This window comes from Canis lupus, chromosome 6 (genome assembly GCF_048164855.1).
Source record: "Canis lupus baileyi chromosome 6, mCanLup2.hap1, whole genome shotgun sequence".
NCBI classification, from domain to species: domain Eukaryota; kingdom Metazoa; phylum Chordata; class Mammalia; order Carnivora; family Canidae; genus Canis; species Canis lupus.
The window spans coordinates 77,079,499-77,132,055 of record NC_132843.1 but is presented as its reverse complement, the minus strand read 5'-3'; the positions used below and the strand labels follow the sequence as shown (position 1 = coordinate 77,132,055).

The 52,557-nt window shown below is 36.6% G+C and overlaps 1 protein-coding gene across 1 annotated transcript; it reads left to right on the top strand.

Annotated features, from left to right (window-relative positions):
- Positions 1 to 29,202: 29,202 nt before the first annotated feature.
- Positions 29,203 to 49,289, top strand: ATP6V1G3 (ATPase H+ transporting V1 subunit G3). The gene is made up of 3 exons (XM_072828501.1): positions 29,203 to 29,413; positions 42,369 to 42,469; positions 49,076 to 49,289. Exons 1-3 carry the CDS (start codon positions 29,332 to 29,334, stop codon positions 49,247 to 49,249), a joined length of 357 nt encoding a protein of 118 aa, XP_072684602.1. The 5' UTR covers positions 29,203 to 29,331; the 3' UTR covers positions 49,250 to 49,289.
- Positions 49,290 to 52,557: the final 3,268 nt, after the last annotated feature.

Below are 52,557 nucleotides of genomic sequence, written 5' to 3'. Positions count from 1 at the left end.
CAAGACAATAACAGTAGAGCATTAAACCAAGCATGGAGACTTTCTAAGTGTTGGGCCTTGTGCACACAAGGGTTCATAGGACCACGATCTGCCCCTGCCCGTATCTCCAGCCTGGCATTCTTCAGAATTCCAGAATATGCTACATTTACACAATTGAGCCTCCAGTCATGTTTCTTTTGACTTGCGGATTTCAAGGATGTTTTCCCACAGTGTATGGCTTTGCTGTGCCAATAACTAAGGAACTTTTTCCTGGGGGTCATAACTCTTTACCATGCCTCCACAGACCATTTTCGTGAGTTTCCCAATCTGTCACAGAGAACAAATAGCTGTACTTCAATGGCGACTTTAAGTTAAAGGGGCTTTTTAATTTTTTCTTTCCTCAACTCACATCCACAATATGGCAGAATGACGGTGTGCATTCTCCATGACTGACTGAGAATGCCTTTTGAAGAAGAGTTTCTCTCTGTGAATCAAGGTGACAAGTGCATTTAGGGAGCTGCACTGCAAAGGAATGTAAGCTCAAAGGCCTGGACAGCTGACTATGTTCCAGGGCAGCTTTCCTTTGGGGGCTTACAGATGTCTTAAAAGGCTAAATCCACTAGAAAGCATGGAGAATATTCTATGGCCAGTGGAGAAAACTTCCTTTGACCAGAAGTCCAGGCATACATGCTTTCTGTCCGACTTAGCCACCATGGTTTTCTACCCTTAATCAACTCACTTGACGTTGCTTAGTACACCCTCCTTGTTGGTGACACACTAGGTGTGGATCTTCAAGACCTAAAAGTCACTTTTTGTGTTATCTTTGCTCTTATTCCACAAAGTTTCTGAGGACCTATCATGTCAGGATATCAGATAACTAATATTCATAACTAAGAACAAGAAAAAAGATGTCATCTTACCTGATTTTGATGTTTATGTACACACACACTCCATTTACAATCAATTACTCCATTTACTAAGAAATATTTCTTTCCATTTGGAGAAGGGAAAGCTGGCTACCCATATGCTAGAATCCTACAGAGTGGTCACCTATGTAGGGTTGTCAGATAAAATATAGAACGCTACATATTTGCAAATATGTGTGGGACATAGTTATACTTCAAAATGTGTGGTTTGTTTAAAATTCCAATTTAATTGGATACTCTGGTTTTTTATTTGTAAATCTGGCAACTCTTCACCTAAACTAAGTAGGAAATTAAACTATATGACTTCTAAAGTCCTTCCTAGCCCTGAGATACTTAATCTAGAAATGATTTTACCATTCGCAGTAAACCAAACTAAGACCAAAGAGTAGAGGGAAGATAGTGATTCAATGGAAAAAGAATCTGTTAATCAAGTAGAACTGTAACCCCAATGTAATCCACTTAACCCTAACCTACCCTAATGGTCTATAAAGTGGGATGTGCCCCCCACAGGAGACATTCAAGGCAGTCCACTTAAGTGAAGGAGAAAAAAATGAGAACATTCGATTTCTAAATGAGAAAGAAGTTAACAGAAGAATTGAGCCTGGTTCTGTCTCTGTCAGGAGGTAAAGTTATTATAAAGGAGTTGTGACAGTTTCACAGCATAGGTAGTCAACAGAGAAATGCATATATTAGTTTTCTGCAGTATTAAAATGGATAGATATTAAATGTTTCCAATTTATGTGCTTTGTTTTGCTACAAAGGACATGGCATCTTTAAAAATGTATAAGCATTTATATTGCATAAGCATAATTTTTGAAACTTAAAGTTTCCTGTATAATTTCTGTAGAGTTTAAATTATTTTCAGAAATACAAACTGCAAGTTTTCCAATTATTGTGTAACAATAGCTCATGGACACTAAGGATGGCAGGAATTTAATGGATAAATTTCAACAAAAATTAGTGGATGAAATTTAGTACCATAATTTAATAATCATAGTTAATAATCCATTTCTTCTTTTGGATCTATATACCAATAAGGCATATATTTTTCAGTTATGATAACCTTTATAACCAAGTATCCAAATATCAGAATTGCTTTACCATAAAACTTTATGTAATAATAAAATACTTCCATATTTACATGTATGAAAATATTCTTATACATTTCTTTGTGAAAACAAAGATTTTTATATTTTACTTTGCATGTTAAAACATTTCAGGGAAATTAAAATGTGTTGAATCATTCATAAGATGAAATATAGGGTTGCTTGGATGGCTCAGAGGTTGAATGTCTGTCTTTGGCTCCAGTCATGACTCCGGGGTCCTGAGATCGAGTCCTGCATCCCTCTGCCTATGTCTCTGGCTCTCTCTCTGTCTCTCATGAATAAATAAATAAAATCTTTTTAAAAATGAAATGAAATGATTATAAATTATATCTTTGATCTTTACTTCACTTATTTTTTTAATTTTGAGGATATTTTGTTACATTAGGGTACATTGGAAAATTCATATAATTTTTAAATAAATAATACTCAGAAATCAGAGTTGTTTAAAAATTTCAATTCGAGAGCTATTGTAGTAAAATATATGTTTCAGTGAACTATACAATTGCTTATCAGAGATATTTAGGAGACATTTCAAATGAGTTGGGAATTTACTCTAAACTCTACATTTTGTTATTTTTTTTCTACTCTGAGTTTATTATTTTTGACAATTCTCAGTTATCCCAGGTATAACTACTCTTTATTTTGAAGAGGTGGGTGGTCTCCTGTTTAGGCAAAAAAAAAAAAAAAAAAAAAAGAGTTTAATTTGGAGACCTAAGCCTGAACTACTCTTAAACTGGCTTTGTCTCAAAATTAGACGAACATGGATAACCCTTCATTTTTGTGTATAATACATAGTTCAGGGATCCCTGGGTGGCGCAGTGGTTAAGCGCCTGCCTTTGGCCCAGGGCACGATCCTGGAGACCGAGGATCGAATCCCATGTCGGGCTCCTGGTGCATGGAGCCTGCTTCTCCCTCCGCCTATGTCTCTGCCTCTCTCTCTCACTGTGTGCCTATCATAAATAAATAAAAATAAAAAAAAATTAAAAAAATTTAAAAAAGATATATAGTTCATCAGTGCTGTATAAGAACTAATTTAATAATTTTTATTACAGATTAAACCTATTTCCTTCTCTTATAACCATCCAAAAAATTACTTACAACTCTGAACTTGAAGATGATGGTTAGGTTCTTTCCTTAAAAACTGGTTTTGTCATTTTTAATTAGGTAAAGGAAAGTGCAATCCATTCTTTCTCTTTTTTTGTTAATTTACCTACTTTAAAATAATAATGCATTGGTAAAGTAATTGAATTAAAAAACTAGTGATTGTATTTGGAATAAAGAGCTAACCAACAAATTCAGAAAATATTAGAGCAAAGAATGGATAACTTAGTGTTCTTTAAAATTGCTATGAATTATTGGAGAGCTGAAAAGAAATAATAGACTAGACTAGAAGCCACATGAAGTTAGATAAAAGTTAGTAACAAAAATAAATGCGACCTTTTTTTTTTTTTTTTTTTGTAAGCTCCAGGAGCAATATGGGGCTTGAATTCATGACCCAGAAGTCAAGTCACATGCTCTACCGACTAAGCCATCCAGGCACCCCCAGATATAAATTTTTATTAGTAGCAACTCAGTCTCAATAATTGAAAGTTAAGAGCCATCTTTAATTTAGGGAAGATATGGGTTGACAACTTTATGACGAAAAATGCTTTTAATGTTTTGACTAGGCCATATTTTATATGTAAACTAAGTATAATTAAGGAAAATATTTGAAGAGTCTAAATTTATTGTTGGATGTCATCCTTCTACATAAAAGATATGCAGTAGAAATGATGTATATATGCAAAAACAACACATATACTAATTTATTTTCAACATGGCTAAAGTAATTAAATTTCTAAAATAATGCTTTGGTGGCTTATCAAGAAAATCCCTAGAAAGTGAAGAAAGGGGAAAACATTTTATCTTTTTATCTTTTAAATTTTTTGGGGGGGGCGAAACATTTTCAATCACTCACTGAGTTACTTTACACTGATGGGAGATTATGCAAGTAAAATGACGGTGGGCCTGAGTGCTCAAACCTTGTGGGGGACATTGTGGTCTCTTAGGGTTTCACTTGACTATGGAACTTTAAAATATGCTATATTTGCAATATGAGTCTAGTGATAAAAGGTCACCAGCTTTGTGGTTACCAAAAACCACTCTGAGAAAAATGAAAAAAGAAAGGGAGGGAATGAATAAAGTAAAGGCCCAAATGAGAGATTTTGACATAATAAACAACTATTTTTTGTTGGTTTTTTCTTTTTCTTTTTGAGATCATAAACTCCTTCTCCAGGATCAGCTAAGTTCTTTCCCTCAGGCTAATTCTATTCAATTTTAAAGGAACATATGGAAATCCAGTATCTTAATTCAAACTCTAGTTCCCGGCACCTCTTCCTCAACCATCTGAATAACTTATCTCTGAAAGTTCAGCAAATGTTGCCTCTTTTGTGAAAATATCCATGATGAACTCAGAATATTTTATGCAATGTTATTCCACTGATTATCATCAACATTTGTTAAATCCTGTCTTCTCTGTTGGAATATAAGCTCTACAAGGCAAAAAATATACCTTATTCATCCCCATATGCCCAATACTTAGAACAGACCAGCTTAGCATTGATAAATACCTGACAAATTCAAGGATAGGAAGAAGGAAGTGGGGGCCGGGGGAGAATACATGAAAAAATGAATGAAGAAATGGTTTTTGGAAGAGATGGGATGTGCCACTAGTTTTTAGAGTTATAGGAGAAGTACAGCACATTTCTTATTTAATATCCCTTGTTAGACAAGCATTAGTCTCAGTCCTGAGCAATGAATGGGGTGAAAGCCCAAGAGTTTGAAGTCCAAGCCAAGTGTAGTAGGTAGCAATAGAAAGTTAGTACTAAATCAAAGCTAAGCAGATCATTAAAACAGAGCTGTCAATTAAGATTCAAAGTAAAAAGTCAGAATTCAAATCAAAAGCTAAGGACTAGAAACTAGATGAAAGAAGAAGAGAAGCAGAACCAAGAGAAATCCCAAGGCAAAGAAAATAATTACTACAATTCTTTGTGCGCTAGTAATGACCTTAGCATTTCATAGTGACTAAAAGTTAGTTCCTGCATGGGCTGGATTCAGCAGAATTACCAGATCCTTTACTTTATTGTGACACTTTGCTCATTTGTATACCAGAAATGATAATAATACCTGTCTATCTCATAGGGTTGATGTGAGAACTAAATAAAACATGTCTGTAAAGCATTTAGCATACTTTCTAACACATAATCAATAATAAATGTTTGTTATTGTTATTAGGAGGTCCTAATTAGATTTGGACAGATAAACTAAGGTTAAGAGATGGGGGGAGGTCCTTGATAGAGTGACAATATTTATCAATTTACTTAGACCAATCCTGATTTATATACAGGTACATAAATCCTGTCTTGCTATCTTACTTCAGTAGTATGTTCTTTCACTATCATAGAAACTTAAAAAAAAAAAAAAGAAATGTGTTAGAATATCTTTAACAAGTCAAGATAGGGAACAATCTTCTTAAACACGAAATAAAGGATATAAATTATAAATCAGTCAAATCAGACCGTGTCAAAATTTAAAATTTCTGAACAAAATACAAAATGAAAAATTGCACTGGTGATCAAATAAATGCAGATAAAATACAATGATGACTTGGCTTCTGTAATAACACAGAGATGGCTGCAGCGCAAACCTCCCACATGGACCAAGAGAAGCTGAACAAATTGCAAAGGATTTAAATTAGACAGAATCTATTCTTTGATTACATTGCCAAACTAGAAACCAAATGCAAAAAGATAGCTAGAAAATATCTACTTAGAAATTAAACAATGTATTTATAAATGATCTACTGATCAAATCATTAAATTAAAAGTGGTGATATCTATTAGTTAAATTAAATCATTAATTAAAATATGGCATATCAAAACACTGGGAAGTAGCTAAAGCCATGCTTAGAGGAAAATTTATAGCATTGACAAATATAATAAAAAAGAAGAAAGGCTGAAAAGTAATGAATAATTTTCATTGATCTAAGTATTAATTTAAGACACTTGAAAAGAAAGCATAAATTAAAACTAAAGAAGGTAGGAAAAAAGGAATCATAAAAACAGAAAGAAATGAAAGAAAAGATGTCTTTTAGAACAAATTAACAAATCCTAATGTTTCTTAAAAACAAAAAAGACTTATAAAGGTAGTAATTCATGTTCCCTGACAACTTTTTTAAAAGGTAGAGGTACCTAATGCCAGAGATAAAAAGGAGGTCATCATTGCAGACAGGCATTTATATTCAAAGAGCAACATAATATACCACATTAATGTGATAAAGGGAAAACATGATAAGGTCTTTTCAATAGATACAGAAAAAGCAGCAATAAAATCCAACATCTATTCAAAACTTCTTTTACTAACCTAGGAATAAAAGGAATTTTACTAATCTGAAATATTTTTAAAAACACAGCAAATACATACTTCATGGAGAGCTATTAAAATCTTTCCTCCGTGGATCCAAAACAAGACAAAGATGTTTCCCAAATCAGAGTGGAAAAATCTGATCACATTTATGTTAAAAATATATGCAAATCCCATGCATCTGAACTATTTTCTCCCCAGAGGTCTAGAGGAGGATAAAAAAAAGGCAGAAGACAATTAAATGTCTCAGCTTGCTTGCTTGATTTTTTTTGCTTCTTTCTTTCTTTCTTTCTTTCTTTCTTTCTTTCTTTCTTTCTTTCTTTCTTTCTTTCTTTCTTCCTTCCTTCCTTTCTTTCTTTCTTTCTTCCTTTTTCTTTCTTTCTTTCTTTCTTTCTTTCTTTCTTTCTTTCTTTCTTTCTTTCTTTCTCTTCTTTCTTTTTCTTTCTTTCTTTCTTTCTTTCTTTCTTTCTTTCTTTCTTCTTTCTTTCTTTTTCTTCTTCTTCTTCTTCTTCTTCTTCTTCTTCTTCTTCTTCTTCTTCTTCTTTTCTTCTTCTTCTTCTTTCTTATTCCTTCTTCCTTCTTCCTTTTTCTTTCTTCTTCTTTGTCCTATATGAAAAGGCACATAAAAGACAGAAAAATATAGGTAGTATCAGAGCCTGGTGCTAAAATGTAGATGCTGCTGGTGTAAAGGAAAGAAGGCCAACACAGCAGAGAGCCAGACTGCTTGGTGATTTACAGAGACACGGGGAGAAGGGCAGGCAAAGGCTTGGGAAATGAAACATTTGGGAGACTGAAGGAGTAGGTTTTTGAATGCTCTATGTTTTATGTTTTGCTTCTATTTCATTTTTTTATATGGTGTAATAAGTGCTCTTAAATCCTGATACAAATTAGATTATTTGCTTTTCACTGAGCCGGAAATAGTCATTGTTTCTTTTGACTAGGTGGAGGAAAAATGATCAAAACAAAGAAGTAAAATGGCTTAAGATGACCTTAGTCCTTTTCAAAGCCCCCCCTCCCCCACCAAAAAAAATAAAACCACTTCTCTCTATTATCACCCTAACAAAAAGACAGTCAGCCACACCCTGGATACATGAACACAAATGACAATAACCAAAGGCAGTAGAAAAAGCCTAATACTCCACAACAACTTATAAATTGTGTTAACATGACCCATACTACCAGAATTATTTAATAAACCTGCTCATTCCAACTAAAGTTAACATTTGGATTTCAGGTAAGGTGAATATTACTCTCTGTTGTTGATCTTACAGGTTAATACAAACAAGTAATTTTCCCCTACGGAACCTATATGACCAAAAATCACCCACACAAGTCTTCTCCACAGTACACTTTCCTACATGGACATCAATGACTCTCTTCACTTCCTGTTTGTGTGAAGTAGTCGGGTATCCCTAAAAAGTAGCATCAGCATTGTTAGACAAAACAGCCAGTTATACTGCATTTTGCATCTGACCGTGTTGGCATGTTATAGACATAGCCAGAAATTCTTGATAAAATCTAGGGTTCCTAGCTATCTCAGGGGTTGGTGGTGTAGACTATGAAATTCTGGATTCAATCACAAATGGGCCATTAAAAGCTAACTTTCAATAAATAAATAAATAAATAAATAAATAAATAAATAAATAAATCAATCTACCAATCTGTTGGTTGAGTTTTGCCAGTGCCTCTAGAACTGAACCTCACCAGTCCACTCTACTCAGGACTGTAAACTGCCTGTTATTAAATTGTTTTTCCTGCACTAAGCACACAAAGATACATTGAAGGCAGGCAGGTAACAGCATTAGCTCCCGATTCATTCTCCAGACTTTATGGAGCCAAATTTCGTGTTGCCAATCAATACGGAGCCACACGGTTGTTTTTAAATGTCTTGCCACAAGAATTGGCTTGCAGCCATGGTAGCAGGGTGGTGTAAAGGAAACTGAGATTATGGAGGAAGGGAGCGAATGCTTTTTGCCTCCCTGGAGTCTGTTTATTTGTATATTTTGCTAGACAATCAGTATTTTAAAAGAGAGCTATAAATTTAGATCCCTCAAGTCAGAACTCTCAAAATATGGTTTTAATCTAGACAGGATAATTCTGATATGCAACCCTTGCTTGAAATCTTGAATCTCCCCATATGTCCATCCTAAACCTAAAGGGTCAGAGACTCAAGTAGCAATTTATTGCATTTTAAATATTTGGTTTACTAGTTTTAATTTTTACTGTATTCTATAATTTTGGGATTCTGTATGCCCTTGCACCTTTGCAGTGTTCAATGTCTCTAGCAGAGAGGGATCCAGTTTTTAGATATCCAAAGGAACAAAAGATAATTAAAAGTAAGATAAATAGCCAAAGGAATTTAAGTACATAGTTTCTGAGTCTGCCTTTACAACTCACTGTCTTGCCATATATATGCCTTTTATGTCCTCACCAGAATATAATATTCCTGCTGTTTTACAGTGATTCTTCAGCAAATAAGTCAAAGGTTATTTAAATTTGTTTAGTGATAGAAGAACATATTTATCAAAAAGGTCATTATGAGTAGTGATAGGAAGTGGAGCATTTATGTATAATTATTGCACTTAGAGATAAGTTTCTAAAGCAGAAAGCCAGATTTTTGAGAATTATTTCCTCCATAAATAATCTACCATAAATAATAGAAGATTTCCTGTTTTTTTTCTGCTATGTAAAATGGAATTCCCTTGGCAATTCAATCAAAATATGCATTGATATTTCTCATATTGCGTTTTTTTATCCTTTTATTATGACTCAAGCCTCTGAAAGGTTGAGCAGGTGTATCTCGGAGTCAAGTAACATGGGACCTTGTCTTCTCTAGTTACTTTTTCTCATTCTGGACATACAAGCACTTATTATTTTTTTCTCTCTAGGGAACATTATATCCTCCAAATATGTGCAATAAATGTCATAGCTACCCACAGGAGGTCCATTAGTTGTTCAGAGGAAAGGAGTGTGGAGTATGATTACGGATCTGGGAGGATCAGGAATAGTTTCTTTCAATCTAAGTTGTAAAATGTCTTAAAAGCATGTTCAGATGTTAGAGATTTCTGATTACCCCTGGAGCTAGGATATTGCTCAGCAAATTTACATTTAAAATGTATGTTGCTTAACTGAGTTGTTTCTCATCTCATTTACCAATAGACAAATAGCAACACTATCAGGTTCTGCCTTCAGCTCACAATTGGGACAGGCTGTGTGGTACATTTTATTTCTCCATTTGGGTTTATACATACCTTTGCAGACACTGAGGGGATGCAAGAAGGTTTGGGAAATCACAGGATGAATATGGGCACTTACTGGAGTGGCAATTTTCCTTGAGAGAGGAAGAGAGAAAGAGTCAAATAATGTAAAGTAAATTGATAAGTTGTTTAAAAAATAATAACAAAGCAAACATGTAATAGACTACTACACTAAATTTGCACAAATTTTTTAAGATAAGCAATTTTGGATACTTAACAAAAATGTAGTGTTTCAACAAGACATGTTCAGCTGCAGCATCCCACAGCATCCAGGGTTGATTTCTTTTTGAACTTTTCTGCATTCTGCTTTAGGATCACTTTGGTAAAGAAGCATGAGAAGTATGGTAAAATGAGAGTAACACTGAGTTTCTGGTTTTCCCTCTGCTGGTAATATGAACCTGGTCAAGTCCTGCTCAAAATATATATAAAATGACCAAAATACTATTACCAAACCAATATTACAAAGATTGGATTAAAATAATTCAATATGGGGGTGGGGGCGGTGCCTGGATGGCTCAGTCGGTAGAGGGTATGACTCTTAATCTCAAGATTATAAATTTGAGCCCCATGTTTGGTGTAGAGATTACTTAAAAATAAAATCTTCAAAAGATCAAATATGATAATGTAGTTAATGCTCTTTATGAATTAGAAAAGAAGAAAAACGTACTTTTTTTCATTTTTTTATTCTTTTAAATTTAGCAGATATTTATTGAAGATTTCCCATGTGATAAAACTCCACTAGGTATTGTTTTCTTCAAGGAGCCTACAGGCTAAGAGAAAAGAGACAACTCAATCACTTCAGGGCAAGGCATGGAAGCCAACGATAGCTGTTTTCTCTGAGTTTAGTTACATGTGAGGGAAAACCTCCGTCAATGATAAGGGAGTAAATCACAGAAGATAGCTCAGGAAATGGATTTCTGGGCAGAGAAGATGCTCAAAGATCCAGGATTAGAAGCATATTTCCCCTTTAGGACACCATGTTTCTGGAATAGCATTTTGAGGAATCCACTCAGACGTATGTTTCTCTCCAGCAGTGTTTCACGTAGAATTGAAAAGTAGGTTCAATTTTTTGAGATTTGGAGCTCAACCAGGTGATTACAAAGAAAGGAATTTGAATGTACAAGCAAGGAAGTGATTTTACATAGGGATCAGGAAATCCAAAGGAGACAAGGTAGGAATTCCTGATATGAAAAACGTGGTATGCATAGGTGGGTCTGCAGGAGGAAGGAGAATTGTCCCAGTGATAACCTAAAGCAAACTGAAAAAAGGATATGTCACATAAAAACACATAAAAGTCAGGGGGAAAAGCAAGTTACAAAGCAACATGTAGACCATCATCCCAGTTTTATAAAACTAAATACTTGGAACAATACAAAACAAAATGTTAGTAGTGGTTATTGCGGGATGAGAGAATTATAAGCCAGTTTTGTTTTATTTTCTTTGTCTTCTATATTTCTCAAATTTTCTTCATTGAATATATATTGCTTTTGCCATTGAGAGAAAATTCGAAACAGATGTGGTAGCCCAGAACCAAGGAAAGAAAACCACACGGGTAATTAAGGACAATCACTCCCAGGCCTGAAGAAATGGAGAGTGACATTGGGCACCATGGAAGCAAGCGGATTCTGAGATGGACAGGCGTGCTGCTTTTACTGGGCTTCCTTCCCATCTCTACGCTGCACCCATCCTCCCTTTCTTCACCCAGAAACACACAGCGAAACACACATACATGGTGAGAAACTCACACACTAACGCGCACACACACGTACTTCTGCACTTCCTCCTTCTCAAAGACGACAGGAAGCCCTAAGTGCCACTTACACAGGCACCACACCCAGGGCATCTCTGAACATTTCAGCACTGCTCTGGGTAGTTTTGACTGTTTCCTTGGGCATCACACAGTAGGCTTTGGCACCAGGAAGACTAATTTAAGTCAAGAAAATTCCCTGTTGAATTATTTCATTTCCTCCTTCTGCCTCCATCTGTCTACTTTCCTTTTCACTTACAATAAAAAGCAAAACCAGAGATGAATGTATTCCAAGTCCAGTCCTGAGGCTGCAGGGTGCCACACGGACAACAGATGACCCTCAATCAAATTATAGCGATGTTTCCTTAAGTAACTTATCAATACCACTCTCCAGGCAACTGGAGACGTCTCTCCAAAAGATCATCCTCCTGAAATCCATAGAATTCTTCCTCTTACACTCCTCTAGCCATCTCTGTTAACTATGATTCCAGTCCCGCTGCAATGCAGCGCATGAGACTAGCTATTTAAAATTATTGAATTTAAATTTATTTAAAAGAACTATGAATAGGTACAAACTAGTATAGATGACTCAATCTTTTTTATGAAACTATTTTTTTTCATTATCCTTTCCCTCCCTTAATCCTAACTCTTGGATTTCCACTGCTTTTTGGCTAGTATATTCCACTCATCCAAGGGCTAAGTCTTTTCCTTTAATCCCATGTTGGTCCTTGAAAAGGCAAAATTGCTTTTTTTTTAAGCAAGAAGTCTCAACTTCTGTTTCAGTTTGTGCAGGGTATATCTTATACTTAACTGGAAGCGATCTCCTAGATTTGCTACACAAAGTATTTTCTAGTGCAACTTTAGATTTGCTCTTCAGTTTCAATTCTGTGGTGACTAGCATTAATTATTCTGAAAAATGCAATCTATATGAGTTTAAAAAGTACTTGAGACCTTAAGGGAAACCAAGATAGTGTGCACAGGGAGTCTTATTGGCTAAGGAGGCAACAGTATAAACAGGAATGATCCCGACCCTGACTCAGACACACCTGTGTTTAAATTCCTCTGGTTTCATTTTTTGGCTAAATGTCCTTCAACAAATTACTTAATTTATTTGAAAACTATTTTCCTTAACCAAAAATGGGGTTATAATCACCTAGGGCAGTCATTTTGAAGTTTTGGACCTAATGTGCACATAGTTTCCAGTATAGTGACTGGCAGTAACAAGTAGTAGTTGACTTCTTTCTTTCTGTGCCTTGCATTTGGGAGTATCTTCATCTGTCAGATGTCAGCTATAATATTAGCCTATCTTTAACCTAAGGTTAGCCCCCAAAACAAAAACTTTTTTTTAAGACCAAAAACTTTTGAGAAAGAAATATCATCCCACCTAAGAATTCAGATGAGAATTGTCAAAGAATAGTCCAATTACACCAAAATTTCCTGGGAATAATCTAAGGCCAACTTGAGAGAAGATTTACTTCAAACACCCAATTGGTCCTAAAATTAACCTGATTTTCTTTGGATATGAAAGAACCTTCTAAGGTCATTTGCAAACCCAGCCTAGCAGAGACTTCTAGGATCACACTCCCCTGGAGCTGAATCTGAATCTGAATCTGAATCTGAATCTGAGTTTGAAGAAGAGGGAGGAGGAGGGGGAAGAGGAAAGAAAGAAGAAGAAGAAAGAAAGAAAGAAAAAGAAAGAAAGAAAGAAAGAAAGAAAGAAAGAAAGAAAGAGAAGAAAGAAAGAAAGAAAGAAAGAAAGAAAGAAAGAAAGAAAGAAAGAAAGAAAGAAAGAAAGAAAAAAGAAAAGAAAAGAGTAGTTGAATTCTTGGAGGAAACACACAAAAAAATCTGTTTATGTTCACCTTCTGGCACCCTGTAATTCTGTATTACACATCGAAGGAAACCATTAAAGTGTAGAGACATACAGCTATCTAACAAAATTAATCTATTTAATTTAGACTTCAATAGTCTTTCAAAGTTATCAAACAAAATTTTCTAATTGAGCTAAAGAATTAGAATCTGTTTTGAACATATTTTTTTAGTATAACCTCTCTCCCTGTTCTCCATGACCATTTTTTTCCTCCAGCTTTTCTTTTTCCTAAATTAAGAAAGTAAAACCTCTGCCAGAGAAAATACTCTCAGAAAGAGCCCACCAGAAAGATTCAAGAATAAGAAATCAAGAGGGATATAAAAAGAAATAATGTGATGATCTTGCCTTTGGATATGCTACTATTTCTGACTTGCCAGTTGAGAGGACTCCTCAGTTTATTTCAGGACTTAGTTTTTGTATTTGAGCATCTTGAACCTCCCAGATTAAGTGATGAGGAGTATCGTGTGCTTATCCTTTGTTTCTTTGCTCCTACTGAGGTCACAGTAAAGAGAAGAGAAACACAAAGAAGGTAAAAAGAAACTAAGGTCCATTCTGGCAACACCCAGAAGTTGCAAAGGACCTAGGTGTGAAAGCAAAACCATCGATGCAGAAAACACAATCACAAAATCTAGTCTCTTCCAAGTAAATATTTAGCTTTCCTTATTAAATCTGAATTCCAAAAAAGCAACAGCAGGTTGTAGAAAGGGCTAAGGTACATTTTTCTGAGTGTTTCCTGGCAAATATAATGCTAGTGATTTTAGGCAGAATAGTCTAGAAGCTCTTTGGAATCAGCTGGGCTTTTGAACACTAGAAACTCAGGGCCAACAGGGAGAATTCTAAAGCATAGACTCAGATCCCTAAATCAGTCTGGAGACTACACTGTCCTCATGAATCCTTCAGATTGCAGATTGGTGGACAGGGTCCTACGTTCCCCAAATCCTACAGTAGATGAGTGAGTATTCACTGGTCTACAGCAGCAGTCCTGGGAATTGGCCTCCTGAAAATGGGAGACAGAGCATCATTGATAGTCTAGTAATTTTATTTAAAGTCTTTATATCTTAAAATATTGATAATGATCCTGTTCATTGTTATATTCTTAACACCTAGAATTGTGTCTATCCTGTAGTAATAGAGAGCTGGTGAATGAATGAATGAATGGATGGATGGATGTAGTGCTTGCCTTGTGATAGACTCTTAGGTTAACTACTTTTTTGTACATCACTGAATCTAATTTATAAGTTTACAATCATTCCACAGGGCATTAGGTATCACTGTCCCTATTTTACAAATAAGATGATCTTCAGAAAGGCTAAGCAACTTACCCACGCTAGAAAGAGCTGTCAGATTATAAAACTCCAATAGCAATGCACCACCTTCCCATCTCATCTTCAGTCTTAAAATCAAGAACGATTGATGAACCACTTGATACCGGCCCTAATGGCAACAAAAGAATTACCTTAAATTATTCTAAAACTTCCTTTGAAGAAAGTCAAATTTTCCTTTTTTTTTTTTTTTTTTTTTTTTGAGAAAGAAAGAGGGCAAATGTGTGGTGGGGAAGGGGCAGGGGGAGAGAGAGAGAATGAGAGAGAATCTCAAGCAGGCTCAGCAATGAGCCTAAGGTAGAGCTCAATCTCAGGACCCTGAGATCATGACTTGGGTTGAAATCAAAAGTCCCATGCCTAACTGAGTGAGCTACCCAGGCATCCCAAATTTTCCTATGTTTACTCATGCATTCAGGTAACAAATATTTATTAAGTACCTACTGCTATATGCCAAAGATATTGCCAGGTTCTGGGATGTTATATACAAAGAGACCTTGAGTCCCTGTCCTTGGAGATCTGAAGAGACCCACACATTAGTTAAAAATCATGATACAGTGGGCAGAGCACTTCCATGAGAATGCATAGAAGAAAGAGCTCAATATCCTCTTCCTTAAAAATGTCGAAACAAAACAAAAACCAATATCAACTAAAACAGTACAAAGCTGAAAATACTCTGGTGGATTCTCAGGCAGAATCAACTGAGATTATCACAAAATAATGCCTGTTTTATCCTGCGTTACCCTCACTGCCTCAGATTCATTTGTCATTTCCAATTTTAGGAAATTGTTACTCATCCTTCTCCCAGTTTAAAAATTTTGTGTTTTTGTTTGTTTGTTTTTAGAGAGGGAAAGAGTGAGCAAGAGGGGGGAAGGGGCAGAGGGAGAGGGGGAAAGAATCTTAAGCCAGCCCCACGCCCAACGGGGAGACATCAAGGGGCTCCATCTCAGGACCCTGAGATCACGACCTGAGTGGAAATGGAGTCAGTTGTTTAACAAATCGAGTCACTCAGGTGCCCCTGTGTTGTTTTCTTTTAAGGGTTAAAAACTCTGTGTTAAATTTCTCTGTTCTCAGATACTTCATTTTCTAATCTTTTGATCATTTTTACTGTTCTTTTTATATATCCATCACATTCATTTTAAATTATGGAGCCAAAAATTAAAATCATTCCCTTAAAAAGCACTGGAACTATGATGCATAGCACATAAAAGAGGAACTCTCCTATTATTCTACTCCTGTGTATATATCCCAGGGTTATGTGGATAGATTTCTATTTGTGCAAGCAATTCTTAAATAACATATCATATTCTTGATAGCCTATCGAGTCCTTTAAACTACACCAAATGCAATTTTTCTATTTCCTCTTTTTCTTTTTAATCACACTCCTCCAATTCCACCACAGCTTTTGGGCTTTCCTTGTCTTTAGAAGTGTCCACATGTTACGGGTTTTAGGTTCACTTCTGAGCAAATTAAAAGTAGTTTAAGAGAAGAAACAAGCCAAAGCAAACACACATAAATATGTAGATTCTAATTAAACGAGTCACTAATTCCAGTGTCATTTCTTCTTATTTACAGTAAACAACCAAAAACATTTGTCTGTTTATACTAAAATATCCGCCCTACCTTCTGTGACCCTGCATTGTGTGTTTCCTGTCATGGTAGTCACAAAACAAAGATGTTTTATGGGAGCCCACGTTTTGAAAAGATTATGAAACTATTTTGAGAAAGAATTAAATTATCATTCCAACTATGAGCAAAACACTTGAGATGCTTTTCATAGCTATAACAGTGAGCTGGAAACATAGAAACACATCCCCATTCAATCCTTTCCTTAAGTGAGATCCATCTTTGATTTGTAATTGCAATTCACTGAAACTCTAACAACAACAAAAAAAAGACGAAGAAAATTAAAGAAGAAGAAAAAAAGGGAAGAAAGAAAGAAGAAAGAAAAGAAGAAAGGAAAAGAGAAGAAAGGGAGGTAAGGAGGGACAGAAATAAAACTATGGTAACAGCTAAATTTTCTATATCCCAGGTGTTCCTCCAAATACTTCGCATATATCAAATGATTTCATCTTCATAACTCAATTACTTTACAGTTGAGGATGCACAGCAAATAAATGGCAGACCCGGGCTCAAGAGCAGCAAATATATTATGTCCACTACAAATATATTATGAGCAACATATATAAATTTAAATTCTCTAGCAGTCACAATCAAAGAAGAATTGGATTAAATTAATTCTTAAGCATTTTATTTCACACAGTACATTCAAAATATTATTTTGTCACCCAATTAATAAAAAAATGCTTTACATTTTACATTCTTTGATGCATACCAAATTTTCAAAATCCGGTATGCAGTTGCTTTTGTAGCACTCTGGAGTAGAGAGTCACCCTTGAAGATCTTAATGGGCATGTATGGCCAGTAGTCACCATTTTGCACAGGCTGCTCTAGGGTCTGGGCATTTTTAATGTATGATATTAGCCAATCTCAGTCTTTAAAATGATGAACCTTTCATGCCGGGTAAGTATATTCAACTTACATAAAGATTTATCAATTCTACATAGTAATGCAAGTATTTTATTTCTATTTTGACTTGGGAGGAACATGATAGAAACAGAATTAAATGTTGCTTATTTGAAGAGAATGGGAATTTATTTCCTGCAGATGAACTCAGTCACTCACATTTCGTTACATGCCTCAGTTCCACTCTGCAACGTCAGGCCTCCTTCTTTCTCCTTTTCCTACCATAACCCATTTCCTTCTTCTTGAGCCTACAGCTCCTCCTGCTGCAGACTGTTCTTCCAACCAACCCCTCCTTCTCTGGGTTTCTAACCCAGATCTTTTAGAGCTTCAGGTGGTTCTTGGGGACTCCCTAATAGCTCTGAAGGCTCTCCTGTACTAATGGCCTGTTACATCCACTGCAGTCAGGTGTTTCTTTGGCCAAGGGGAGATAACATTTTTGGAACCTGAGTCTCAGAGCTGAGAGTGTCCCAGAACACAGAAAGAGTGCATGGGGACAGGACCTGTCCCGGGGGAAAAACACACACCAGACAACATTTCCTTTAGCTCTGGTTCTTGGCACTTTCTCTTTGATACCGAGATCCTTTTTTTGAGAAGGTTGACCATGGTCCAGGGCCACTGGTGAGTAGCTCAACGAGTGTTTCTTCTTTCCCTCTCCCATACACCTGTAAAGGGGGAAGGAGGTCAAAGGAGCATGTGGAGCAGTCCTCGAAGATTCAAGTACAAGGTCATAAAAGTGTAGCCTTGGGGGAGGTGAAAGGAAAGAGGAACACCGCCCCCTCCACGGCTCTCGGACAAGTTTCTAGTGAGGGAGGTTATGGGCAGATGGCGTGCAAATCAGTCTCAGTTCTCTATACGACGAGCTGGGAAACACCCTCCTGTCTCCAATCTTATGATGTCCTGAGTCTCCTGGGAGCAATTTTTACCGCAGCTGAGAACATGATGTCGCCAAGAGCAGCCTCATCCATACCTTAGCGATGGTTCAGCACAGGGTGTCCCAACCCCTTTTTACTGCAAAGCACTGCCTTGGAGGCTATGCATTTTCAGGCACCATCTCAGGCTTTTACCTGCAGCTTGCTTTTTTTTGATAAGGGTGACAAGAGGTCAGGAAAAGACAGCTATAGTGGCCTCTGATGGCGGCTGCCTACAAGACGTTTGGCTACACTGCCCTCCTGCAATCACCTCCTGCCACGTGTAAGCAATCCAACCTATCAGCAGAATACTTGGTCTTTTCCATGCAGATCCATGATTTTTTTTTTATTCCTAAATCTCTTAAGAGGAAGACAGAATGATAAGTAGAAAGAAGAGATGCATTTAATCTGACTCTTAGAGTCAGAATAAATGTCAAATCCTGGTCCTAACTTGACCTTTTAAGAGCCAAATGAGTTGGGCAAATTACTTAAGTTCTCCGCATCTGTATCTTCATATATCAAATTGGCAAAATTATGCTGGTTGAGCCTGCCCCGTGGTTTTATTGTGAGATTTAAATGAGGTTATACATATGAAAGTGCTTAGCAAAGTGTCAAGTGCTGGAAGCACTGTGAAATTTGTGGAGTTCAAGTCAATTAATTTGTATCACAAGAAGTACGGTGCAGGACACATTGATTTTCCATAACCTATAACTTCTAGGCTGATCTAAAACATCCCAAATTTTTAAAATGCCTTTTTATACCATTTCTTTCCCTTTGATATAGAGCTACATCTGAGAGACCAAGCGTGAAGGCTCTATAGAAGTTTACTACACTGCCAAAAAAAAAAAAAAATTCAAACTCTGAATGACTTGCTTTTCCATTATCTTGTTTAATCTTCATAAAACTAAGCAAATCTAATGGTGGACTTTGTGGTTACAGATCAATAGTAAAACAGAGTAAAGCAAATGTTCAAGATCATAGGAACTCTTCCCAATTGTCCAAGCTCCCATCTCCGTTAAGCATTTGAGAGTTGCCTGAAAGCCAAAAAACTGGAATACTCAGATGTTTTTTCCTTTTGTTCTTTTCTTCCATCTATGTCAGTGGTATTCAAACTTTAGGATACATGGAATTACTATACATAAGTTTTTGTTTTTGTTTTTATAAGCAAATCCAAGTGAACCAAGTTTTACAGAGCTTCTAAGGGGTTTCATTCAAATCCTGACATAGGCAAGCCATGGACTTTATCAGACACAAGTCAACTCCAGGGGTAAGACTCCTTACTGCTGTCCGGGTCTTTCACATGGTCCTTCACATGGTGATGCCAACAACTGGCACTAGTAACAACCATTTATAGGGATCCTTCTGTATGCTGGTGATTGCAGTAGGCGTCTTTTATTTATTACCTCTGGTGCTTACAATGACAGAAAAAGGTGGATGCAATTACAATCATTTACAGCAAAAAACAGACTCTCAATCAAGGTAAGGGACATTTTGAAGCTTACATGGCTTGAAAACGATAGAGTCAAAACCTAAGCCCAATATGGATCCAAAGTCTATGGCTCTTCCTACCATGAGATACCACAATAATGATTATCTGAGTAAAATCTTCAAGAAAAACATCTCTCCTGGAGTAAGCAGCTCCAGATGGGTCAAATGGCCTATGTGGTATTTCTGTTTGCTTGTCTGCCTGGTGAAAGAGGTTTCTGGACCTGTGCTTACAATTATGCTAACACTGATTAAGGAAGAGGTTAAGGCTTTTGGTGGTGCTCCTCACAAGCTGCTAACAAGAACTGAGTAGCCAGTCACATGGTCAGTATGAATGAATGGAGTGTTTACTAGGAGCAGTCTTCACTGGCTTAGTGAGATTTTTCTTCTGCGTCGCAGAACATAATGCCAGGCAAGCAATTTTAGACTATTTGCCATTGACCCAGAAGAAAGAAGACTACACACTTCAGAAGGGTACTAGACAAAGTTACCATGATACCTGAGGCCGTGTGAAAGGCAAGAAGGTTAAGTACTCCTTTCTGGTGTGATCTCTGCTTTACCCAATGGCTAACGATAATAGCCAACATCTTTTGAGCAATTAATATATAACAGGCATTTTTCAAACCTGATTCAATTTAATCTTTATGAATTCTATGACATAGGTACTGTTTCATCTACAGCATTTTATAGATGAGGCTAAATAACTTGCCCAACTTATGAGTGATGGGACTTTGATCCCCATTTCTTGGTCTTTTGGACCCCAGTACTGAGCCACTCTATGCATCTATGAAACATTTCTAAGGATGCTTTTTTCTCTGATAGCAGAAACAAACTATTCTATTAAAAATAATTACTCTTTATCTCTCTTCTTTTCTTCAATTCCTTCTTTCCTTCCCTCCTTTCTGCCTTATTAAGTTTTAGGTATATATTTGATTAAAATGTACAGGAAGAGAAGAAAAGAGGTAACATCGTGGTGAATGTACTATAGGAAACAAATCTCCACAGACCTCTTACACCCAAACATTCCCGTTTATTACCAGATAGATTAGTTGCAGTGATGATATCCTCCCCGCCCCCCTCGGTAGCTTCATATTTATTTGCTCACGCAATAATATTTGAACCCCTACCATTTAGCAGGGACCATTCCAGATGCTGAACATAGGGAATGAATTAAGCAGGTAAAATCCATGCCTTCATGGAATATAGTATTCTAGTGGAAAGAGGTAGATAATAAACAAAAAAATAGTAAAATAAAATGTAAGATGGTGCTAATGACTATGGAGTAAAATAAACAGAGAAGCAAGGTAGTATCTGAGTAGAAGAAGGAGGAAGGGTCTGGCAAATTTAGATCAGATGGTCGAGGAACTCTTCTCTGAAACAGAACATGAGGGTGGAGAGGAAGCAAGCCATGCAGCTGTCCAGGGAGGAGCACTGCAGACAGAGAGAAGAACAAGTATATGGGTTGAGGCAGCAGCATGCAGGAGCAGGGAGGTCAGAGGGACTGGAGTGGAATGAATGGTGGAAGCCTTTAGATCCTTGATAAGGATCTGATCTTTACCCAACTGGGCTAAGCAATCATTATAAGACTTGAACAGAGAAATGAGATTGTTCTCATTGATTTAATAGGATTATTCCCACTGCTATATTGAAAACAGATTTAGGCAGGGCAAGAATAGAAATAGAAGAGCAGTTCATAGACTATGAGACATCATCTTTCAAGAGATGATGTGGCTTTGACCCAAGTATTAACGGGGAGATGAAAAGAAGTCAGATTCCAAATTTATTTTGAAGGGAAAGTCCACAGATTTGTCGAAGGATTGGATATGAGGAATGAGCGAAAAGACTTGCTTTGAGCCAATGTGTGAATGGAGGTTTTAGTTAGTTAGTTAGTTAGTTAGTTAATTAATTAGTTAGTTAGTTAGTTATAAGTAGGCTCCATGCCCAGCATGGAGCCCAGCTCAGGGCTTAAACTCACAAGCCTGAGATCAAAATCTGAGCTGAGATCGAGAGTCAGACACATAACTGACTGAGCCACCCAGATGCCCCTGAATCTATATATTTTTTTTTTTAATGAGGGAAAAATCTAGGAGGAGGAGCAGACCTGTTGAGGTTCAGGGACTCTATTAGGGCATGTTAAGTCCGAGATACTTTTTAAACACCCAAGTGAATATGGGCCTGGCATTCAGAGGGGGAGGTGCAAAGTAGGGATTTAATTTGTGAGTCATCAGCATAAAGATGACATTTAAACTCATGAACCAGATGAGGTCACCCAGGAAGTGAATATAGATAAAAGAGAGAAGTGGTCCAAAACTGAATCCTGGGTAATTCCAACATTTGCAAAGAAAGAAAGAAGAATGGAAGAAAAAAAAAGAAGGAAGGAAGGATGAAAGGAAGCAAGGAAGGAAGAAAAAGGCATAGGCAAAGAAAAGTAAGGAAAGAAAAAGAAAATGGGAAGAAACCAAATAAAGAAAAAGAGACTGAAAGGGACCTATGGGAAAGAACCATTTCAGGAGATCCAACCAGGAGTAGTGGAATGGAGTAAGGGAAACTGCAGAGATGCCTGTGCTCACCTGGCAGCACAACATGGGTGCTTAGGGTGGTATCTTTCATCTGTTTGAATAAACACCCAGATACTGTAGTGAAATTTATTGTAGCAAGACACAGTGGAATACGGAGTTGGGGGGAGGCCAGACGATTACACAATCTCAGAGCAACTTCCTCAGACTCAGATTTCCCACAGAATCCACCTCAAGAAGCAACATGAGCTTCACTAATGGGGAAGCCATGTAACACTGCAAAAGAAACACAAAACGAAGACCTAAAGGGACAGCAGTTGTTCACTGTTATAGAAATAATGGGAAATACTGTCAGTTAAAATGGCCTCTGTCTACCACTAAGACAGTCCAATATTTCTTTGAAATTTGAAACTATTCTCATCATACTGATAGTCAACCTTCCATTACAGTTATTTCTATTAGACTTCCAGCGGAAGGCAAGAAGGGAAGTCTGACAGGTAATTTAGCACAGCACAGGTATTTAAAACTTTTTGTTGAGTGCCTAAGTGAAGGTCAGGGTTTGCAGGCATTGAGCAAAAAATAGACAGAAGGGAGATGCAATGTACTCTTCGAGAAAACCCAAAAAGAAGTTGAAAGGTCTGAATAACCCAATCTTGAGAGCACGAAATGATAGAATCTATCAAGGAATCAATTTGCATAATCTCACCATAACTAGGAATATTTTATTTCAGCTCTAAGCAACTACCATATCTAATTAAAATGTTTTCACCTTTATTACTTTTTTGCTACAATAAATGTTATCAGCTTGTTCCTTTGATATATGAAGGGCCCCACTTTGCAAAATGTTTGAAACATGGCAGGATCCCTGCTAAAATTTCTCGCAGTAAATAGAGTTCATTGTTGTACTTCATCTGAAAGTGTTAATTAACACAATATCTTAAAAAATGTTTGGTGTCCACTATGTGCAAATCGTTGCTCCTGAAACAATCACAAGTAAAATGCCAGCTTGATTCCCTAAAAGCTTATATAGTCTGTAAGTGAAAAAAAAAAAAAAAAAAGAGCAAATGAAGCTTGAAGCTTTGGGAATGTCCTCTGACAGTAAGACCTAAAGCCCTGGTAAGTTCCAGATGAAGAAGGGATCAGTTAGATCTGAGAGGATCAAGGAAATTTCGTCCTTTAAAGTAGACATTAAAATTAAATTTTGAGTGATTTTTATTCTAGGGAAATATGAGAAATCTATTCCAGGAAGAAGAAAGAGTCTGAATGAAAGAGTAGAGAGATGTTTCTGGTGTTGACAACAGGTAGCACGGTGAGCAAGCTGGAGGGAGAGATGGGAGAAGAGCTAGAGGATGAGAGACCGGGAAAGGAGGGTCATTTCCCTACCTAGTGGTAGAGATAAGAAAACAGAATATGGTCAATAATTCACTTGCATTTGCTTGATATATTACTGCTCAGCTCCAATGAATAAATGCAGTAATAATACTGTGCTCTGTAGAAGCACCCAGACCAAGTCTGAGAGTTTTGCTTAATGATTGAAGTTGATAGCTTTGAAATATCTAGAAGCTCCAGGCCTTCAGGAAACCAGGGATTAATCTACTTTTCACTGTTGATCAGATTCAGGGGCTAAGCCAAACATGTGCAAAAGAAGGAAGGATCATATGATTAGTTGAAATATGTAGAGATGATGATGGAATGGATAACAAGAGGAAGTCTGAGTAGAAATGAAACTTCAAATAAAAGAAACCAAATATATATATATATATATGGATATATATATGCATATATATACTGAACACTTGCTAAATTTATAATTACAGCTATTCAAAATATTCAATGTTAAACTTTTTTCAAGTTAAGTGCAAATGAAAATAAGAAGTGTTTCATTGTAATCCTTAACATTCAACAATTAAATTTTTCCAAAGGAAAGAGATTTTTAAGACTTTTCCATTTTTAACCACTTTTTTGCATTTTTCACAAATAAAAAAATATGAAAAAATAATCAAAGAACAGAGACCTAAATATACTCTATACTAATTTTTACACTTCCTTTTTTACAAAGTTGCTGTGAGTGATATATCCATTTCTCTATTTCTTCTGAAAAGCCAAATCCTATCTATTCCTTGGGATTTTTATAAAGATGTATAGCTAAGTAGCCAATTTATCATTGAAAATAATAGTCAATAATAATAAAATAGCACTGTATAATGTAATAAATAAGATAAATAATAAGTAATAGTATCAGTAAATTTTGTGTCTTACGTGGTTATACATAGAAATCATCAATGTTAACATTCCATTAACATAGAAACCAAAAATGATTTATACCACTCAAATTAAATTATATTATTTAGTTTAATTTCTAAATTAAAAAGAAAAAATAGAATATAATAAACCAGATGACCAGGGCAAGTGGTCTCAAATAAACAGAATAGAAAGAACTCTAGTTGCTTAACATGAGCATTCCTGGGGCGCCTGGGTGGTTCAGCGGTTAAGCCTCTGCCTTCAGCTCAGGGTGTGATCCTGGCGTCCTGGGACACAGGGAGCCTGCTTCACCTTCTGCCTGTGTCTCTGCCTCTCTCTGTGTCTCTCACAAATAAATAAATAAAACCTTTAAAACAAAAAAACAAACAAAAATGAGCGTTCCGGGGGGAGAATCTTCAATAATCAAGATCTCAGTTAAGCCAAATCTCATTGTTTTGATATTTTTATTATCAATCGTTTGAGCATCCAGCCTTTTAATTGACCCACATTTTCATAGTTTTTTATACAGAGGGAAAGGTCAATAGATATTCCTTGCTTTCCATTTATCTTTTTCATCAAGAAAAAAAAAATATGGAAGGACCTTGTTCCTGGGAATAGAACGCATTGTGCAGCAGGAAGATGATTGATCTTGAGGTCAGTTCAGTCCTTCCATGTGACCTTGAGTCTCTCGCTCATATTTTCTGAGCCACAGTTTCTTGACCACTAGTCTTGCTTATTTGACAGAAACCCTGTCTCTTTACTGATAAAGTCAATGTGATATGTGATAACCATACCTATGTGCAGTGCTACCATGAGAATCGAATGAGTTAACGTATTGAAATATGAAGTATAAATTGTTTACAATCAGACCCAGTTTTGAAACATAGTTGGCATTTTACTAGTGAATAGAAAAAGAATTGCTTGTCTATTGACACTTTAATGCTAGAAAATATCAAAAGCACAACTCAAAATCTGGGTTATCAGCAGATAAAGTTCTTCAAAATATGATTATCCTTAAAGTGTAAATTTTATAAATAAATAGTCACATCAGGCATTAGCCTGATAAAAGGAATAACTCAGTAATAGTAAGTTAAGATATAGGAATAATACACTAATAATATAATAAATAAATAAATATGATAAAAATAATCCATTGCTTGTGTGATAAAGTCCAAATTCCACTGCCAGGCATCTGGCTCTATCTACCACCATATGGCCCACTTCTCCTTGACTTTACCTTCTTGTTTGTTTTGCAATTTAGATCATAAGCTTCTGTTCAGCATAGTTTTATCTCTATGGAAGACCCTGTTAATATAATTTCAAACCAACACAAGTATATACTTATTTTCACTTTTTTTTTCACCCATAGCCCAGACTAAGATGAATACCTTCTTTGCTGTTTTTCTCTTTAGGGTGGTTTTTCCATCCCTCCTTTTCACTGGGAGGGTAATCCTTTGTGGGTCAGGAGAAAACAGAATCCATTTCCCAATCAGCAATTTGAGAAAAGTCAATTTATTAAGTTATGCCCAAGGTCTTTATCTCCTAAGTAGAGACTTCTCCCAATTTACATCTTTTTGTCAAGAAAAATTATGCAATGTCCTGTCTATATTTTTGTGCCGAGATCTTTCCATTAAATAAAAGAAAAAAAAGGCTTCTGCCATAAAATTAAAAATTACATGTTGTGATCGTAAAGAAAATATGATTAAGATTTTCTACCATTGATGTGTTCCCTGAATGTTACAGATATTTAGAAAGGGTCTAGCAACACATGAAAAAAATGCTCCACATCACTCTGCATCAGGGAAAAAAAATCAAAAGCACAACGAGACACCACCTCACACCAGTTAGAATAGCTAAAATAAACAAGTCATGAAATGACAGATGTTGGTGGGGATGTGGAGAAAGGGGAACCCTCTCACACTGGTGGTGGGAATGCAAGCTGGTGCAGCCACTCTAGAAAATATGGAGGTTCCTCAAAAAGTTAAAAATAGAGCTACCTTATGATCCAGCAATTGCACTACTTGGGATTTACCCAAAGGATACAAACATAGTGATCTGAAGGGGCACCTGCACCCCAATGTTTATAGCAGCAATGACCACAATAGCAAAACTATGGAAAGAGCCCAGATGTTCCTTGACAGATGAATGGATAAAGATGTGGAATAGTACTCAGCCATCAAAATAAATGAAATCTTATCATTTGAAACCACATGGATGGAACTAGAGGGTATTATACTAAACGAATAAGTCAATCAGAGTAAGACAATTATCATACCATCTCACTCATATATGGAATTTAAGAAACAAAACAGAAGATCATAGGGGAAGGGAGGGGAAAATAAAATAAGATGAAATCAGAGAGGGAAACAAACCATAAGAGACTCTTAATTAGAGGAAACAAACTGAGGGTTGCTGGAGGGGTGGGGGGTTAGGGGGTGGGGTAATTGGGTGAGGGACATTAAGGAAGGAATTTGATGTAATGAGCACAGGGTTTTATATGTAACTGATGAGTCACTGAACTCTACCTCTGAAACTAGTAATATACTATATGTTAATTAATTGAACTTAAATACAACTAAATAAATAAAGGGTCCAACAATATGATTGTATCAGCAGCAACTAACAATGGGTAATTCTTTAGTTTCATTGAACATCTAGGTTATTGAGAAGCTGTCATGACTACTACCCAACGTTACATGCAGGATTCTGATAGGAGTAGGAGAATATTGTCAGACTAAAATTTAACCAAGGCATTGCTGAGTTCCAAATGTTTGAATTTGCTAACAGTACAGTTGGCCCCAATGTGAATCATCAATATACATTACCAGGTGGTAGTGGCAGGAAGTGATGTCAAGCATTTTACACATTTCACATAATATATATTTTCTGTTCTAAATAGATGTCTGAAAGTATTACGTCCTCTAAAATGACTTGAGTTACATGCAGATTCATGTTATACTATTTCTGTAAACCGGTTTTAATGAAAAAAAATAAAGCACACAGGAGAGGATGAGAATTAGGCCACAAAGGTGTTCCTTGTGGACTAGAGCAGCCTTTGCTGGTGAGCGATTAAGTACTTTGTTCAAATTATGACAAAATCATATCTGTCTCTTCAAGCTTTTAGGAGACATTGAATTTTCCTATATCAGTGTGAAGGATTATCTTTCTCACAAAGTCCTTCCTATTTAAGTCCACTCCAGCAATCTCATTCTACCTGAATTATCCTTTCTTGATAATTCAAGATTGGCCCTCATTCAGGAAAATGCATGCAGGAGATAGTCGATAAATACTGTTGGTACAAAATTAAAGCAAGTTTCTTCTCATAATCGTTAACTCAACCATTCAGAGAAATCATTGATGGTCTCCATCCCTCTGTGACTATAAAAATACTAACTGATGCCTAAAACAAGCTCATCCTGATGCTAATGAACTAATCTCCAGTTTGCCTTCACTTCTCTCCCTATGGGTTGAAGTATCTGTTTACCAGAGCCATATCTGTTCACATATCTGTCTATTCCAATTACACTAATTATTGTAATTATGCAATAAAAATTAAATTTTATAAACTGATTAAATATGAATGCAAAAAGAAAGAAAGGTTTTCCTATGAAAAAGAGCTGTTCCTTTGAGAAAGATTTACTAAAGACAATGTACACATAACGCTGTGCCACAGGCATGGGTGATGGGATAACTCTAAACTATTAGGGGAAAGTTATTAAAATCTTAAAGAGGGGCACCTGGGTTAAACACCTGGGTTAAGGCAGTTAAGCATCTGCCTTCAGCTCAGGTCATGTTGCCAATGTCCTGGGATGGAGCCCAACTTCGGGTTCCTCTCTCAGCAGAGTCTGCTTCTCCCTCTGCACCGCCCCCCACCCTCCACTTGTGCTCCTCCTCTCATTCGGCATGCTCTCCCTCTCCCTCTCTCTCTCAAATAAATAAATAGAATCTTAAAAAAAAAAAAAAAAAAGCTTTAAAAGATTTAGCTCTCAGATTATTTTACAGTTATCTTGAAATCCAGACACCTATAGAATTCAACCTGGTGTTTATAGCTAAGGCAATTAAAGTGTAGTGAATGGAAGCAATAATACAGTCCTAAATCCCAATTTGCAGACCATTTCAGGAAAAAAAGAAAAAAAAAAAAAACATCGATGATAAGTTAAAAGATTAACCTTTCATTGCACATAACAATTTTAGGTGCATATAAATGAGATTTTACGATTCTCGACTGTGATCAACATTCTCCTTTGTCCCAATCACTATTGGATTGAATCAAATCAAGCGAGATGGACTTCACTGTACTATCTTAGGACAACACCCAGTATAAGCAGTGAGTAATATAAAATGCATGCTTAGATTATTTTAATTTAACCTCAAAACCTACAGTTATCATTTCCCTTCATGTTGATTTTGTCACCGTACTAAGATCTCCCTGGAACTCCAGCATCCAGCGTTACTAAAAAAGCAAAACAATGCCCTGAAGAAATCTTTTCATTCCTATCACCTGAGGCCTACAGAAAGAAAAAAATAGATTCCTAGCCTACCTTCTGTGTACAAAGCCAGGAAATCTCCTTCCTAGCAAAAGGTTAATAAAATTTGCCCTCAGCAGATAAATGAATCTCTAGAAACAAATAAAGAAAAAACACTAAAATCAGAACTGTACGGACAAGGAACAGAGAAATGTCTTGCAGCTTGAAAGAAAAATTTGGTAAACAGGTCAATATTTGCTGGAAGAAGAAGGAACCTAATTTTCCAAAAGGTATCTTACTCATTTTTTATTTATCTCTCTTATTTCATAGCAAAGACTGAAATTGGCTGAAAGGACAAGTTCGTAGCTTCCTCATTTTGACTTAACTTGTTTTTCTGGATTCCGCCCTTGGGCTCTCCTTGGGGCCCAGCTCTCCAGCCCAGTCAGGCCATTTTGAAACAAACACCCATGTTTAGAACTCACCGTTGACACAACAACTGGAATTATGTGGTGATTTCTAAAAGGATAAATAGATCAACCACTTTCCAGATTTCACAGAAGCCACCTAACTCGAAGCAAGCTGCCATGACCAGCCAGTCCCAGGGGATCCACCAGCTTCTTCAGGCAGAAAAAAGGGCCAAGGACAAGCTAGAGGAAGCCAAGAAGAGTAAGTCTCCATGCTGTCTGACCCATGAGGGATTTGTCCCAAAAGGGATGAGGTGGGTGCTGTGAAATGAGCATGGACCTTCGAGGCAGGCCGACTCTGGTTCAAACCCTGGCATTTCCACACTCCCTCAGAAACTTTGGCAAGTTCATTGAAACTATGCAGTTGGGACTTCTGGCGGGGCTCGGTGGTTGAGCCTCTGCCTTCGGCTCAGGTCATGATCCCAGGGTCCTGGGATCGAGTTCCACATTGGGCTCCCCATGGGCAGCCTGCTTCTCCCTCTGCCTGTGTCTCTGACTCTCTCTATCTGTGTCTCTCATGAGTAAATAAATAAAATCTTTTAAAAAGAAAGAAAGAAGCTATGCAGTCATATGTCCCTACGGCCAGAGTAGGCACAAAATTCTCTAACTCAGAGCCTTTGGCGAGGTCATGAGCTAAATGAAATCATAATGGAGATTGAAGTTATAGGGAGATATGACCTTAAACCTTGTCTCTGCAACTTCCTTAATGTTGCCACGCCTCAGTTTCTCAATATTGTGAAATGGTTAAGAGATAGACATCTTTCAGACTGAATCTACTTACTAGTGAGAGAACTTGAGCAAGTTTCTTACCCTCTGTAAACTTTAGTTTCTGTTTCTGTAAAATTGTGATAATTAACAGTTATCGGGCTCATTCCCATCCCTCTCTTCATGGCTTTTAATATCCAATATTTTAATAATGTTTCCACGTTATTCTCATTTTCTAACTTTCTTTGTATTTACTCATGCATCTATATATTAGTACAGAATGTTCTCAATAAATGTCAACCCCTTTCCTACTCCCTTTGATATTCACCACAACCATATGAATGAGATGTTACTATTATTTCCATTTTATGTATGCAGAAACTGAAGTTCATTATTTGTCAAAGGTCATATTTAAAAATAGAAAACACCATGCAGGCACCACATTTAATGCTTATCTTATTTATTCCTCATACCAATTCTTTCTGCAGAGATGAAAAGTGTTGCTTAGATAAATTATGCAATTTGCCCAAGGTCACCCAGAGAGTAAGTGGTATAGACAAGATTTGGACAGAGTCTGACCCTCAAGCAGAGATCTTAACTGTACTGTAAAAAATTTACATAATTTTTGTTATGAATAAACTAACATGTTGTAGATCAACGACTCAAATTCAAGTTCCCTGGGACAAGACCTATGTTTTTTCCACTCTCTCATACCACATCATAACTTAATCTATAATAACTTGTGCCATTTATCTTCCTCCTAATTGTATGTTTTGCATCTGCAATTTATTTATTTATTTATTTTTATTTTATTTTTATAATAAATTTAGTTTTTATTGGTGTTCAATTTGCCAACATACAGAATAACACCCAGTGCTCAACCCGTCAAGTACTCCCCTCAGTGCCCGCCACCCAGTCACCCCCACCCCCCACCCTCCTCCCCTTCCACCACCCCTAGTTCGTTTCCCAGAGTTAGGAGTCTTTATGTTCTGTCTCCCTTTCTGATATTTCCTACCCATTTCTTCTCCCTTCCCTTCTTATTCCCTTTCACTATTATTTATATTCCCCAAATGAATGAGAACATATCTGCAATTTAATTCAAAGTTCAGCAAGATAGCGGCCATGTCTTAAAAACATTGTTTATGTGACTCTTTGGGTGCATATAGTGACAGGAATAGAGTAGGTGGGGACAAAAGCTTGTTCAAATGGATCGGATGAGGTGTGGGAACAGTACATCAGAATGCTCGGGAAGAAGCCAGGAGTGAGGCAGTGCTTAGTCCATGGGGGTTTTTTGACCAGGAGTAAAATCATTTTTCTTTCTTAAGTTGATTTCCCAAGTGGTCAGCAATGTAGGCACCAACAGCAAAAGGAAGACTCCATGTAGAAGGTGCTAGAAGAGAAAAAGGAAGGAGAAAAAAGTTAAGCCAAACTTTACCTACTTCTCCATTTCTTTTTCTATAACAAACCATGCAAATGACTGAAACGGTATGAATGCAGAGTAATTTTATAGAAAAGAAAGCAGTCCGGGACCTGCTGGTTGAAGTAGTGTAGAAAACTTCCTTATCTTTTATTCAAATTTCTTTTACCACATTTAAACCTTCCAGAACAGAAGAGCAACTTATTTGAAGGTGTTTTAATCATATTACCTTTGCTTCCTTGTTATGGAAGAAACACAATGACAATATCGGGCACATTGATCAATACTGTCCTATGATCCATGTGATGTTGACCAACTGTGGGTCTTTTCTCAAAGCCGTTAGAGAAAACAGGCTCTGTGGATCATGCAAGTTGTTTGGAGGAGAAGACCACTCAAAACCATCTAGACACAGATTTCATAGTAAAGAGAAAAGCCAAACTTGTTTTCCTTCTCACAAGCGAAAACACCATCCTTGGACAACCTCTCCTCAGAAGTCAGTATTGGAAAATTTGTATTGTCTTATTTTTATACAAAATGTTCATATTATTTGCCAATGACTTAAAGTCATTGTGGACATTTCCCCTGGTCTTCAGTCATAAATAGTCAAGCAAACATTCGATCAGCAAGCGTAAATACCTAGGCCTTAAAAACATTCCAGAAAATATTTTTCCAAACGTTATTCCCACAACCAATCTCTACTCTCAGTTTTACAGAGCACGTCAGTCCACCTTCTTGGCCTCCCGCAGCACGGGCTTTGAGGACAGTTTTCACCAGATAGAAGCTGTTTCCTTACATAACTATCAGCAGGTAGCAGTTTGGGGTTACAACTTCAACTATTGCACCAATCATATTTACTTCTTAAGCATTCTACAGCGAAACAAAATACTACCTTTGTGCCTGGTATTTTGTAACTTCTCACATTTCGCTAGCTTTGTCCTTTATTAATTTATTTAATTTAGTAAGTATTTACTGAGTGCCTGCTTTTTCCAAGCCACTTCGGTATAGACACCAATGAGTAGACCTAGACTCTTCCTTAAACAGTTCCAGCGTGAGAAATACATAAAGGAGCAGAAAGGGGAGAACAGAATCATGATGTGAGAGGTACATATAGCCATCATTTTTATAGACCCATATATTTCACCTTTTTTTTTCACAAGGTGATTCATTTGAAACTCTGACATACGAAGGCAGAATAATTTCAGATGAGAGCCAATAAATCACAGTACTGAACGCCATCGTGGGAAGTCTGTGTTCACTTTCTCTTTCTTAGATCCATTTACTTGAAAGCACATCAGAAATCTGCACATAAGAGTCCCTGCTAGAGAGGTCTCCTGAATATATATCTAAAAGAAAGGAAGAAAGAGGGAGACGAAGAGAAGGAATGACACGGGGTGGGGGGGAGGACAGCAATTCACATGGTAATCATTTTAGAAAAATGCAAGATTCATAAGGTGGCATATTTATATATTATGCTGCAAAAATATTAATATATTCCATTAAAGAAGACGGCCTCAGATCTCAGCCAGGTTGTTACATAATACAATATAGGGTATAAATGCTTTGCCTTAAGGGATACAGATAAGGTTTTATAGACCCGACGTATCAGGAATTCTCCTGAAGGCTGCTACGTCTGCAGAAATTAATCATACAAGTCTCTACCCTCACGACACTCAGTCACTCACCTGCTACGAGGGAACATTGTGGCCGGGGTGGGGCGTGGGGAGGTTGTGAACAGACTCAAAAAGTTGGGATGTGAGGCAACAGAGTAGCAGAGCATTGGCTTTTTCTTATATTTCTGTGTGTAAGTCAGTTATCTTCTCTGAGTTTCATACTCTCTTTTTTAAATAAAAATGTAAGATATATATGATATATATAAATATCAGATATATATATATGTGACCATGATGTTTTAAAGATCAAAAAACTATACCTAAGATAGAATGCAATCAAAATAATAATAAATATTATTATTTAAAAATTTTATTTATACATGAGAGACACAGAGAGAGAGAGAGACAGAGAGAGAGAGAGGCAGAGACACAGGCAGAGGGAGAAGCAGGCTCCCTGCAGAGAGCCGGATGCGGGACTTGATCCCAGGACCTGGGATCACACCTTGAGCTGAAGGCAGACACTCAACTGCTGAGCCACCCAGACGTCCCAAAATAATTATTTTTATTTTTAACTCCTTAATATGTATACTTCTATATTACTATAAGCAATACAAATAAAGGAATGGAATAAAAGAACAAGACAAACAAGTTTCATTTCTTTTTACAACAGACTCGAGTTCTGGGTCAGCTTTTCCTGTAAGGAGGAAGACGTGGGCTTCTTCTAGTAGACACCTAGAAAAGCTGGGATGTCTGCCTCTGTTCACGGATTACAGATTAAATTATGATTATTAATTAAGGCAAAAATGTTTTATGGGCAAAATAGCCTTGCTCTTTGGTTAGATTTAGGTGGAATCACAGTAGCTTGACCCTATTTTAAATTATTTTAGTTGAAGTTAACACTTTTTGCCTTAAAAATTGTTCATTATTCAAAACATAAAAGTGAGTGTGTTGGTCCAAGACAAGTCACATTTTTACAGCAAAACATCAGACCTGCCCTGGAGCTCCAGGTGTGGGGAACTAAACAACTCCCATCCAAATTAGAATAGAAATTCAAGATTCCATCATCAAGAGGAGGAACGGAGACTTGTGTTTCTCTCAAATATATGGTATTTTTACTTGTAGTCATGACCTTTTACGAGATCAGTATTTATTCCACTTAACCCGTTGCAAACTTGGAACACTCAACAGTTCTTTCGAATCAGGGCTCAAATGCGCCTGACTCCACAACACATAAAGAACCCCTTTTCTCCAGTTATTTGCAAAGGTGAACCATAGCCTTTCCCATAAACAGATGCTCCAACTGTCTCCTTTGGCAGCTGCCGAAAATAGTGTTTGTGTTTAACTCAAAATTACAACTTGCATTACAGGATATAGATCAAATGATGGAGTAAACAGTGTAAACATTCAAATCCGAAAATGAGAAAAACTGAACAAGCTGGGATATTTAAATTTTTCTAAAAACAACAATCTTCATAAAAGTGAAGAACACACCCAGAATTTCCTGCTGAGCTAGAAAATGGTCAGTGCTATCTTCCTGGAGCTGCTACGCGTGGTCGCGAATCCAGCTTTTGCCTCCTACTTGGTGGGTGAATTGGCCAGATTACCTTCCAACCTCACTGTGACTCAGTTTCCTCAGCCTCAAAATGGAGATAATAGTATCTACCCGAAGGAGTTGTCATGACTCCTTGAGTTAATACCTCTAAAGGACTTAAAACGCCACTTGGCACATAGCAGGTGCTCGATACATGTGAGCTATGAATACTCTTCCATTACTTACTAAAAAGAATTCTGTTGAAAAGTACAGCAAAATAAGAGTCCTACTGATCTCTTAAGCACAGCCTTCTAGGAGGACCTCATTGAATTATACACAAATGCAAAATAAACGCTTAAGACGCTATTTTGACTACTTCAATAATAGGTCAGCTAATACAGTGGGGCAGATTCGTTTGTGTGGGTCTATAAGATGCCAGCCACCAATATTTTTTAAATCAGCGAGTTGCCTATTTGTTTCCGAATATGCAGATATTCCAAATTGCTTAAACAAGCACCTTGATTTGATTTAATAAATTATCCTCTATGCAAGGGAATGCTTTGGTTCATGAAGACATGACTTTTAATAAACTAATAAAATAAAAGTTGCCATATTAGAATTTCATGGCCCTGTCTTGTGTGTTTTGTAGGCTTGTAAATTTTTTCTCTTTCTTTGCAGTCCGCAGACTAATGGGGTATTTGTAAGTATACTGGACTTTCAATTCTTCAAGTGGGTCGTATTAAAATAATAGCCACAGAACATTTTCATCTCATAATAGCATTTGATTATATCCAATCCAGGACCTACACAAAACTACCTATGTTTTTTTTGAATAAGGAAAATACAAATACAAAGAATAGCACGGGAAACACCTAGAGAGCAAAGATAGGAAACGAGAGATTAGGGTCAGCAGAGAAGCTCTGTAACAATCACCAAAAGAGAGGTCGCTTTTCTGGTGACATTACTTTTTCCAAGGTTTGTAGTGGGTGAGCAAAACAGTCAATCATTGAACCACATTGGTTTTATCATAGTATTAATAGTTCCCCAAAGCCAAGAAAAGCTATTGTTACTCTTCTGCGTGGTGTAACAGAACAAAAATGAGGGTTAGTCCCAAATAGAAATCTCCAGACACTCCCACAAAGTCTTGTCTTTGTTTTCAAAACCAAATCAAGGTCTCCTCTGTCCTGGCTATGCCTATTTTTGTCAGGTGGCTCCTGCACTTGGGTCCCCACTCTGCCTCGCACCCTCGGGTATCTGGCTTTGCTTCCAGTGCTCAGGTGACACTGTTGTCAGCCTCAGTCAGCCTCCGTATTGGGTTCAGAAGGCTTCTGTAACAATTATCACAGATACAACAATTATCACAGATTTTAAGATGGCTTAAAATAATGGAAGGGTATTATCTCACAGTTGTGGAGGCCCGAAGTCCCAACCAAGGGGCCGACAGGATTGGTCCCTGGCTGGAGGCACTCAGGGGGAACCTGTCTCATGCCCCTTTCCTGGCTTCCCATGATGGCTAGCAAGCCTTGGCATTCCTTGGTTTGCAGCTGCATCATTGGAATCTTTGTCTCTGTCACTACAGACCTTCTTCCTTACGTGTCTTCTCCATGCCTCTATGTCCAAATCTCCCTCTTGATAAGGACACGAGGCAGCAGATGTAGGCCCCACCTTAATTCAGGGTGACCTCCTCTTAACTGGATTACTCCTCCAAACACCTGATTTCCAAGTAAGGTCACATTCACAGGGACCAGGGGTCAAGACTTAAACAGATCCTTTTGAAGGAGGCAGTTCGACTCACAACATTTTCTACTTGTCAGATCCACGTCACAGTCTTGAAGCTTTACCTTCTCTGTCCCCCTGTATAAGTGAAAACTTCTCACTGAAGTTGCCTGTACTCCCTGTGTTTATGTTTTTTTTTATTCCATTTTTCATTGAATTTCTTTTATTTGAGTGTCATTACCACCCAATGTTACATTAGTTTCAGGTGAGAATATAGTGATTCAACTTCTCTATACGTTATGCTGTGCTCACACGTAGAGCTACCGTCTGTCCCCGCACAGTGCTATCACGTATTATTGACTAGATTCTTTACACTGTGCCTTTTATTCTTGGGATATATTCAGTCTGTAACTGGGAACCTGTATGTCTCCTTCCCCTTCACCCATTTTGCCCATCCACCTACCCCACCCACCTCTCTGGCCACCATCATTTTGTTCCTTGTAGGTCTATCTGCTTTTTGTTAATTTATTCATTTATGTGTGTTTTTTTTTAGATTCCATATCTGAGTGAAATCATATGGTTTTTGTCTTTCTCTGTTCGACTGATTTCACTTAGCGTAATACCCTCTTTAATCAGACTTTTGCCCCTATGACTCCACCAAAGCTGCCTTTGCCGAGACCACAAACATTGCTAGTGCTTTTATTAATTGAATATCTCAGTCACAACTGGACCCCTCTTTTATCTTTGAAACTCTTCCTTCATTTGACTTTGGGACACCACTCTCATGGTCGGCTTCCTGTCATCTTTCCAATCTCTACAGTTGAGATCCCAACTCGGACCTGTTTTCTTCTATATCTGGAGATATCTGTGATCACATCTCATCCCACAGCTCAAAACACCAGCTGCATGAATGATGATTCCTAAACGTGCTATTTCCAGCCCTCATTGCTTCCTTAGTCTCCAGATTCGTGTAAACATCAGCCCCCTCACTGTTGCCACAAGAAGTTCAATAGGCATCTCAGTTAAACTGCATTCTTGACTCTACTCCCAAAATAAGATGTTGGAGTCACCATTTTCTCTGCCTCTCATGTTTATGCATTGATTCTGCCTTCGAAATATATACAAGTTCTCACAAATTCCTCTGCTATTTACTATTTCCAGCAATCATTAACATTTATCTGAACTATTGCAATGGATTTTTTTTTAATTTTTATTTATTTATGATAGTCACACAGGGAGAGAGAGAGGCAGAGACATAGGCAGAGGGAGAAGCAGGCTCCATGCACCGGGAGCCTGACGTGGGATTCGATCCTGGGTCTCCAGGATCGTGCCCTGGGCCAAAGGCAGGCGCCAAACCGCTGCGCCACCCAGGGATCCCTGCAATGGATTTCTAACTGGTGTTCCCTCTCTTTCTCCTTTGCCCTTAACAATCTATTCTCACCATGCCAGTCAAAGAAATCCTTTTCAATCACATAAAGTATCATGCCACAGCTTTGCTAAGACCCTTTCATGAATTTAGCATTTCAAGGAACAAAAGCTTTATCGTGCCCCATGAGCTCTGTTGACCTTGTCCCACTGCTACCCCTCTGATATCATCTCCTAACATTCAATCATCTTGTTCGCTTTGTTCCAGCCACTATAGAGTGTTTCCTGTTTCTTGAGCGTGTCAAAGGTTTTTGCATCTGCTGTTGGCCCTGATTGGAATGTTCCTCCCCTTTAGATACTCGCATGGTTAATTGTCTTATTCCTTCAGGTCTCTGCTCATATATCACTTCATCCAAAAGACATGACTTACCTAGATTAGCACCCACAGTCTATCTCTCCTTCTTTCTTCTTCATAGTACTTGTTATCTATATCATATCATCTACTACTTGTTTCTTATCTCCCTTTAATATGTTCAGAATACAAGCTCCATGAGAAAAGAAAGTTTGCCTGTTTATGGTTTTCACTGATGTATTTATAGATCTAGAAACAGTGTGTGGCACATAGAGGATATTCATAATATTGGTTGTTTAAACGTCTCTTTTTTCCATTCTCTGTAGCATTTGACACTGTTGGCCACATCCTTCTTGAAAACTCTTTTGGTTTCCCCTACTTCTCTGACCACTAACTCTCAGGCTCTTCCTGAGGGTCCTCCTCGACATTCTCATCTCTCGAATGTTGGCATCTCCCCAGATTGAGACCCTAGCTCTTTTTTCCTCTTCCTTCAGTACACTCTCTTTTGGTTTCAGTACAAATCCCACTGATATGACGAGCACATTCACAAACCCAGAGGACTGACATGCAGATCTCTGTCTTGATTTCAGAACTTGCTTCCGAATCCAAACTTGTCTGTCCAGATGCTCTCAATACCTCTATTTAGACGTCCTCAGGGAAGCCTAAAAAGGCTTTTCTAGTGACAGTCTGAGCTCCGTTCCTCCAACTCACGGTGTATTCATTGTCTTTGTCCCTAACAAAGGTCCCTGGAAACTGGGCTTATTTTCCTAATAATGATTAAAAATAATCAAATAGATGTTCCTTGTCAAGCGTTTTATTTACATTTTTTTTCCTAATACGTGTAATGCTTCATTACAACAGATTATTAAATCTGTTTTATAAATGAGAAAACTCAGGCTCAGAGTTATAAGACTTCTAATGTCTCACTGTAGTTGTGCCTCGTGTATAATTTTGATTCTCTTTTAAAATGAGAGATGAAACTCATCTTTCTTGTCACAAAAAGATTCCAGAACCAGTTGAACAATTCAGTCAACAGAAAAGGGTTCTCTGTGTCTCAAGGGCTCATTTGTATTTGGGACATTCAATTCACTTGGCCTCTCCTAACCAAAAAGCCAAGAAGAGTCCATACTTGTGCATCAACACCTTCTTCCTATTTTCACAGAAAGTTTGGTTTTAACCTGAAATTTTTTCATCCTTTTTCCACAAATCACCTGGAAATCAAACATCTTTCCTTCTCTCTCCTTCCCACAAAGTTTCCTGTAAAATATCTCAATAAGGGTATGCTGAGCATTAGAAATATTTGTATGACAAGATAATGTGTAAAAATGAATGGTGTTATTAAGGTGCAGGTGTTTGCAAAGAGTGTCCAAAATTGTCTTAGAAAGGGTCTCCCTTCCTTGCTTTAATCTCCAAAGTGGACTATTTGTCCTCATTGCTGTCCTGCCTAAAAAGTCCATTCATCTCTATCCTTCCTTCCTTCTTGAGAAGTCTTCCCTGACCTCCCTTGACAGCCTCCTCTGAGCCTCACTCTACATATCTGGTTCCAGTTTATATTTTTGATTTACCATAAAAACATAAGCCATAACATGACTATTGAGATGAACGGCAAGCACAGGTTGTCTAGAATTTAAGTAATGCAAATTTCCATAAATTTGTGATTTTTAACTGCCATGGAAAAAGTAGAACCAAAATATGTGTTCCATTGTTTTCATACTTGATTAAATGTATTCTTCACAATTTTATGTATTTTATATTTTCCTTTTGGAAAGCCAGAGTATCGTGTACACATTTCCAAATTACACTGTATTTATGCCAACTGGAGGAAAGGACCATATCATATGCATTTCTCTATCCTCTGTTGGTAGCCCCATGCTGAATACAGTAGATGTTCAATAAACATTGAATGAATGATGGATGGACAAATCAAAACTGTCCTTTCCTGCACTGCTCTGGAGCACCTGCTTTAGTAGTATTTAAAATCACGATGCATAAGATAACCGCATTTTCTAAACCAAACATTAGAACATTTGGTCTGATAAACATCTAGGACCTTGTAGGAACTTTGGGACCAAATATTTGATTGTCATATTTAATATCTGGACTGTTCCATATGGTCCCCCCATGTTTGATACAGAAAGTATTGAGAAATAAGAATATAAGCCTAAATGCTTTTTGGGTCACAGCAGCCATATTTTTAATGCTCTTTTAATTTTAAAAGAGGAAAGAGGTATAATATTAAAATTTAGAAATCTTCATACAGAGACAGAGAAGCAAGCTAGAGGTTAATATGAGCCGATTTGATGCATGCATTTTGCTTCACCTCCAGTGAAACAGCAGGCTTTAGGCTCCCGTTTCTTCCACTGGATTAAATCAGGTGTAGCATATGCAGGCTCTCACACAGTGGCAGCTGCTGAGTCTGTCCAGAAAATGGCTGTGCCAGCAGCGATTTCCCTGTGGCTCTCCTATTTAATTGAATGAGAACCAGCAGGTGACTGGTGCCATGACGGGGGAATCACAGACATACTCTGAGCCTGTCACTGTGGGATGGAGCAGATATACAGCCTTTTGAGTGGAGCATGGATTCTGCTCAGGGATGGGGCACACAGAGGTTTTCCTGTTATTATTGTTATTATTTTTAACGTAGTAGAGTTGTGATTTTGAAACCATTATTTTTACATATTATGTAATTAACATGGAGAGTTGTTAAACTAAACTAATTTATAAAGTGATTATGTATCTTACAACCCATTATTACTAGGAAAATGTCAATACATCTTAAGTATATTTTTGTCCGAATGTTAATGACAAGCAGTGGTAAGAGAGAGAGCTGGGGATCAAGGAATAGTTTCCCCTCCTATCATATGATGTATTTGTGTGAATAGAATGTGTTTGGTTGACACAAAATAGTTAGAAATATAGAGCATGAAGGAATCTGTATATATAAAATGCTAATGAGCATTAATTAAGTAGGAAAAAAGTAAGCATTGCTGTTAATGTTCCATTAAGCCTCAAGCACCACAAGAGCACTAATTTTCAGCAGATCTTGGATTTTACGGGGAGTAAATACAAAGCTAAATATCTGTTCTGAATGAGATTTACTCGGTTCTGTTCAAGGACAATAGGTATTAAAAAAGACACATCCCAATTTATAACTCAGTGAATCTATCTTTACTAGATGATAGATGATAGATAATAGATAGATGATAGATAGATAGATAGATAGATAGATAGATAGATAGATAGATGATAGATAGATGATAGATACAGCGACTAGCAAAGCAACTCATGCCTAGCAGGAAAAGAAATTTAGGAACCATTTACATTCAAATACTACAAAGATCTATAAAAATAAAGGCATATTAAAACATGTATGTGGAAAACAGAAGTTTATGTTAAGGTTTCCTTTTATGCTACTCAATGAGAACACATTTATTTAGTTCAAAGTCTACACAACATAACAGTTGACCAAAGTTATAAACAAAAGCTTGAGACATTATCAGAGAATGTTAAACAAGCAAAAGAATAAAGGCATTTAACTGAAACTGAAGGACAATAGATTCAGATAAAATTTTTTTTAATACAGTTTAGAGTTTCTTTAAAGTTTTAATGATCACAAAGCATTAGTACCTAACCCCCTGAATGTGGTGGGTGGTGGGGGCATAGCAGCAATTAATATCAGTCTATAAGCCCCCAAATTTATTCTGGTTGTCAGGAAAAAAAAAACGTCATGTGCTTAGTTAATGATCCCCGCAGCATTGTATTTGTCTGAAACTTTCATCTGCATTGCTGTCTGCTGGCTTAAGGCTTACACCTTTGCTATTAATAAAAGAAAAGAGAGCTATTTAACTAAATCTCCCAACCATTAAAAACAATTGGTTTTACAGCCACTTTCAAGTCCCCCTCAGAGAAAGCTACTACAAAAAAATGCCTACTTTGATGTGCTGTGGGGCTTAATCAGACATTCTAGAGTCAACAAAATGCTAAGAAAAAAAATCCCAATAAAACGCTTTAAAAAATTGTAAGTCAGTTTGATAGAGTCTGAGTTGCATGTTTGCAGTGCTTTTGGAGATCTGCCAGTGTTAAATAGGATCCAGTTGGTGTGGACTGAAGGATTCCTGGCAGCAAATCAGGACAGAAAATCTGACCAAATAATGTCTTTTCGAATAAGTGACAGCTAAAATCTGTTATCTGGCTGTGACTGCTGTGAGTAAACGCGCAGATATTTTACTTAAACATGCAAGCGCGAAAGAAAGTTGTCAGTTCCACGTTCTAGAAAACCCAATTGACAAACTAAGCTATTTTTCAATATTGTTTTTTAATGAAGTTGGCCATTTTAGAAAAATTTATCAATAATGTACCTCACCTTTTTTTTTTTTTTTTTTTTTTTTTACAAATCAAGTTTGAAATTCGATGTCTATTTTTTAAAAAATACATTCCTTCTATGCCACTGTTAATGTTCAGGAAAAGAGAAGCGACTGAAGCAAGCTAAAGAAGAAGCCATGGCAGAAATCGACCAGTACAGAATGCAGAGAGATAAGGAGTTTAGACTGAAACAATCCAAGGTAAGTAAGAAAGTAAGCACAGCTTTTTTTATGCGGCATAGATTATAATATCAAGGGGGGGGGGAATATACTGGATTGAGCAGGTGCAATTCAATGAAGCCTCAACATCAAACTAAATCTAACACATTACAGAATTACTGATTTTACATTTCCATTTTCAAGGCCTTGGGATTTGCATAGAAAGTGTCCATCAACAGTTAATATCTAATATACAACACACATTAAAAATCATATTTTCAAATATCCAAATGGAAGGGCCTACTTAAAGTATTATTCCCGCCACAGATGATTGGCTAACACATTTTATTAAGGAAAACACTTCAGAAAACATATTTTTTGTTGTTGTTTATTAGTGTTTATACTACAATCAATAAAAAGTACTGCTCACCGTTCTAGAATGAGTTCTTCAGGACAGATCTTCGCTGGTGAATCCAAGATTTACACATGACCGAAGTAGTACTGTTGCATGGTGCTGAAAAGTCTTCTGTTATTTTTATTTTATTTTATTTTCAATTGTCTGACTTCTTTCAACAAATCATTCATGAAAATATTTTTAGGGACACCTAAATGGCTCAGTGGCTGAGTGTCTGCCTTCAGCTCAGGGCATGACCCCGGGGTCCTGGGATGGAGTCCCACATCGGGCTTCCTGCATGGAGCCTGCTTCTCCCTCTGCCTGTGTCTCTGCCTCTCTCTCTCTGTGTCTCTCATGAATAAATACATAAAAATCTTTTTTTATTAAAAAAAGAACATATTTTAAAAGGATTTTCCCCCAGTAGCATTTTAAAAATATCTACAGTTTACAGTTAAAAATAATAATAAATGTATGAAATTTTCAGAACCAACATCCTTCTGTGTTGCAACATGCAATGGACTAAAAAAAATTATTAAATTCCATGTGTTACAAACTAAAGGTCATTTGATATGGTTTTTTTTTTTCCCCTCAGTAGAAACATAAATAAAGCCTGACACTGTAAGGTGAACCACGAGCACTTTGGAAATCCCCTTATTTACAACTTTTATTTCAGTGGGAGTGGATCCAGGGCTGGTGGAGGTAAATTGAACCCCACGGCAGGAAAAACTTTTCCTGTGGGCTCTTTCTTAACATAAAAAGTCCTTCCTAGAACAAAGTGGACCACTCAGCTAAAATAAATTCTTCTTATCAGTGTTTTTACAAAGGAATCATAAACTCCTAAGTCTATACATGTGCATTCAGCCCTCCATGATCGGCCCTTGTCACTTCTGGAAATGTCATGCACTTACTTTTTACTATGAACCACAGATATTTTTTAAATGCTAATGTAGGGAAAAGGCATTTCTTTATATTCATATGAAAGATTTATTGAAAGAAGTCAGCCAATTGAAAAGGAAATCATAAGGAAATACAAGAACACTTTTCAGCAATGTGCAACAAGATCTACTTTGGTCATTTGTAACATTTTCTATTACTTTTGTCTCTACCTGCTCTATTCCAGCCATCTCTATCTTCCTTCTTCCTCAAACAGACTGAGCACACCACTGCCAACTGCACCTTTGCACATGTGATATTTGCTCCCTGGAATCATCTTCTTTTAGACATAGTCATCTTTTCATCTCTGTTCCTTTGTTAACTCTCCTTTCTGAACACCTTACTTAAAGCTGTGTCTTTCATTAAGAAAGGAATTCCTCATTATAATCCTATCATGTATCACTACTAGATATATTATATATTTACATTTTTTACTTATTGCCTATCTTTCCTTCTGAACTATAAGCACCAAAATGGCAGGTTCTACGTTTTGTTCTGTTACTTTCCCCAGCTGTGTCTGCTCCATAGTAAATACACAATAAATATTCATTAAGAGTATAGGGTAACTAACATTTCTTCTGTGCCTTTATCTTTCGTATTGAGTCCTGTCATGACCCATGACATATTGGGACCTGAGGAAACAGTCATCCTTAATACCAACCAGCATTTATTTTTCTATGCCAAATATTTCTGATGTACCCATTTCTATTTTTAAGTAATAACAAAACCGATCGTAATTTTAGAAAGTAGCTGGGTCAAATCTCTTGAAATATCATTTCTCCAGAAGGATCTCATAAGATGTAAATCTGGTTCAGGATATTTGTTCTCTGCTTTGGAAAATAATTAAAACTCTTCATTGCTCCCATAATTGGAGCTCTAAGCCAATTTTCCAGCTAGTTGATCAAAAGCTCACATAGAAAGGTCAACATGTTTAGGCCTCTGCTACTTCAAGCATATTGTAAAACCATTAGTACAAGATACTCTTTCCTTGGCATGACCTCCATATGTCAGACATATTGCTGTTCCTGTTAAATCCCATCATCATTAACCCAGGGCAAGGAGGAGGTCTGGGAGGAGACCCAAGAAGCCAGTTTTCTGCCTGCTGTGGGTGAGACACCTCGATGTTACTTTTTTAAGTTGTGTCTTAGCACTTGTTAATGTATGTGTTCTTTCAATTCCCCTGACATATCAACAGAAGCAGGTATCCCAAAGTGGGTTGTATAACAACAAATATTGTTTTAAGGATTTACTTATCACTTGCTTATCATTGCTACCACATATAATTTCTTCTACTAAAGAAGATATTACACTGCTACAAGGAAATCTGGACAACAGTGGAAACACAAAATCTATTGTTAATGTAAGTAGAAGTTAGATGAACCATGAGTCTAAACAGAAGACATGAAAACGGTTGCCTGGGGCATACTGAAGATTTTTGTATCTTTAGTCTTTCTTCCTGAATTCATATCATGAAAACATTTTGTTTCCTCAAAGCAACCATAGACTGAGAATGCAAAACTGTGTTCTGCTTATGATAATTGGACCTGAACCTGAATCTCTGTTTTCTCTTTCTTTAAAAAAAAGGGGGGGTATTTATTTTATTTTAGAGAGAGAAAGAGAATGTATGAGAGAGAGACAGAGAGTGGGGAGAGGGGCAGAGGGAGAGAATCTCTAACCAAACTCCCCACTGAGTGGGAAGCCCAATGTAGGACCCATGAGATCATGACCTGAGCCAAACCAAGGGTCAGAAAGCTTAACCGATTGAGCCACCCAAGTGCCTCTCTCTGTTTTCTCTTGAACAGGAACATTTGAACAATTTGTAAAGTAACATATTGAATGTTGAAAGATTTTGCCAATTCCATAAGTCATTTAGCTTTAAATCTATATGCATCAATCTCAACATTGCAGTTTTGACAATTAACAGGGAGAAGTCCTTAAAGGGTACCCTTTGACAAAATGTACCACCCCGTGTCACACAATTCTCAATTGCTAATTTATTTCATGTCCCAAACATTCAGATAGCAGGCTTCTGCCAACAAGAGCAACAGAACATAGGTAATAAGTTCTCTATGATGCCTAGAGTTTTGATCAGTCTATTCAGTTCTACAAACAAGCATTGAGCATCTATGATGCTTCAGGCAGCATTTGCAACACTTACAACAGTGGACAAGGCGATTGACCCTTTATGCAGGTTATGTTCATTCCTTTACTTTCCTGTATGGCTTAAATCAACGCTATCTACATATATCAAGGTATGGAATTCTTCCTGAGGAACGCCATTTAAAATAGTATATGAAAAAAAATAAATAAAATAAAATAGTATATGGAAAAAAATAAAATAATAAAATAAAATAGTATACAGTACCAGAGGACGGGTGGGTGGATGGATGAGTGAAGTAGTGAAGGGTGTTAAGAGTACAATTATCTTAATGAGCACTGAGTAATATACAGAATTGGAGAATCACTGTAGAGTACACCTGAAATTAATGTTAATTAATATAACACTGTATGTGAACTATACTGGAGCTAAAATTTAAAATTAAAGTAAAAAAATAAAATAAAACTGTATATGGTTGGTCCCTGGTATTGTAATGTCTAGGAAACACTGTAGAAAATCAAATTACTGCGCATCAAATGAACTCAAAAATAATATTATATTTAATTAATCAGGATGAGACATGAACTTTGGGCTACTTTTTCCAGTATTTCTGAAAGTGTAAAATGGATTAAAAATTAAAAAGCAGAAGCAACACAAGCAGTGAAAACTCAAAACAATAATCACTGACATTTACTGATTAGTTGTTCAGTGCCAAGTTCCTCGAAATGTACCATCTTGACTACAATCCTTTCAGAAAATCATCATGTTGTCTTAGAAAAGTAAATGAAGAATACCACTAATAGAAGTAGCTACCATCTTTGCATTAGAGCTATACTGTCAAAAAAGGTGGCCATTTCACATATTGCTGAAGAACTTTCAAAGTGTAGCTAGTCCATGGGGGTGGGATGACTGGGTGATGGGCATCAAGGAGGGCACATGATGTGATGAGAACTGGGTGTCATATATAACTGCTGAATCACTGACCTCTACCCTCTGAAACTAATAATATATGTGAGTTAATTGAATTTAAATTAAATTAAATTTAAAAAAAAGAAATGTAGCTACTCCCCATGAAGATGTTCTGTAAGTGTAAAATCATAACAGATTACAAAAATTTGGAATGAAAAACAATAATGCAATAATTTTATGTTTATTGTACATCAAAATAATAATAGTAAGAATATATCAGGTTAAATAAAATATATTATTAAAATTAATTTACCAACTTCCTTTTACCTTTCTAACGTGGCTGTGTAAAAATTTAAAATTAGTTATATGACCTGTTGGGGCACCTGGGTGACTCAGGAGACTGAGTCTTTGATTTCGACTCAGGTCATGTTCTCAGGATCATGAGGCAGGCTCCTCTATCAGCAGCGCATGCTCTCTTTCTCTCTTTCTCTCTCTCTCTCTCTCTCTCTTTCTCTCAAATAAATAAAATATTTTTTAAAATTACTTCTAGGGCTTGCTTTGTAGGTCATATCACATTTCTAGTGGACAATGCTGAGATAAAGAACCTAAGGCTGAAATGAACTTTTCCAAGGTCCTACAGGATAGTTGCAACAATCTAGCCTAATAATGGCTATTTTTAACACTGCTATAATAACTTCATAATAGCTTGTCTTCTAAATTTTTCAACACTAAAGACATTGGGTTTAAGACTTCTTTTTTTTTTTTTGAGTTTGGTAGAATCTCATTTAAGATAGTGAATTCAGAAGAAAAAAAATAGATTTTGGTAAGATTATTTTGGTAAGTAGTTCTCTTCCATTTTTAAACTTCTTCCTAACGAGGGAAATTCAGTCCATATGTCTCTGCTCCTTGTATTCTCACTTATCAAAATGTTATTTTATAAAAGTTATTTGATGTCTTAGAAGCTCTATTTCCTTAAGTGATTTTCTTTGAACTGGGAAGCCCTTATTGCATGGAGCATAAACAGAAGAGAACTTGAACCTGATGGCCTCAATTGCATTTGATTTCAAGTTTAGGACCCAGAAAGATAATGTGAATTCTAGAATTTAGAATAGTCTAATGACCCTGAAATAGAAGTCAATGTTAGTGGAGTCTCAGGGATTGAACTAAATGCATACCTTCCTTGTGTGTAAACACTCACAGAAGAGAAAAACAAAAACCAGCTGTATCGCCTTAACAATACCATGTTTAAGAAAGGCTGAGTTTACAGAGGAGATAAATTAGGAGCTGATTATTTGCTTTAGCAAAGGATAGCTTTACAAAAGGCTTCACTGCAGAGTCCCTTTAAATTGGTAATCCCCTTTTGAAATTGTATTTTGGGCGAATCTCTTGGAGATAATGGGAAATACTGGGAATCCCTGCTGATGAAAGAGCAACCAGAAAGATATATTAAACTGCACCTAAAAATATAATGTCACCAAATGGACAAGTATATCCTAAGTTGAAAGAAAATCAATTTATATTAAAAATTTCTAAATTATACCTATTGCCCCAAAAGAGATACCTATGCACGTCGAAGTGTCTTCCTGGACATGCTATGACCTTATTTTCCTGAAAGACAATACTCAGTTTAGATGATATATTTTGAAAATTGGCAAACCAGTTATTTGCTCTTTAAAAACCAGCAAAATGGGTTTAATGGTGTCTTTCAACTTTATTTTCCAGACTTTCAATTCAGAAAAATAAGCAATGGGGAACATACAGGAACCAAATTGCAACTATTTCAAATAATGAAAAATGTAATACATGAAAACACTTCCAAGTAGGGTATAATGAATGTGAATGTGCCTTCCATTTGTGCTGTGTGGAGACCAGCCTCAAAGCACAAGGAACTGGGATCCCTGGGTGGCACAGCGGTTTGGTGCCTGCCTTTGGCCCGGGGCGCGATCCTGGAGACCCGGGATCGAATCCCATGTCGGGCTCCCTGCATGGAGCCTGCTTCTCCCTCTGCCTGTGTCTCTGCCTCTCTGTCTCTCTCTGTGTGGCTATCATGAATAAATAAGTAAAATCTTTAAAAAAAAAAAAAAAAAAGCACAAGGAACTGACCATGGTTATCTTTCATTTTTGGGAACGTTTATCCATCCCACTTAGGATATTTGTGACTATATCCATTCTCTAAGAAAGTTCTGGAAAAATAATACACAATGTGTACCCCAAAGAAAAAGCATTAATAAATAAGCCAAAACAAGTTTAGTAAAGCAATTATACTTCAGTACAATGTGTAGTGTGGTGAATTCTGTGTGTTTTATTTTGTTAGATAATGGGCTCTCAAAGTAATGTCTCAGAAGAAATAGAAGAGCAAACACTAGGGAAGATAAAAGAACTGAATGGAAGCTACAACAAATACATGGAAAGTGTGTTGAAACACCTTTTGAACAGTGTTTGTGATGTGAACCCGGAGATCCATGTAAACTACAGAGCCACCAACTAAACATGTGCCCTACTCTTCAATAAAGGGTATATGCATGCCACCTGGTTACTTGTGGTTCCATGTTTATATTAAGAAATTTGAAATGTAAATCTTAAATTTCCATTTACATCTACAGATTTCAGTGTGACATAATTCACACATGAGCACTGAATTTAAAAGCAAACAAACAAAAAGTTGTTATATCTTTCTTGGTAACAGGCATGACTTGTCATTTAACTTGGAGTAAATCAAGCATGCAGAGTAACATATTTTTCTGACACTTGGCAGAAAAACATGAACCTAGCCACTTTTTAGTGAGTATGAGGTTTAAAAAATGCTTCTTTTTAGCAATTTACAGAATGTTTTCTTTGTTGTAGTTGTTAAAAGATCATTTTTAAAAGAAGATTTATATCTCATACAGGTATAAGATGAACAGAGGTCAAAGATTTTATTTAAGTCACTAATCAATAGGAAACCAGCAAGATGCTACCACCAGTTCAAAGAAGAATAGCAAAAATGTCACAGATAAATGATAGATATTAGATAGATGATAGATGATAGATAGATAGATAGATAGATAGATAGATAGATATAGATGATAGAGAAAGATTAATAGGTTGGTTATATAACCATCCTTTCTGCCTACCTTCAATTAATCATATATTCTTCTCTTTCAACTACTATTTTTTAAAAGAAAAAAGTAAATGATAATTAAATGAGCTGCTGGCATAAATGTTTAGGTTTGAAAACAAACAAACAGAAAAAAATTTAAAAACTCCCAGATGGTATGTGTTATGAATAGAACATTTGTGTCTCCCCAAAATTTATATGTTGAAACATAATCCCCAGGGTCACGGTATTTGGAAGTGGGCATTTTGGTAGGTGGTTAAGTCATGAGAGCAGAGCCCTCATGTTTGAAATTAGTGCCTCTATAAGAAGAGGACAGAGAGCTAGTTCACTCACTCTCTATCATGTGAGGATAGGAGAAGCTGGCAGTCTGCAACCTGGAAGAGGGTTCTCACAAGAACCTGACCATTCTCACACCCTGATCTCAGACTTCCAGGCTCTAGAACAAAGAAAAATAATTTTTTTTCTGTTATTTATAAGCTATCCAGTCTGTGTGGTACTTGATTATATCAGCTCCCCAAACTGATGCAGCTGTTTAGATTAGCCTAGCCATCTAAACAGTAATAGCTAAATTCTCATTAAATACCAGGCATTTTAGGTACGATGTCTAATTATCTCGATCCCATTGTGGTGGGTAGTGTTAGCACCCCAGTTTTACAAAATGGGAAATAGAAATTAAGGAACTTGCTTGGATTGCTTGAGTAACAGTGACAGGGGACTTCCTATCAGTCCAATGACTCCAATGTCCCCACCCTTCATTACTTACCATGTTACCTCCCCGAAAAGTTTTACAATATTTACATATTTACATCATTAAGAATCCTGAATACTCTGATCTTCCAATAACATATGCAGATACATTTTATCTCCAGTCTAAATAAAACTTAACTGGCAAATTTTAATTGTTACTAAACTATTCATATATTCAATTCCAAATATAAACTGAAATTATTCTAACTGATCATTGTTTTAGATTTCTCTAAATTGGAGTTAGGTTTCCCTCTCTAGACAAAATTAAAACTTTACTATATAGTTTTGAATCTGAGAAATATTCAATTCCATATTGACATTAGATAAATAGAAGAAAAATTTTATTTCATTGGTTTTTCCCAGCCTTTTGAGCAAGGAAAACCGAACAGGTTAGGTTTTTATTAATTATTATTATTATTATTATTATTATTATTATTATTTCATGTGATGGATTTCCCTATTTGCCAGAAAGAGAACTGATTCCCCAATAAATGACTAAAAGGTATCAACCTTTCTTAAGAACAATGTCCTTTATTTTGGGGGGGAAAATGGAGGTAAGGCATCAAGTAAAGTTTCCTCCTTAAAATGAGGATAAAAACACTGATTTGAAGAGGTATATGCACCCTGATGTTTATAGCAGCATTATCAACAATAGCCAAATTATGGAACAAACCCAAATGTTTACCAACTGATGAATGGATAAGAAGAGGTGGTGTGTGTGTGTATAAATATATACATATATATACATATAGAGAGAGAGAATATTACTCAGCCATCAAAAGGAATGAAATCTTGCCATTTGCAATGACATGGATGGAGCTAGAGTGTATTATACTAAGTGAAATAAGTCAGAGTTAGACAATGGTTTCACTTACATGTGGAATTTAAGAAACAAAACAGATGAACATTGGGTAAGGGAATAAAAAGAGACAGGGATGCAAACCTTAAGAGACTCTTTACTATAGAGAACAAAGTGAGGGTTGAAGAAGGGAGGCAGGTGGGGCATTGCTAAGTGGGTGATGGGTATTAAGGAGAGCACTTGTGCTGAACACTGGGTATTATATGGAAATGATGAATCACTAAAAGCTACTCTTAAAACCAGTATCACACTATATGTTAACTAAATAGAATTTAAATAAAAAATTGAAAAAGAAGACTAAGGAGGAAATCAAGAGAGCCTCAGATAAAGGAAAACTAGAAGAATTTGCTGCCAATCGATCTACACTAAAAGTCATTTGGTCATTTGGATTTAACTAAGAAATAACTCATTAAACTAAGTTTGTGACAATATCAGGGGAAAATAAATGTTTTCTGGTACACAGGGTGAAAAAAATAAATAATGAAATAAATAAAATAATAAAATAAAATATAAAATAAAAAATAAAGGGCAACCATGAAGGATATCCATTTCAACACAGATTTGGAGAATTTGACTACCCCTACAGAGGTAAGATACATAAAACAATGAGCAAAACTGCACATTTTAGAAATTATCACATGAAAAGATAATTCTAAAACACACAGCCTTGTGATTTGCCTTAAATATCTCATGAAAAATGTCTTAAATATTTTGTCTCATGAAAATAGTCAAGATGTCAATTTTCTGGATAGGAAAAGCTTGAATATACATTTGGAACACATAAGTTAATAATACATTCCTGAGCCTACACAGGAGACAGGATGATAGTTTAGGTATAAATGCAATATAAAAACACTAAAATAGTATAGGATTTCTCTCACCAGTAAAGAGGCTATCACAGCCAGAAGACAGCGATGAAGACTGGGGGGGTCACTATCCTGTATGTCTGGTCCCGGCTGTGTCCCATACTCTCTATTTCCCATTGGCAACTTGCTTCAATCTCTCTTGAGTCTCAGGTTCTTTTTTAATGTTTTAATACACAAAATGGCATTCAACTAAATGATCTGTATTGGGCCTTCAATATTCAATTTTA

Bases quoted from the DNA above. Each gene is read 5' to 3' on its own strand.
- ATP6V1G3 (XM_072828501.1), top strand. From the start codon at position 29,332: ATGACCAGCCAGTCCCAGGGGATCCACCAGCTTCTTCAGGCAGAAAAA. The intron at 29,414-42,368 runs GTAAGTCTCCAT...GTTAATGTTCAG, and splicing joins GCTAGAGGAAGCCAAGAAGA to GAAAAGAGAAGCGACTGAAG. The intron at 42,470-49,075 runs GTAAGTAAGAAA...TTATTTTGTTAG, and splicing joins TTAGACTGAAACAATCCAAG to ATAATGGGCTCTCAAAGTAA.